The 69,148-nt window shown below is 40.4% G+C and overlaps 9 protein-coding genes across 11 annotated transcripts; 3 read left to right on the top strand and 6 right to left on the bottom strand.

The window, feature by feature from the left end:
• Positions 1–270: 270 nt before the first annotated feature.
• On the bottom strand, positions 271–8,040 carry slc38a8b (solute carrier family 38 member 8b). Its single transcript, XM_084575078.1, has 10 exons — positions 7,440–8,040; positions 6,601–6,799; positions 5,167–5,323; positions 4,986–5,090; positions 4,843–4,900; positions 3,409–3,523; positions 3,177–3,324; positions 2,894–3,096; positions 2,322–2,373; positions 271–1,918 (listed from the first exon to the last, which is right to left on the bottom strand). Exons 1-10 carry the CDS (start codon positions 7,626–7,628, stop codon positions 1,816–1,818), a joined length of 1,329 nt encoding a protein of 442 aa, XP_084431204.1. The 5' UTR covers positions 7,629–8,040; the 3' UTR covers positions 271–1,815.
• A 3,806-nt stretch (positions 8,041–11,846) lies between these two features.
• On the bottom strand, positions 11,847–14,771 carry nrn1lb (neuritin 1-like b; the record flags this gene model as incomplete). The annotated part of the gene is made up of 3 exons (XM_084574979.1): positions 11,847–12,242; positions 13,149–13,296; positions 14,717–14,771. The coding sequence occupies 3 exons, from the start codon at positions 14,769–14,771 to the stop codon at positions 11,939–11,941; spliced, it is 507 nt and encodes a 168-aa protein (XP_084431105.1). The 3' UTR covers positions 11,847–11,938.
• Positions 14,772–18,378: 3,607 nt separating this feature from the next.
• Positions 18,379–21,465, bottom strand: thap11 (THAP domain containing 11). Its single transcript, XM_084540717.1, has one exon. It carries the CDS (start codon positions 20,563–20,565, stop codon positions 19,747–19,749), a length of 819 nt encoding a protein of 272 aa, XP_084396843.1. The 5' UTR covers positions 20,566–21,465; the 3' UTR covers positions 18,379–19,746.
• Positions 21,466–22,615: 1,150 nt separating this feature from the next.
• Positions 22,616–27,371, top strand: gfod2 (glucose-fructose oxidoreductase domain containing 2). 2 transcript variants are annotated; one of them, XM_084574965.1, is made up of 3 exons: positions 22,616–22,792; positions 24,229–24,604; positions 25,475–27,371. In XM_084574965.1, the coding sequence occupies exons 2-3, from the start codon at positions 24,352–24,354 to the stop codon at positions 26,368–26,370; spliced, it is 1,149 nt and encodes a 382-aa protein (XP_084431091.1). In that variant the 5' UTR covers positions 22,616–22,792; positions 24,229–24,351; the 3' UTR covers positions 26,371–27,371. The 2 variants fall into 2 exon arrangements, with proteins under 2 accessions (XP_084431091.1, XP_084431092.1); XM_084574966.1 differs by lacking the exon at positions 22,616–22,792 and having other exon boundaries at positions 24,179–24,604.
• Positions 27,372–32,061: 4,690 nt separating this feature from the next.
• On the top strand, positions 32,062–36,016 carry LOC311485363 (uncharacterized protein). Its single transcript, XM_084540723.1, has 3 exons — positions 32,062–32,712; positions 33,699–34,100; positions 34,326–36,016. The coding sequence occupies exons 1-3, from the start codon at positions 32,469–32,471 to the stop codon at positions 34,637–34,639; spliced, it is 960 nt and encodes a 319-aa protein (XP_084396849.1). The 5' UTR covers positions 32,062–32,468; the 3' UTR covers positions 34,640–36,016.
• Positions 36,017–36,202: 186 nt separating this feature from the next.
• cog4 (component of oligomeric golgi complex 4) lies at positions 36,203–44,619 on the top strand. The gene is made up of 19 exons (XM_084574897.1): positions 36,203–36,778; positions 37,695–37,777; positions 37,886–38,000; positions 38,464–38,638; positions 38,870–39,063; positions 39,722–39,827; positions 39,903–40,060; positions 40,135–40,193; positions 40,291–40,415; positions 40,513–40,631; positions 41,117–41,283; positions 41,393–41,558; positions 41,935–41,997; positions 42,099–42,212; positions 42,568–42,660; positions 42,740–42,823; positions 42,924–43,025; positions 43,309–43,437; positions 43,917–44,619. Exons 1-19 carry the CDS (start codon positions 36,644–36,646, stop codon positions 44,049–44,051), a joined length of 2,322 nt encoding a protein of 773 aa, XP_084431023.1. The 5' UTR covers positions 36,203–36,643; the 3' UTR covers positions 44,052–44,619.
• A 1,488-nt stretch (positions 44,620–46,107) lies between these two features.
• On the bottom strand, positions 46,108–51,091 carry gnao1b (guanine nucleotide binding protein (G protein), alpha activating activity polypeptide O, b; the record flags this gene model as incomplete). The annotated part of the gene is made up of 8 exons (XM_084574898.1): positions 46,108–46,612; positions 46,704–46,857; positions 47,379–47,508; positions 47,612–47,740; positions 47,820–47,980; positions 48,306–48,447; positions 50,788–50,830; positions 50,974–51,091. The coding sequence occupies 8 exons, from the start codon at positions 51,089–51,091 to the stop codon at positions 46,425–46,427; spliced, it is 1,065 nt and encodes a 354-aa protein (XP_084431024.1). The 3' UTR covers positions 46,108–46,424.
• A 2,169-nt stretch (positions 51,092–53,260) lies between these two features.
• On the bottom strand, positions 53,261–61,925 carry tradd (tnfrsf1a-associated via death domain). 2 transcript variants are annotated; one of them, XM_084541320.1, is made up of 5 exons: positions 61,878–61,925; positions 56,699–56,852; positions 56,313–56,593; positions 55,161–55,308; positions 53,261–54,014 (listed from the first exon to the last, which is right to left on the bottom strand). In XM_084541320.1, exons 2-5 carry the CDS (start codon positions 56,847–56,849, stop codon positions 53,740–53,742), a joined length of 855 nt encoding a protein of 284 aa, XP_084397446.1. In that variant the 5' UTR covers positions 56,850–56,852; positions 61,878–61,925; the 3' UTR covers positions 53,261–53,739. The 2 variants fall into 2 exon arrangements, with proteins under 2 accessions (XP_084397446.1, XP_084397445.1); XM_084541319.1 differs by having other exon boundaries at positions 53,261–54,038.
• A 472-nt stretch (positions 61,926–62,397) lies between these two features.
• ogfod1 (2-oxoglutarate and iron-dependent oxygenase domain containing 1) lies at positions 62,398–68,922 on the bottom strand. Its single transcript, XM_084541425.1, has 13 exons — positions 68,037–68,922; positions 67,264–67,409; positions 67,140–67,186; positions 65,297–65,397; positions 65,068–65,184; positions 64,890–64,981; positions 64,676–64,804; positions 64,224–64,337; positions 64,064–64,143; positions 63,713–63,966; positions 63,510–63,638; positions 63,371–63,429; positions 62,398–63,272 (listed from the first exon to the last, which is right to left on the bottom strand). Exons 1-13 carry the CDS (start codon positions 68,200–68,202, stop codon positions 63,111–63,113), a joined length of 1,596 nt encoding a protein of 531 aa, XP_084397551.1. The 5' UTR covers positions 68,203–68,922; the 3' UTR covers positions 62,398–63,110.
• Positions 68,923–69,148: the final 226 nt, after the last annotated feature.

Here is a 69,148-nt window from a genome sequence, read left to right on the forward strand (position 1 = left end):
AAATTTGTTATCTTCCAAGGTTAGCCAAGGAGAGAGCAGAGGCAGGCTCACTGTTGACATTGACGACCTTCCTGATGCAGATGAGTAGCTCAGGTCAATAGGTCTTTTCCTTCCAACCTCTATAGTGATGCAGTGAATCAGACTAATCAGATTATCCTGTGTGTGATTGTTGTGTTGACCAGTCAGTAAAATCGCATCGCTCCAGGAGGAGGAGGGATATAAGTCTTTTACTCTGCATTTTCAATCTAGATGTTTTATATGTCAGAGTTGGATCCTGTACCCTGAGAATAAAATCTTCTGCAAGGGACAGACAAGGTCATCTGTGTACATATTTTGGTTCCTACAAACCAATAAGTGGCTGTTTTGTAAAAGGTCTAAAAGACAAGAAAGACTCTATATCAATGTCCCACTGATTTTGGTTGTCCTCTGAGTTTTCCTTTTCTAATGAAACGCTGACATGTTTTAACTTAAATCTGTTGCTTCAACTCAGAATTAATGAAATCGTCCAGAACTTTGATTTATGACCCCATAGATAGAAAGCTAATGCCTTGCCCATCCCCCTTAGCAGTTCTTTGTGTTAAGTGATAATTAGCCACTGTTAACACATGGTTGACATGTTGTGTGGTAAACATCGTCGCAAAATGAGCAATAATGACATTAGCATTTAGCTCAGAGCCATGCTGTGCCTGAAACTGCATGTGCTCTAAAGTCAAAATTGAACGGAAGCTCTTTAAACGAACAGACAACATAAGTTCTTGTATGATGGTTGATGGTGGTTCCCAGTACTGCTGAGAGTACCAGTGTTTAAGGGTTAAGGACATTACCATGGGTAGTGATAAAGTACTGATAGTCTGTTTTTGAATGATATGTGTACTTTCGAGCAGAGCCCTCCAGGCACAGTTACAGCACCCGACTGTAATCTACCGTAAATCATTACTCACTCATGCACTAACACACATGTGTGAGCATGTGCACCCTCTCAGGCAGTGTGCCATAACTGCTTTAAGCTTGAAGTCAATAAATAGGAAAGAGTTATATTCACCATACTTCAGCCCTCAGTCTATGCTCAGTGAAAGCTGCAGATTTATATCACTGCTATGATTCAAGTTATGTGGATGACTGAGTACTGAGGAATCCAGAGAAGAGATAAGATTCACACTCCTAAAAGAAGATATATTTAATCTTGCCTCACCTGAAGAGATGTAAAAATTCATTTCAAGGACAATGAATCCATCTGTTTGTATCAAATGGAATATTTCCATGCACAATTCACTTATTATGTTAAATTTACTGGTGGGACCAGAATAACAGTGATAAGAATGAGTTTTCCCATATCTGCATTGCCAATATGCAATTCACATACTGTATGTGAATGGAAAGCGCAGAGATAAATAAATAATTCCTAAATGGTGCAATACTGCCCTCTGGTAGTGCTTAGCAAGTATAAAAGCACACTTAGACACACTGCCATTGTTGCATCAAACAAAATAATAAAACCAATGTTTATGTTCAATCTTTTTTAAAACTTATTAAACAACAAAATACCTTTAGCAATCAACACAACGCATTCTGCCAATCTTTTACAATACTTAACAGTCAACACACAGTCCATTCAGATCCAGTATTTATGCATCTCACACATAAAATTGTATTACATTCTGACATCATAAATATATTTTCCAATAAAATTCCAAATAAAGATCACATGTACAGCTTAAAACCGTCTTTGCAGAGGCAACGCCAGGTTGCGCAAAAGAGATTAACGTCACAGTGAAGCAGCTACTGCAGGTAGTGGTGATAATGGGGGCAGAAGAGTCAGAATTTTTGGAACATCTCGATCACAGCGATGGTTGTGCTCTGTCCGAAGATGAAGGCTCCGACTACGATTGTTATCACTCCCCAAACTGTTAAAGTGGCACTGTAATGAGAAATAAAATAAGTACATTCAAGAGAAAGATGAGTACGGAGTATGTTCAACAGCAACAACAACAATAAACTTAGATGGATCTTCTGCAAAACAGCAATTCATAATCAGTAATCAGTATTTGCTTTCTCTAGAAATCCTCCAGTTATGCGACAACAGCTCGAATACACTCTGTGAATGAAAGCTCAGGGGGGAAGGATGTGTTCTCAATGCCTTCACATGTTCAGTTGCATGTTTTCCTGTAAACAGCTGTCACATTTGAACGTGCTGTAAGATGACCAAGTGACTTTCTGGGTTACAACTGGAAATAATAAGAAATATATTTTGTTCATAATTAAAATTGCATTGTCTAGGTGTTGATTCAGACATGATGAACTTCTTTTAAGAACATGCTCACCTGACTCTTGGAGAGACGTTTTCAGTTTGCATTGTGAACACTAGACAAAGACCTGCAACACATATCAAAGCACCAATCTAACCGTAAATGAAACACTGAACAAAGCAGCTTTACTTCAAGTGAGTCCAATTTAAATATGAAATGATTAGTCAATCAGTTAAATGTCAGAAAAGATCGTAAGACATAAGACATGTTTATTGATCCCACGTATGGGAAATCAATGAATTGATGGAGAATTATTAATTTAAAAATGCTGCTGGTATAGGCTCCAGCACCCCCCGCGACCCTTCACAGGACAAGTGGTTACAGAAGGTGAATGAATGCTGCTGGTTGAGACAGTTCAAAATGCTGCACAAAGGAACAAAAAGCAAAGCAAATCATGCATAAATTAATTCAGTAATACTATCTTTGACCCATACTGTATCTCCTGATTCTCTTCTTCCTGTCATCAGCACCACAAGTGTCTAGACCTGGAGGTTTCCTGTATTAATCATGGCCTTACAATCTCCCCTTCAAATATGATGATGTTTCAAGTGAATTGACACTGATATTTAGGTTGACTTAGTTCATACCAGGAAAGATAAAGATGAAGAAGGCGCTGATTCCTCCAATGACGCTGATGACCTCTCCCATGTCAGGGACGAACATGGCAATGATAAGAGTGAAGCTGATCCAGACCACAGTTAGAACGACCCTGCAGCGGCTCTCAAACGAATGAGTGACGATTCCCCGGCGGCGCCTTTGAACTCGTAACATCAGGTTCAGGATGACAGATCTGTTCCACACACACCGACACAACAAGGTAGACACATAAAATCACACAATATAAAACTACTCCACTGTGGTGTCGCTGACCTGCCCAGAAGAAGGATGATAGGGTAAATGGTGATGATTGATATTCCAAAGAGTAGTCTGGAAATGATCATGACCACATCATTTCCTGGATATGACATCAAGATATCTGAGGCAACAGCTCGTCCAAACGTCATGAAGCCATACACACCTGGTGAAGAAGAGAGCAGTTGTGGCTAGCAGCTTTCAGGAGGAACATGGTGCACAGGGACTGATGTTTCAGAGGAGAACTCACCGGTTAGAGTGTAGATGAGCAAACAGAAAAACATGGATACCACCGAGATGATCACCCAGTGGGAGAGCTTCTGGTTCTCCATGCTGCTATAGATTGCTATACAGGCTTCATGGCACTGCACACAGACACAGACACACAGATTAATGAATAATTTGGTTATTTTCTATTTTTCCTGAGTTGGACCAGTTTTGAAATGCCTTTTCATGAGTATGTTGGACAGTGAGCTTCACCTAGTATACCTTAAATAAAGAGTACAAGTGAGCAGAGTGGAGGTTATCTGCAATGATTGGCTTTGACTATGCTGCATAAATTGGTTTTGCTGAAATTACCTAGTGTCATTTCTTCATTCATTCATTCATTCATCTTCTATACCTTTTTAGTCCTGTTAAGGGTCACGCGGGTCTGCTGGAGCCTATCCCAGCTGTCATCGGGCGAGAGGCAGGGGTACACCCTGGACAGGTCACCAGTCCATCGCAGGGCTAACACAGAGACAGACAACCATTCACACTCACACGCACACCTACGGCCAATTTAGAATCACCAATTAACCTAATGAGCATGTCTTTGGACGGTGGGAGGAAGCCGGAGTACCCGGAGAGAACCCACGCAGACACAGGGAGAACATGCAAACTCCACACAGAAAGGCCAGCCGGCCCATGGATTCCAACCGGTGACCTTCTCGCTGTGAGGCATCTCGCCACTGTGCCGCCCGTCATTTCTTCATTTTTACTAAAATTAGTACATTTAGAGATACAGAAATCACCACACCATCAATCATTGCACCTCTCTGTAAGCTAATGTATTAAGTTTTAGATTTGGAAATCATTAGCTCTGATGATATTGTTGGGCAAGCAAGCATCTGGATCTCTATGATACTCTATGGTAAGATGTCCAATTCTTTTGCAAAAAAGTAAGTACATCAAAAGTGTAAACACATTTTACATAATTTTGCATAATTGACCAAAAACAAATCAGTGGGATGTCATTTTTTTCACCTTATTGTTCATATTCACTAACTGAGGTACCCTTGGTTAACCTCTACTGTTTTCACCAGAGACGTATTTAAAAGCTTGAGGAAAATGTGGACTTTGAAAATGATCAGTGCCCATAAAAACTATTTTATTATTTTTATATTTCCTTTTTTATAGCAGTAGATAATAATTTGCACAATGCCCTAAATGTGCAACTTTTTAAATACTCAAAATTAAGATTAAAATATCAGTGATAGGAAATGTTGTTATAGAACATGACAATGAGGTAAAAATTCATTCTATCAGTGTAATTTCAATCTACTTGTTTCTGACTTCAGTGATAATATTTCATGTGGTGGGGCTCTGCTCTTTTATTATTAAGAGAACCATAACCCGACGGGAGCAAACTGACAAAAGCACTGTTGTAAAATCCCTTGAACTGGTAGTATGGTGTATTACCTACCTGGAAGCCAAAGCAAATTGTTGGTACGACACTGAACATCGATGCCCATGAACTCACACTGAAAGACACACACACATTTACTGATGCATATGATACAAAAAATATAAATACACACAAATCCATTTTAAAACCAAGTAACTGACCCTTGGCTGTGCTCTGGAGTTATTATGACCAGGTGGCTGTCCATCAGGTAGTATTTGACGATCACAGCCACACACAGATATGTAGCAGCGAGTGTCCCCAACACACTGACACGAAGAGAAACCGTTAACTCACATTTACAATCAGGGGCATGCCATTCAGACCATGAGCTTGTTCGTGTACCTTGTGTATTTCTGGATACCAATCTCTTTTGGGATGGACAGTGGTAGGATGATGACAAGGCACATGATGAAGAGGGCAAATCGCTGGTCGGTGTACCAGTGATATGGGATTTCTCCCTCACTGGACCCCGTCACTGTCTCATATAAAGAAATGCACACTGGAGAAGAAAAGAATCATTTACATGTATCATTATTCATAGCAAGACAAATGTTTTGATGTCTGTGGATGAGCATAAAGAATAATGTGCATTCCTGGGACTGTGTCTTAAGCTTCTTGTCCTTGAAGACGTCTCACTAACCGCTCCATCTGCCCTGTCCTCTGTGCAAAACTGTGCGTTTTTTTGTGTGCGTTTGTAAATCCAATCAAATGATCTGTTTAAAATTGGAACAGAGCAAAAACATTAAAGGGATTTGGAAGGTTTCAGATGGACATAACACACAGGGGAAAATGAAATGCTCCTAGTCACATGTTTAGCCTAATACTAGCTGGGATGAAAATTAAAGTGCGGATGATTTGTGGTTTTTGAAAGAGATTAGTTTTCTTTTTATATGGAAAATGGCTGCTAAATTGATCACTGACACAGTCTGTTACCTTGATAACATGAAAACATCTGTAGAAACCAGAGTGTGCTTGAACATCATGAATAAAATAACAAGGATGGTGATGAGAGCCTGGTGCAAGACCCAGTGAAGCAGATGTTTGTATTTTGTTAATTGTTTGTGTTCTATTCAGTGTACAGTATATCAATTTATGTGCGTGCATTAATAGACTATGCTAAAATGTATTATATTTGCCATTATTCTTCTTTGCTGGGCAAGAATACAGGGACATAAAGCATAAAGCATGTGTTCTGGGGGCCTCAAAAATAAGGCAGGCCACCACTTCTTCATACACATATTGTATGAACAGCTGTTAATCACTTTGCTATGAATTTTTATAAGTGCTTTTGACTTTGTATGGCTTAGTAATAATTGGTTAATTAATTTTGGAGGTTGCTAATCAAAGTTACCTATACATATACTTTTTAAATTTAAAAGAAAATAATAGAAAAATGTCCATGTGACTAGCGCTGAGCGAGTTGCAAAACGTTTCCCTGTCACCTAATCAAACACATACAGTACATGTTTAATCACAGTAGTGTTTAATAGTAAAAAGAAGAAAAAAAACAAGGTGATCACTGAATGTTTTCACTAAAAGTGTTTAAGTTCCCAAACACACAATCTAAACCGAGATGGATAAATGTTTTTTGGCACTGATGCAACTAACATCTGTATAAAATACAAAATCAGGACTATTGCTATTATTACTGATCCACCCACCACTGATATGTAACAGTCATAGGAAGAAAGAAAATCACCACTCAGATGTTGAAATGTTTTTCACAGACAGACGCATAAAAAACAGGAAGTCTGTAATTACAAGCGTTTGACTTACGTTTCTCCAGCTGGTCCTGCACCACCACCAGGAATGCAACACTTATCATGAACAAGTTGAAGCAGAAACAGACTTCGCAGAGTTGTCCCACGGCTTGTCCACACACTTCTCTCACCACATCCTGATACGTCTTCTGTCTGCTGACTGACGACGCGTAGCCGAGGATGACCAGGCCGCTGATGAGGAACACCAGAGATACCTGGAGGGGTGGGGACCAATTAAGTTTTCATATTTTAGCCCAAAAACAAAGAAAACAATTGATTATCAGAAATGTTGAGAATTATTATTATTTTTTATTTTTTTATCAACTTATTGTTTGGCTCACATTCTTTCTAAAGCTGTTTGCTGCTACAGCTTAACATACCAACACTACTGGAAAGCATGGAATATATGAAATGTCTGTAATAAAACTGTAACGAATGTAACGAAGTGAAATCTTTCCAATATGAACGAGCAAAACATGTGATTGAGACAATGTCACATGCTTTGACCCCTGACCTCGAGGAATGTTCTTGGAAAGCCTGTACATCCATTAGACACACACACACACACACACACACACACATTTTTGTAGCAGTCAGGTGCAGCAAAGATTTCAGGTCCTGGAAGCTTCATTAGAGCTCTCCTGTGAAAAATATGAGCCTCTTTCACACCGAGGGGAGACAAAGGGATGGTGAGTCCATAACGTGCATACAGTACAGTTTACGGACGGTCAACTGCAAACACATCCCATTTTCTGGCAGCTCAACAAAACTAACAAAATCATAGTTAAATGATGTTCCTTGGATTGTATTAAGCGGTCAACAGAGCATTTTCGGCAACCAACACAACCAACTCACCAGCTCTACGCTGATGGCAGTGGTCACTCCCCCTGCTTTCTGAAAGGCCCAGGGGAAGTTGAGCAGTCCAGCTCCCAGCGCAGACTTCAGCATGATGAACACTGCTCCAAACGAGCCGAGCCGCGGTGGATCAGCGTGAGACGCAGACCGAGCCAACAGGCTGATGCTCTCCCGGGCCAGTTCCTCCATGATCCTGAAGCTCACAGACTCAAACCACACTGGGGCAAGAAGCTAACGACTAACTTACTCTCCACTTACTCAGTTTGTCTCGCCCTGTATCTTCAGAAGGACTAAACCTGGCGAGTTGTGAACCTTGCCAATATATAGACCCGCACACGAGCACACACACGACTAACGTGGTCTAATTGGACTTTTTGACTATTAAGCATTTCACTCTGAGGTGATAAATTTGACACTAAAGTGAGTGTGTTTGCCTCTGTCTGCTATCCTCCTGTTCCCTATGGCTGTCTCAGATGTAGATGCACTGCTGCTGAACATCTAGCAGATAGAAGATGTTTAAACTACCACAATTCCTATAATCAAACATTTTTTGAAAACAATCAGGATGGATGAGAAAATAAAAGGGGCAAATGTGCAAACAGCATGGCCGCAATAATAAAGGGGCTCTAGTGAGGGCCATGAATATTCACGTAGGCTCTTTTAGTTTTTCTTTGTTCGAGATCACAGGTTTGCTATGTGTTAATATTATTTCACATTCATTTGCACAAAGCCTAAATAAAAGAGAATTGTAAAACCAGATTTTGACCTTTTCAATGGAAAGTATTCACTGAGACGTTTCTGACCCATTGCAGTTTGCAGGAATGTGTTGAAAAACACAGCTTACATTATATGACAAAGCCCATTAGTGCAAGCCCTGACAGAACTCACAAAAAAACTGCCTTTACATGATGTCGATGAGAACAATCTGTGTGATTAGCAGCCTTATCAGAACTACTCACACTGGCAGATAATTGATATTGCTTACAAATGCGTTTGCTATTTTCAGATAATCTTACCAGGAAGCTCATTGATAGCGTCCTTAGGGGCTGACTTGATTTATGAGCCAGACTCGAGTGGGAATTTGGGGAAATACAATTATTGACACCTGCATGTTGGCTTAATTTTCCAGACCCTGAGGTTGCCGCTTGAACCGTTGTTATTGGACATAGGTTAACACAGACACCAAACAACTTTGGAAAAATTTCGAGAGAGGTTGAATAAGACATAAGACATAAGACATAAGACTTTTATTTAATCCCACGAATCCTACACTTATTAAAAACTGGAAGGATAGTGGGGAACCATCGTCTTCAAGGAAGAAATGTGGTCGTAAAAAATCCTGATTGATCAGCGATCTCTTAAAAGCTTGGTGAAATCAAATCGAAGAAAAACAACATTAGAACTCAGGGCTATATTTAATAGTGTAGCAATGGAAGAAGGTCATGTGGTCTGATGAGTCCAGATTTACCCTGTTCCAGAGTGATGGGGGCATCAGGGTAAGAAGAGAGGCAGATGAAGTGATGCACCCATCATACCTAGTGGCTATACAAGCCTGTGGGGGCAGTGCTATGATCTGGGGTTGCTACAGTTGCTCAGGTCTAGGTTCAGCAACATTATGTGTCCAAAGAATGAGGTCAGCTGACTACCTGAATATACTGAATGACCAGGTTATTCCATCAATGGATTTCTTCTTTCCTGATGGCTCGGGCATATTCCAAGATGACAATGACAGGATTCATGGGGCTCAAATTGCAAAAGAGTGGTTCAGGGAGCATTAGACATCATCTTCACACATGGATTGACCCCCACAGAGTCCAGACCTTAACCCCACTGAGAATCTTTGGGATGTGCTGGAGAAGGCTTTGTGCAGTGGTCAGACTCTCCCATCATCAAAATGAATGCAACACTAGATGGAAATAAATCTTGTGACAGCTTATCAAAACAATGCGACAGCGAATGCATGCAGTTATCAAAGCTAATGGCGGTCCAACGAAATATTAGAGTATGTCAACAGTATGATTGACTCAGAGTATTGTTTATTCCTCATTCTATTTAATTCATATCTATTTAATGTATTTACATAATTGTACATGAGCATGAGGAGATGGTGTGCAGTACAGCTTACATGGCTGAAGCATTTATGTTCTGGTACAATAAAAGCCTGGCCATATGGATTGAACAGAACAATCTACTATGCATGGAATTTATAATCCCTGCCATGTTTTATTGTACACGCCATCTGCCAAGAGCAGAGAGCCTTGCTCAAAAGCCGTGCTCAAAATCTCATCCATGCTATTCTATATGTCAATGAAAAAAAACAAACTCTTGTTGTGTCTTCAGATTTTAATATTCAAATGTTAAAATTTTAAAATACAACTAACTCTTTTTTCAAAAAGTGAGGGCTCCAGGTCTTATTAAGAGTCTGTGATGATGTTTTAGATTTTTTTCCAGTGAAATGCAGCACATGTGACTGCAAATTTGTTTAATTTGTATTGATGAAAACAAAATGATTCAGATAATGATAATTATTTATTCATCTTCATTATTTACTTACCGAGTCTCAATTTATCAGAAAAACACTTTCTCTTCTGCCTGTTTTGGACTTTTACACGAGCAGCACTCTTTCTCATGTTTTCAAAATCAACATGTAAAAATGAACCCATGTCAGTTTCATTGCAACATTTCTGAGTACTGTCCTGTCAGGCACAACAGCTTTGCATCTCGGTCCATGGTGACCTGCCATGTTTTGTGCAGGCCGACTGCCCTAATAAATGTCGGTCATCATTTCCAAATCAGAGCTATAATCTGGCTTTTATAGGAAGGCAAGGCCAGATAGTTTTTCCATGTAGTCTCATGGATTTTAAATAAAAACTCAAATCGCCGTCATCCTGAAAAACACAACTGGGATCAGCTGTATACATGTAAAACTATGAAAGAGAACTTTAGGTGACAAGGTAACAGATCAGTGTAACAGATGAATCTTTAAGCAGAAGGAAGATATAACGCAAGAAATCCATGTGACATTTTAGTGACCGCTGCAAGAAATTCAGCATGCTGCATTAATGAAGTTTCCACCTCTGACCCGCTGTTGTCACACATGCTCACATCACGTTTCAGTCTGACTACATGACAGTGCTGACATGGCAACACGTCGCACAACCGGCCATCCTCCTTTTTAAGCATTTCTCCTGCATGCTCTAAGACTGTTTTCAAGGGTTTTGAGGTGCAACCTGCTACACTGGGGATGAATAAAAACAGATGAGATTAATCTACTCATGATTCTGCTGTTATGAAACAGCTTAAGAGTATTAAGATTACACACACACACAAATCTGTCACAAAAACACATGATTTCAAGAAAAGTAACAGTGGCAGTGACGCAGAATAACGCTGCATTGCATATGTCAAGATATCTTTTATTTAAACCATGAGGTGGGCCAAAAATCGGAAACAAAGTGGCACTCTGAAACTCTGAAAAAACATAGAATAGTGCAGAATTACAAAACAATACACACTGGTAATGAGAAAACCAGTGAATATAAAAGCAGTGTCATGACAGACTTAGTTTAGTTGTACAACATTAAAACAAATTACAGCAACTTCTCATTTACAAGGATGAAACTTGGGTAATACTTGGGACAATTCCTCTTTCTGCTATTTTTCATAATTCTATACTTCTGGCAAATATTTATTTTGTTCTTCATTGAGATGTGTGTGCTCTTGGTTGTGTCTACCTCATGATCAGTGGACAGATCAAACTGAAAAGACTGATAAATCTGGCAACACACCAGAGTCCTCCTACACATAAATCTAATTTTCTGCTGTTAAACCAGTCAAACAGGGTGACTGCTCTGAAACACTGTTCTGCACTCAGTGATAATACTCTCCTCTGGATCACACCTGATTGGATCACAAGCAGATCTGAACACCTGGCATTGCAACATCCCTTAAAATCCCCTTTGTTATAAAATCAACCGTCATTACTGATGCCCTGCAGGAGTGGTAAAATAAAACAGTGTTTTCAACAAATATTTGCTTTTAACTGAGGTCTTTTATTCAGCTAAGAGACCTCGGTGAGTGAGGTGTTTTGTTCCCTTTCTTTGACTGTTTGTCACTTTAGCCTAGACATTATAATAATATGTGAACTTAATCACAACCAATTGCAGTTGTTGCACAACCCATTGAAGTGACAGTTGAACAGCTAACATTAAGTTTGATCTAAATTCTCATGTCTCAATTGCACCAGCTTCTTTGTCATCTTCTTTCTGAGAGCAAGGCTTACAAGAATCTGAAGATGTAAGTATTAAATTAATGTCGCCATGTCCATGAGCCAAACATTTCATACTGATCCAGAAACAGAAGTCCTTATTTTAGGATCAATATATGATCATGGTGAGCTTGACCTGTACAGAGTGTTTACCCTCATGTGTTTGGATAGTAGGGGAAGCAGGACTCTGACCAGTTGTCTTCACTCTCATTAAAGGACTCTTGTGGGTTAACTAACTCCTGAGCAGAAACAGCAGCATGCTGCATACAGGGAACAACAGTGTGATGAGGGTAGGGCTGTGCTGGTCTGTTTGCCCTTTCAGTGTCTCCTGGTTCGTCTGGTCAGAGGTGGGAGGGCTCTGGGCCGCAGGCACAGAGATGGGTGGGAGAGTTGTGCGGCTGGCACACATGTCGTAGAGATTTCCAGAAAACTGCGCCTTCCTGGACTCTTGTCTTAGAGACTCCCAGACTGCTGCTGCTTCTCCGGGACAGCCGGCCAGAGCTGAGTTGGCACAAACATGGAACGCATTCCAGGACCTTAAAGAAACAAGGACAGGACGAGATGTCAGTGTCAAAAGTATCGACTGCAGCACAGTGTGTAGACAGTAACCCACAGTTATACAGCTATGAAGCTGTAAATTGTTCTCCTGAATACCAGTGGTTTAAGTTTTCCTGCTGCTGCAGTGTTGTGCATGTGTAATGCATGACCCTGTGTAGTAGAAAGTGTGACAGAGCACCAATCTGATTACATCTAACAGAAAGACTTAAGAGAGGGCAGTGAAAACAATGTGTTCAAGCCAGTTTATCTTTTTAATCCTTGTTTGGCAACACTTGTGGTGACTGGTGATAATACAATTTTATAGGAACGTGTCCCAGAGTAAACATGCCACAGCCACAACCAAAGCAGAGCACCATTCATTGCATCATGCAGTTTTCTCAGAAAACAGCTTCATGCATCTGGAAATGATGTTGATGTTGATAGTTCACACGTTCACCGGCTTTGTCGGTTCATGCTACGATTCACCAATTAGCACTAAAGACAAAGTACTGCTGAGTCTGATAGGAATGAGATTAGTTTTACAGGCATTAAGTCATTATCTTTATTAATGGACATGTCTGTATCTTTTTTCATTGTATCAAATAAGTTTATAGAAATCCAACTAACATCTGTCAATACATTTCTCTAAAAGCCAAAAATCAGTCTCATGTGAGATTCACCATCAGGGGATTATGGTTGTCTCTACATAATTTCATGTCATTTCATCCAACAGTTGAAATATTTCAGTATGAACCAAAGTGGTGGGCCTACTGACCAATTGTCTTTAGATCAACATCTCAAGGGAAAAACTGATAAGAGTAATTTTGAGGATTTCATAGTGTGAAACAACTTCTATCGAGGCGTGACTGAACATCCACCACAGTAACAAGCAGGTACACACTCACCTGCAGATTGCATCGATGTCCTGTGTACTCTGGTCTTTTTGCGTTTCCACCAAACTATCCCCAAGTGTGAGTAGACACTGAGCAAAACTCTTGTAGATGGAACCACATGAAATAGGGATGGCAGCTCCGAAACACACAGGGACCAAACCTGGTGGAGAGGAAGAGACAAGAGACAAATATGTTTTGACACAAACAGATCAGTATGTTTATAGAGAGTAAAGCAGAGGAATAAAAAAGTAAATACCAACAAATAATTACAGAAATATGTTGTGTTGAATATATCTGGAGGGATTATAAATCCTCAAAGCCAAACATTTGAGTGTATCAATCAGCTCCAACACAGCACGACCCCCTGACACTATTTTGCCTTTTCTCTGAAATGTTCTTGAAAAGCTGATGCACAAAGTTTGAAAGGTTTGGCGAAAGTAGATTTATAGATTAACTCTGAGAACGCCTCCAGTTTGTTGTTGTCCTTGGATGCCTCCCCTTGTCAGCACCTGATATAACCCTGACTTCTAGCCTCAGTTTGGTTTTTGATCCAGTATCCTTATTTGCTCCCCTCTAAATGTTGAAGGTGTGAAGCATACTATTTTAAAATCTGCATTTATGAAATGATAATAATAACCTTTGTAGTGTTTTAAAATCTAAATGCAATGTGCTTTACATGAGTAACAAAACAAGCAGATCATCAACACAGAACACCAGCAATGAGCATTAAAAGCACATCGATTAAAGTGATATCTAAAAAGGCACTCTGATAAGAGTATGTTTTAAGAAGAGATTCAGAAGACGTTCTGAAACTAAACTAAATGCTGAAACTACACCTAATCAGAAAACCTGATGATGATGGGCAACCTCAGCAGCTACACCTGCAGCTAAATTCACCAACTTCTGCAAATAAGCCAAGGATCACCTCTGAACTTGGGCTACACCTGAAACCACCTCAACTGCAGCAACACCTGCAACTAATGACAACTTCTGCAACTGAACCAACTACAGCTTCTACACCAACCATAACATCTACTGCAACTCCTTCAATCTAATACACCAACTTCTTCAACAAAACCAAACAGCAAAACCTCAGGGCAACCTGTGCAAGTTAGCAACTGTTGAAACTATAGCGATACTTGCAATTATGATTTTGTTTATTTTGGAGCTATGTTTTTATCTCATCTGAAACAAATAAATAACTGATTTCACATGCAAATGCACAGTGTACGTCAACCTCTATGCACACACACATACACACGAGAGAGTGAGAGAGACACAGCGCATGAAGGGAGCATTTCATTAGGGTAAGTGCATCTGTAAAACCACTTCAGTTTCAGAATAAGCTGAATCGAGCATATACTCTACTTTTCACCTTCTCTAACAAAACTAAAGTTTCACTGATCAACCAACATGAGTTTTTACTTGAATCCAATTTGAAGAAAAAACATATGTGCAGATACCCCAGGAAAAACGGAACATGCAAGAGCATTAAACATTACTTTCTGAGGACCTAAATTAACTCCAACACATGCAACACGCCCCCAAAGTGCAAGTGGAGAGCAAAGAAATATCCTTACTGAGGCAGAGAGCGATGGACAGCAGCACGGTCGCAGCGCCTGGATGGGACTTCATTGTTCAGCCCAGCAGAGTCCCGTGGAGCTGAGTGCCACCACTGAACAAGCTCCCACTGGCTATAGATATGAAGAATGTAAAGTTGCTGCTTTAAAATGGGATGTTTCCTGCCATCCGTTGGGAATTCATCAGATTGCAAAAGTACAGCAATGCACACAGGCACAACCCAGCTGGATTAACAGTGAAAGGGGCCGATGCATCACAGAGAGTAAGAGGATGTTGTGTACGTGTGTGTGTGTGATTGTGTGCGCGTGTGTGTGAGCACTGGGGAGGCGAGCCGTAGAGAGCTTGGAGGCAGCAGACCAATGACTGCATCACAACATAGCTCACTGGATTAGAGAGTTCTCATTTCCGGTCTTTGGTATTTAGAACATTTATTTGAGACACAAATAAAAATCATATAATGGTGAATGTACTCTAAGCACACTTGTTACAACCCTGCCTGGAGCCCAAGCTTATCATTACTACTGAACACTGAGTTTCTAACATGATAGTGGAAGGAAACATGAAACAAGTGTGAGGATTTCATTTTATCTGGACAGATGGATGACGTCCCAGTGAGGATAAGAGACCCCAGCTCACCTGGGAGCAGAGCAGTTTCTGAGAATAGCAGCAGCCCTGTGAGAATTCCTGTGCAGCTATGTGGGTCACTGGGGGCCGGTGAAGAGTGCTGTGATGTGTTAAACAGTTTAAAATAGGTGATTGTAAACCATCCACCTTATTCCCAGCCCTTCTATCTTGAGCGTCTATTTTACGCTCCCCTCCTCTCCCTCTCCATCTCCCTCTCCCTCTCCAAATCCCCTGCTACGCCCCCCAGATGGCTCACGCTCCGTGCATTAGTATAAGTCCTGGTTCACATCTGTATACTGACACAGGAGGAATGGTAACCCATTGTTAATCTGCAGCTTAAAACAACCATTATCTGTAGAATAATCTGTTTGTGTCTGAGGCCACTGCCCAGAATCAATACATCATGGAAGCTACTTTGGCAATTCCAAATGTGAGTCTTCCTGAAAACATCTGTATTAGCTCAACATGCCTGATGACTTTTTTTTTTGCATTGTCACATTGTAGATGCTCAACAGAGATCAAGCTAGATGTGGGGTGGGGCTTCTGTTGTTTTTTTTCCACAAATTTTCCGGGCTTTCAGGATTTCTATTTTTCCCAGTTAAAGATAAATTGTTATTGCATTATGTGAACTGAGGTCCAAGGACAGATGTTTTAATATACTTTATACTGTGTACAAAGCCTTGAGGAAGTGCTATATACAGTAAAAAAAAATAATGTTTTCTTGGGTCCAAGTCATAGATACTCTATTTTCTTCTTCTTTTTCCATAGTTTGGACATTTTGTTCAAATTAAGATTAATTTTAGTCACAGTACACAATTTTTTAAAGTGTAAACCAAAGCACACCCTCCACTCGTTGACTAAAAGCTCTTTATGCCTGCTCACTCGGTTTCACTGCACAAGCAGTTCAAAGTCAAAACTGACTCATTAACAGTTACAGTGCTCTTCTGATCTCTTCACACCTTTCCTTCGTTAAGACTTCCTGTTCGTTGTGTGATGATTCTTCTGACATTTCCCCGGATGGCAGCACAGTCTCTTTGCGCCTCTTTGCTGGACAATCACTTTTATGAGTACAGAATTGGATTATTTGTCACATTGTCCACTAAAACGTATTGGCATTATTCTTGAAAAGCGGTTGTAAGGTGTCTGTAGCTTGCCCTGTTATGAAAAACAAGGCATCATTCAACTTTTTAAAGAATGATTAATTTATCTGCACTACCATTTGCCTCATCTTTCTGTTTCACTCTCAAATCTGACATTTAATCAGGGGTAGGACAGGCAAACCAAACTACAACCATATTGTTTGTGGCCGAATGGAGAGAATGACAAGGCCCCCCTGATGGCCACCTTTTGCACCTTTTGCTCGCATCCTAAAAATAGTCTTCTAGATGGAAACTATGACCGTGGCTATTCATGTAATATTATGAAAATGAACAACACAAAAAACAAGTACCGTGACTGAGAGCCTGAAGATTTTGACTACTGACAAACACTATAGTAGGATTGTTCCAAACTGTCTTCTGGCACAGTTTTTGATATTAACTCAGCAGACTCACTCTCTAAGGTTCATGAATGACCCTTCCTGATCAAGAGTCATACACAGAGTGCTCCAGTCACATGAACACCCACTTTAAGCTGTAGATGAGCAGACAGTTCCTTTTTCAGTCTTTTGTAAGTTTGACTATCAATACAATATGTTTCATTTTGATTTTCCCACACATCTGCACATATATTTGTTATTATTTCCCGTCTATATAGTGTACATGATTGGTTCCCAGTGCCGGATTTCAGAATGATGAGTTGCTTGCATTATTATACTTCATTCACATTACATAATTACTCTCAGAGGATGAAACAATGTGACATGAGAAGCTGTTGTTCGGCCTGACTGTAAAGACTGCAGTGGTAAATGGCAGCAGCCATAGAAAAGAAAGACAGAGTTGTGTAAGTTTGATTGACAGCACCAGATTAAGGCATTATGTAACACTGTAGGGAGTAAAAAAAAATAAATCCAGATGAGATTAGGATCTGGATCCTCCCTCTCTCCAGTGCTGTCCATCCATTCATTCATCCATCTCTCCCTCTCTTTCTCTGTTCCATGTAACCCATTATCACAATAGGAGTTTAAAATTACCCATTTAAATTTGGGTTGAGCAACTGCGTTACGGCCCTACACTCACATTATGACGTTCAACATTTCAGCTCCTCAGCACGAGTAGCAATAAAGAAAATTACCATCAAAGCAGCCAAAAGATAAAGCAAATTAGGGCATATAGACAGGAGATAAATCTCCACTCCTCCCATCGCCATCTAGAGGGTGAAAATCCTGCTGCAACATACAACTATACAAGTCTGACAAGTGTTACTTCTTCTCTAAATTACATTTGACTTTTAATTTAAATGTATTTTTAATTGTTGTTTGGCTACTTTTACTTAAGTAAAAAAAAAATAAAAAATCTTCCACCTACATCTTGCAGTGTACAAAAACACTGAAACTGGTGCCAGGTAAGTCCATTCAAAAATAATTATATTGGAGAAAAAGAAAATTCAAATAATAATGAGATTCATTCATTCATTCATTCATCTTCATTCTCTGTACCCGCTTGTCCTGTGAAGGGTCGCAGAGGGGCTGGGGCCTATCCCAGCTGTCATCGGATGAGAGGCAAGGTACACCCTGGACAGGTATAATAATGACAATAATAATAAAATAAAAAGTCAAATCACTTGTTGGTTTCTCAAATGTGATGATTTGCTGTTTTTAACTTATCTGTTTCTCAAAACAAGCACTTTGAATACATATGTGGTTTTATCCTTTGGGATCCTATGACTGGACAAATTATTAATTTATTTGAAACAACTGCAGACATCCACACAGCTACATGCAAGCCTCCCTAAAAGTTAAATTGCAATCTCAAGGCATAATATTTGTGATCTTGTTATCATGTGAAGCTCCATACAACTATTTTTTCCCAATAATTCTAAAGAAAGAACTAAACTGATGAGTTAGACACTCTTCAATGCGCTCACTAACACTATAGACTTTACAGAAAACAGATGCTTTAAGCATCAGTTCACATTAAATGCCAGACATTTGTAATTCAGAGTTTCGTTCCCATCACAAATCTTAAAATTTTATTATTTTTTTCCACAACTCAACACTGCTGATAAAAATACTAGAAACACTGCAAGTTTTTATCTCTTTTTTCTAAACAAAATAGTCTCATTGCAGTCCATGGAGTTTGTTCTCATACAGGATGAGCCTTCTAGTGAAGGTAAAATAACAGTAACACTGCAGGATCTTGCAGTCTGATCCTCTTTTGTTACTTTCATACTGAACAAATCAACACATTTGTTGACTGTATAAATTAGGCCGCACAACTCAGCGCTATTTCAAAATGAAATTTACTTCAAATTAAGAGTGGAGCACAACTGTCAGACCAACTCCAGAAATGCATGTAACATCCTGTGCATAAAACACTCATGAACAGGACAGAAATTCAGTCACTAAACTTCTGTTTGGAGAAAAACAAACTGAACACAAACAGGCACATTAAATTCATGAATCACACAGAAACAAGCTGATGCTGTTTCACGAAGCAACCTTGTAGACAAACATACACTTTCAAGTTGCATAAAGTGATAACATGTTTTTCTATGAACCTCTATAATGCGAAAAAACTGTTGCAAAAAATGCTTAATGTTTTCAACAAACATCATTTAATAACATTTAAGTGCCCTTCAAAGTTTTTGAGGAACTCCTTAAAGTCCCCTTTTCTGTCGCACAACATTTTTAGCAACAAAAATAAAGGACAGCAACTTAGGTACCTTTAAAGGCAGCTCTGATACAGTCATGATAGAGTTCTGTTTGGATGACTAAAACCATATGTGTGCCAAGAATAGTGTTTTGGTAGCACATCAATCTTATGGGCTTCATCTTGGCGTACTTCACATTACTTCTGCAATCTACTGAGAGATGTTTCTTGCAACAGCCTCATTTCGACTGAAAAGTAAGGAAAGGTCCTCATAGAGTTCTTAAGGAGAAAACATTGTATGCAGAAAGGCAGCATTGAGCATCAATCTCCCTTCAGCCCGGTTATAAATATGTAAGGCTGTCTAACTTGTAGATCTGTGCAAACTACCAGTCCTTGCTGAATGAACAAAATATGTGTGCAGACCAATAGCGGACTGTGCATGTTCCTATGTTATTAGCAATGAGGTTATTACTATCAGCTACATAAGCTAGTCAGCCAACTTTGTTCCGGGCTTTTCAGTTCTACTTGTTAAAAATAAATTGTCATCGCTTGTAGTTTAATACAAAATAGGGCTGGATCTGCTGTCTTCAATCCCCTTGCCTCCAGTCTCAGTCTCTGTAACGGGTCGTCTCCAGGAATGTTCACCCATCCCATCATCAGATTTTCTTCCGGACGCTGCCAGCCACCGAGTGGCCGTACAACAGCCGGTCCCGTTCCCGCACCTCCTCCTGCAGCTTGGCCTCCGCCACCCGGAGCTGGCGGATGGTCGCCTTCATCTCCTTCATCTTCACCTCCATCAGTGCGATGATGTCCCTCTGCTCGTTCAGTTTCCGCAGCAGCTCTGCAGACGTGGTACCGGTGGTCAGGGAGTACGAGTGGTCCAGCGGACTGCTGGTCACGCTGACATACTGCACGGAGGACCCCGTTTCGATCGATGAGTCGTCGGCCGTGAGCTCGTCTGCAACGCCGATCCCACCGGTGAAACAAGTACCCTCTGAATGGGCGGGTAGCCGCGCCGTGCCCAGGTACTCCCCGTTTTGGCCTATCTGAACCACGGTGATACTGTCATCGCTCGCCTCGCCGCCAGCATTGCCCTCGGCCCCTTCTGCCGTGTTGCCCAGTACGCCGGTGACGACAATCCCGGAGGTCGCGGCCGCGCCGGGGGCAGGAACCGCCGAGGACGCTTTCTTGCCTCTGCCTCTCCGACTCCTGCGCTCATTCACCCCCCGCAGCGGGAAGAGGGACGGTACTCGGATGCTGTAGGTTTTCCTCCCGCCGGCGAAATGCACGCTGCAGACTCGGTGTCCCGTGGTGGGTTGGAAGGTGCTGAAGCAGCCGCTGACCCCGGCCCGGGAGATGTTCCTCAGCCACAGCTCCCTCAGCGTGGTGTCCTTAGGAAATGTGTAGAAGCGCAGGTCCCGGTCCCGGTGTGAATTGTTGTAGCAGCCAGGGACACAGCAGGTGAACCCGGGCATGTTTACCTCAACACCAATGGTTAAAACGCGAGCCTCGAATTAAGTTTAGATTATTTTATTGTTGTTTCTTTTTTCTATGCGTTGTTATCAAGCTCGGCGGCCTGCAAGCGGAACTACACGTCCCACAACGCTAACAACTTCCTGTTTATTTTTCACCAAAAGTGAGCCGCTTTTCTTCGTACGACGACTGAATCCACCTGAATTTATCCGGATTCAGTATATACGGAGCTCGTATTCAAGCTGAATTCAACGCTGATATTATATTTTCGGCGGCAAATGTCTTGATTTTATTCTTCGTTGTGTTATCAGTCCAATCGTCCCCCACTGAGAACTAAAAGTCCCATAATCCTTTGCGCTTCCGTCCGAGTACGTTAGAAGTTGGCGCCCCTTCTGGTCAATGAGTGAAAATGCATAGATCAGTGGCTACTTGTTGTCTATCCCATTTCCAAATCTTTTTATTTAGTTAAAATAGAAGCAAAAAGAAAGTAATATTAACATGCTGAAAAACGCCAGCTTCAGTCATAAAAATACCCACCTATTTCCACGTAGAAATCCCTGTAATTATTTATACTGACAAAGTTATAGCCAAAGTTCTGTATGTACTGTAATAAAACAGATTTTTAAAGGCCCTGTGTATACACAGATCTTTTGATTTACACATGCTTATTTTAAAGTTGTAGTCAGATTGATATGTGGAAAATATGTAAGTCTGGAAGCTTGTCCTTGGTATAAGCCTAATTAAACAAAACAAATTGAAACAAATGTGTTGGAAGACCAAATTATCCTTATTACGTCCAATAAATCTAAATACAATCTACACATTTCGACTTACTTATAAGTGATTAATCTCCAGCCATAAAAGTCCAGCTCAAAAGGAAACAAAGATAATAAAAAATAGGTAATAGCATACATTATTTACCTCTTGTTAACCAGAGGAAATTGTTTTTGAGACACAGTGGCCATACAGCCACACATACACAGGTCAGATATAACCAAATACAAAAGATTGATATTATTAAGAAATAAATAATAAGTCACACCATAATAAAGTAACCAGAGTATCAGGTTGTCCAAATATCAGGTAATCTAGACATTTTGGAACATAATGTAAAAATCCCAAATCTGGGATTGATGACAGGTATGGTTCATAATAGAAAAGATGTTTAAAGAGAACTGACACGTGTATTGGAAATTACGTTGCATCAGGCTTCATATTCAACAGATATATAAGATACTTGCCTATTAGTCTATTATTCATTAATTTCCTGTAACCGCTTGTCCTCTGGAGGGTGAGAGGCGGGGTACACCCTGAACAGGTCGCCAGCCAAAGGGCTAACACAGAGAGACAGACAACCATTCACACTCACACCTACGACCAATTTAGAATCACTAATGAACCTAAGGAGCATGTCTTTGGACAGTGGGAAGAAGCCAGAATACCCGGAGAGAACCCACGCAGACACAGGGAGAACATGCAAACTCCACACAGAAAGGCCCCAGTCGGCCCTTTGAATTCGAATCCAGAACCTTCTTGCTGTGAGGCATCAGTGCTAACCACCACACCACTGTGCTACCTATTAGTCTGTTAATGATACAGTAAATGAATAGCTAATTCATTTCCAGTGAATACTGAGCAATTACAGAGGTACCTCATCTGTGTTTGTGCAGTGTACTAGAGTGCTCTAAATGTAAAACAGACAGTACCACACATGAAATAATATTCTTATTACATCTGCATCATCCCAGGTCTTTTTAAATTTTATTTTTGAGAAAGCTGTGTGATTTTTAAAAGTTAGTCGGTAGAAATGCATAAAGCTACCAAAATGTAAGAAGTTCTGAAGTTAGATCTGTTGTGCTAGCATACTAAAGCATTCTAAAACACTAACACTTAAACATTGTTCAAATAATACACGTGCTCCACGGGCACATCTTTATTATTTAGACAAATTAATGTTTTTTCAATTATTTACCTGTAAAATAACACGCTTATTTCTAACTTTTAATGGATTTAGTGTGTACATGCGAAGGGCGGAAACCATATTTGTTAATATGGCTGTCGTCGCCTGTGTCTCCCACTGAGTTCACGGCTGCGGACACATCTCCGTCCTCTTTAGCATCTTTGGTTCCGCCCTACAGCCGAACCGTTGCTACTGAAGTTACCATTAGCAACTGGGCAGCGCCCGGCTGAACACCTATCACCGTCGCTGTTGGTGTCCTGGCAAATACGGTAGGTAGCTAATGTTACCTTTTTGTGAGAGGAGTTGTTTTTGTATCACATTTATAGACAAATTAACTGTAACCATTAACTCTGTAAAGTACATGGGTTCACCGTGAGTTGTGTTCGCTTTGTGGCTGTCTGGCCGGCTAGCTGAATGTGCTAGCTAACGTTATCAATAACCTCACTGTGTAGCTAGCTCAGAGTCTGTATGTAACGTATTTAAGGTATCAAGTAAAATAGTGGACACTCTTTTCCAAGCTTGTGATATCGTTAAAACACGAAGGCTACTGCCCAACCAGCACTGTTGATATCTTCAGCGAGAGTTTCGCATGGCATGGCTTCATCTGTCCAGCTGACTCAACAGCTCGGCTGAGTTACTTTACAGTGGTGCCAGTGCGTGAGAGAGAGTGGGGCTTCAACAGCTGTCAGCCTGGGAAATGTGTGTTTGTTTTCCACGGTGCCTGAGCCCCGAGCGATGCAGGCTGAGAAAGATGTAGCTTCCTCCCCAGAGGTTACACAGGTAATGCAGGTGCACAGGCACACTTGCCTTTATCAGCCTGTTGTTGCACAGTCATGGCCGCAGGGAGCGTTAACTTCTTCTAGCCACTGCTGTTCTCCTGCAAATATATGTTTACACTATTACAATAGTTTGAGTTCATTTTTTGGCACCATCTTTTTAAAGCTCAAAACTGGACACTTCTTTGAAAATATATAATGCTGCGGGAAGGGGCTGTGACCACACAAGCCAATTGTAGTCCCACACGTTTATTGCATGTGTTACTGAACTGCACAATTAGGAAGGATAGGATTTAGATAAGGATACACACAGACGCATAAGTTGCACTGACTGTGGAGGTAGAGATGACGCTTGGTGGGTGCGGGAAGTCTATGGAAAGGCATGTCAAGTATGTGGCAGGACACAGTGTAAGTGGCTGTCAGTCTTCTGGTTGGAAAAACAGGGTGGGAATAGCATCAAACGTGTTTGTCTTGCTTGTTCACTCCAAACTGACTCACTTGCCAGATCATTAGGTATGAATGCATTGTAATATAACAGTCCTGCATTAAATCTTAGCTTCATGACTGTTATGATGTTATGTAATTGTTATGTAATGGAAGTCTTTGGTGTTTAAACTCTATAGAATTAAACACTTAAGTGTTTGTTTTTAGCCTAAAACATTGACTTAAATTGGGTTGTCAAAATACTTAATTTTATATAGTTTGCCTTGTACTGATTTTAAATCCAGCATCACAAAAAAAAGCAAGTAATGTGGTTTTCTGAAGTTGTTTGACGTCCCTTACATTCAAATGTGACCATCATGTTCACAGTTTATTCCACCAAGTTCATATCATTCACATTTAATTAAAGCTATTTGTGGAAGCAGCAACACACAATAAAAAAGTGCTGTTTTGTGTGATTTATAACAGTCTGTTCATTTGTTTTATAGGTAAGAGCTCCAAAATTTGCAGACAACAGCACAGGCCGTAATAAAGAAGTGGCTTGTTTGCTGTTGTGGTGTCAGTGAGACGGGCCATGGTTCACACGTAAGGTCACAGTGAGTGGCGCTGCCATGTTGCCAGGAGTCGGTGTATTTGGCACGGGGAGCACAGCCCGAGTGCTGGTCCCGCTGTTGAAAGCTGAAGGCTTTGAGGTTCATGCACTTTGGGGACGAAGCGAAGAGGAAGCGTGCTGCTTGGCAAAGGAACTTGGCATCCCGTTTCACACTAGCCGATCTGATGATGTCCTGCTGCACCAAGATGTCGACCTGGTTTGCATCTATATTCCACCATCCATGACGAGGCAGATTGCAGTCAAAGCACTGGGTAATTTACTCTCTAAAACAAATATGTGAACGATGACACTCAAATAAGTTTTCTCCCAAAACACCAGTTTTATTTCAGTTTCCGTTCGCATTGTTTTAGTATCTGATTCAAATTCAGAATCAGTGAATTTTATTTATCCCAACAGGGCAATTCATTTGCAGCTTTTCCACATGCATTCAATACACAGTCCATCAACCAAACAAGCAAGTCAGGGAAACAATAAGTGCATTGAGTTATGCAAACTGATAATGTGACATGACCCAGCCAGACAGGGCAGGTCAGATCAGCTACACGTATCTAAAAACTATGATTATAAGTCTCTACAAAAATGCTCACACTGAAAATGTCTGCATTCTTCTGTAACTTGTTTATTAATGATGTGTGATTAATGTTGAACATGGCCATGACCACAGGGAGCATACAGTCGTTACTTCAAGGGAGTAGTTTAGTTAAATTCATCCACATCTCATATCAGTCTGTTAACAAACATAATCAACACATTCTCCATCAGAGGAGACTACATGTAAAATGTTAACTTACTGTATCTGATGAAATTCCTGAGTGTTGACCTCAGTTTCCTGTTTTAGTTGCAACTTCCTGAGTGTTTCCCCACTGAGCAACTTAACCATTGCACTAATTCCAAGAGCACTAAAGGCCAATGCATATCTAAAAGCTACACCCTCTCTGTTATCTCATGTGGTTTCAGGAGAACACTGAGTTTTTGTCTGTACATGCCAAACATCAGGAACTGGACAGTAATACCATTAACTCCACAGTGTGCCCTAGTTAGCTAAAACAAATACAGAAAGAGCATCTGAGCGTATGGAAAATATGAACGGTGTGTAAAATCTGTTGTCCTTGTCTCTGCAGGTATAGGCAAGAATGTTGTTTGTGAAAAAGCTGCAACTGCTGTGGATTCATTCAAGATGGTGACTGCAGCCAGATATTACCCCCAGCTGCTCAGTATTATGGGTAATACCCTGCGCTTCCTGCCAGCTTTTGTTTCAATGCGCCAGCTGCTGGTGGACGGATATGTTGGTGAATTGCAGGTGTGTGACGTCCGGGTCTACGGACCGAGCCTCCTGGATCAGTCGTATGGTTGGACCTGTGAGGAGCTGATGGGAGGAGGCGGTCTGCACACCGTTGGCTCTGCCATCGTCGACCTTTTAAGCTACCTGACAGGCGCCCGAGCCCATCGCGTGCACGGTTTACTGCGGACTTTTGTGCAACAGAACAGTTTGATCCGAGGCATCCGACGTGTCACAAGCGATGACTTTTGTTTCTTCCAGATGTTGATGGGTGGAACTGGGTCTGCTGGTGTGTGTTGCACCGTGACCCTCAACTTCAACATGCCCGGCTCATTTGTACACGAGGTTATGGTTGTTGGATCCAGTGGGAGATTGGTTGCCAGGGGTACAGAACTGTATGGTCAACGCAATGGGGGTAAAGGTGAGGAGCTGTTGCTAGGCGACAGTGGGTGGGTGGGACCAGAGGTGAAAGAGATGCCCCTTCCTCACCTGCAGGGACTGAGTTCCATGGTAAAGGCACTGAGACAGTCTTTTCAGGCTCACGAGGAGCGCCGGTCATGGGCGCGAGGACCGGTTGCCATGGCACCAACATTTGAGGATGGTTTATATGTGCAGACAGTAGTGGAGGCGGTCAAACGGTCCAGCTGTAGTGGAGAATGGGAGTGTGTCGAGATCATGAGTCAGGAGCCAGATCCCAACCACAACCTGTGTGAGGCTCTGCAGAGAAACAAAAACTAAATTCTCTGCTGAATGTTTCTCCTTTAACTCGGCTGCTTCAGCAGTTTACATTAAACACGACTACTTTGCATATTCACAAAAGATTTTATTTGAAAGAACATAGCTGCGCTGTGAGTCAAACTGTTGTGATTTGTTTGTGCACCACGGCTCCATTATTCTGATTCTTACCGGAAAATATTGTTATTAAAAACTACCTGTGGTCCATTGACAGACGCGTGTGCCAAATAGTAGACGCTGCCTCTCTTGCTTGAAGTCATGACAGCAGATTTCCTGCTGAATAAGACCTTACGTCACCTGTCAGTAAGGTGCCACGCCTAGATCAAATATTGGCCAAGAGCAAAACTGATTCAAAGAGCCAGGGCATGTCGAACTATGGCCTCTCTTTTTACTGGAAGCAGCTTGTTTTGTTACTTACCCTAATATCATATCAGTGCAGTTAACTCTGTTTCAGATCCTCCGTGTCAGACCTGTGGTTGGATTATAATATGCTAAATGGCACAAGCTCAGTCCTACTATGGCAACAGGACACTACAATTTGCTCAAGCTGTTAATTACTGTAACTTATAGTCAGATGAGACCACATGTCAGTCTCTGTTGTAGATGAATTTTTGCTGTTAATGTGTTTGGATGAAAATATATTGGTGTGAATATACACCAATAGCACCTGCATTATGAATAGGAGAGTTTACCTCAGGCATGAGTCTCAAAGCATGAGGACGATTTGACTAACAAATATTGTGTCGTCACTCTGGCAGAGCTCAAACAGATCTCCACTGGAGTTAAACTGAATAATGCAGAATAAGAATAATGGAGCTGTGTACAGTTTTGTACTTTATGTGGATGTTGTGACAATGAGCATTCATTTCGATAGTTGCAAGAGGGGCTTGTTGATTTTTATGTTATACTATACCAGGGAATAAGTTAAATAAGCTATGGAGAGAATTAAAAAACAAAAACAAAAGTACTTTGTAGCAGTTCCCTCAAAATGCCCAGGGTTTCATTTTAAATGCTTTTTTTTTTTTTGGGGGGGGGGGGGGGGGGGTTGATCATCACTGTGCTGTAAGCTAGAAAATAGGTTGTAAAAGGTTTGAGGGTCGCTGCTTCACACACACAGCAGCTCGGCCTACTCCTGCATATTTTCTGTTGTAGAAGAAGTTTAAGAAGAGTGCAGCACAGACCCTACTGATGTCTGATCAGAAGAAACAACATTGAAACTAAATATAAGGATTATACTACCAACTTGTCGGGCCTAAACATGTTGAGTATTTGTTGCTACAAAAGAAATATTTTAGGTAAACGTACAAACGCAGGTTTGTCCTAGATATTTGAGATTGGTGTCCTATTATTGATACATTTTAAAGATTAAGAGCCCTAAAAGTGTCTAAAATATTTGTTTACATTTAAAGTTGTTAACCATTGAAGTAATTGTGTATATTTGCAGTGCTTTAAAAGTTATTACCGATGTTGAAGTTGTAATCTTCGGCCACCAGTCATACTGAAACTGTACCGATATTTTCCTTGAGTTGAACCACTGGATTTGACGTGAGAGTATCACCGTGAGCCTCTCTAATGTGCTCAGACCAAGAGAGGGAAGCGTTTACAGTTTACTCACTGCCTCTCACTTCTGTTGAAGCGACATGGAGCCACACTGTTGGCATCGCAAAGACAGGAAGTTGTTGAAGAAAGAGGCAGTGTGTACTGGTTTGATCTGATGAATCTGTCCCTTTCTTGGATCCATGATTATCTGCAAATATGGATTAATGCACGCTTACCTCACGCTTCCCAACAGTGCTTTACAAGTTTACATTCAATGTCACATTTTCCTGCAGAACACGTAAACATTAAAATACATTCCAACAGTTTTCACCTTCTCATCAACGGCTGTGTTTTTGTTTTTGACTTGTTTTTTTGCACTGAAAACTGACAAAATGCCACATATTTAAAATGCAGTGTAATGCTTGTACCAGCCAGCACGCTGCAACAAAGATGAGTTTAACATTTGTATGAGGAAGACTTTTTGTATTTATTTCAGTTGATGTGGAGGAAGTTTGCCATCGCTTGTTCTGTGTTTTCAGCCTGTGAATTTCTGTTAAAATCTGTAATATTTATCTTTTTTTTTAGATTTAGTTATGTTTTAACTGATAATATTGGCTTTTGAGCACTGATGTGTTGCTTTAAAGTTGGGAAACTGTATTGTTCATCTGCTTGACAGATATTTCCTTTAATAAATATCTGCTCTGTGTTTGTTAATTGTGTGTCTCTAGTTCCCAGAGTTTATCTTGATATGATCCAAAACAACAAGAAGGTCAAGATTTGTTCTGATGGCCCTATCTTAAACCACTCCACGTTTGTTTGGAAATGTATGTGGAGCTCATTAATATCAGCACCGTTGAAGATGTGAAGGCAATAAAACAGGGCAAAGGGAGGAGGTATGTTCTAAAAATCAGAGATGGATCAGAAAATAAAATCAGTACAGGAAGAACAAGTTTTTCATATCTAGTTTAAGGAAAATGATAATCTGCTCCTGGTTCCAGTGCTGAAGTTGTCAGAGCATGCAGTACATCTGGCAGCTGTGTGTAGTTGTCCACTATGAAACACTGCAAAATCCATCACATATGGTGAGGATTTAAATGAGGTAATGATGTGGTTGCACAAACCAGACGATTCTTTTCAACCACTCCTGGGTATAAACTAAATGATCAAAGTCTTTAATTGGTGAGAGACACTGTTTTTTATTATTCCCACAGTTTGACAGTTTGTTTCCAGTGGTGGTTGATGCAGCATGTGACACCAACACAACACACTGGTAGTGGAGAACAACTCTGAAGCCTCTAGTTTGGTATATTGGCCATTGCTATCACAGGGTGGCCACTTTCTAAGGCATAACCTGCTTTATTGATTATACTGCTCAACATGGAATCATAATTAACAAAGTGAGCATCATGCTATATGAAAGAAGATTTGAAAGAAGTGTTTTTGACCATAATCTCATTTGGAAAATGATTACTACTCCAGCAAATCAAGATTGTGGTAATTTTCTTAGAATTTTGATTTATTTTATTTATTTATTTATTTATTTTTTGCAACTAATGGAGTCGCCCCCTGCTGGCCACTACAAATAATGTAGGTTTAAAGCATAGAATGAGGCTGAACCACTTATTTAACAAACCATAGGCGTGACTCATCTCCATAGTGGCATATCCATGCCGCTAAAGGCGGGACATTTGTAACCCGGGTTACTTTTTGAGGTAACAATTTACAGAATTCCCTTAAATGCATCACCCGCAGGCGATTGGTAGACGCTACAATTTACCAACGTGCTCTGAATGCTACACGTCCAGGCTATCGGCCAGCACCCACTTCGGAGAACACGGTCAAGCAAGCCCCACGTTCTTTGTCCTTATTCGAAGCTTTACGGTAAACGCGTGAAAAATACCAGCCCTTCAAAATAAAAGCGTCATTCTCGCACGCTGTCAGTAAATGGTGAACAAATTTAAATCTAATGAAAAAAATAAATAAATGAACAACAAATAATGACTAATTATTATTTGCAACAATGTTATAATGAATTACAAAAAGGTAACTAACTACATAAATATGGATCTGTGTCAAAATAATCAATAATATTTAAGTAAAACATAACATTTAAAGAAAACCAACTGTTTCCACAAATTGATTCCACTTCACCCTTATAGCACACAACCTCAAGATGCCACCCAGGAAATATCATGCCATTCTGGTGTGGAATTTCAAAATAAAAGCAGCACCTTAAATTGTCTAATATTTTACTTTCCACATGATTTTAAATAACCATAAAAAGAAAACTGCCTGTTTCCACAAGCTAATTCCACTTCACCCTGAAAGTACACAACCTCAGGATGTCACCCAGGAAATATCAGGCTATTCTGATGTGGAATTTCAGCTTTCAAATCTCTTTCCCGGAGCAAGAACCCTGCTGAAAGAGACCAGTGGTCCCAAGAGCCCTACTGCTCAGGCGCATTAAAATGTAACATCTGAACAAAATGATATATGATATATTACACAAGACAAGATAACTTGTGCCTCCAGATTCAATGAGTGTGGACAGAGCCTGCTATACTGGGGCTCACACATGTTCTTGGGAGACTTAAAGTGGATAAAAAAAACTTTCAATAGCTTCACTATTAGACTGTCAATATTTGTGTTTATTAAGATGGTCAGTGATGAATTCCTTTCAAGCAATTCCTGCCATCAGCTTTGGGACATTCAGAAAGGAAATGGCAAAGGAAAGAAGAAATATGAGTCTGGAGATACTGAAAGCTTCAGGTTTGCAAGAAAACTTTTTTTTATTTTAAAAAGAAAGAAAAATAAATTATTCCTAAAACATGCTTAACACAAATGGAATAAACATCCAAAGAGAAGGCCAGGATCACAGCAAAAAGCATGCAGTTAAACACATACAGGATACAAGAATCAATGCATACCTAAAAAGTGATTGAAGAGGTAAGTGTGACAGCTCTACAGGTGAACGTGGAAGGCTGCGGATGAAGGAATAGTGCAAAAACAGCATGATGAGGCAGAATAGGACATTACAGCATGCTGAGACATGGAGGATCTGCAAGGACATAAACATAGTATTTTGACCCGAAGACAATAGGAGGGTTAACTGAATTTGTAGATTTATAAAATTATATTAATAGATTTTGCTTGGTAAGTACAGAAATTGTCTGGGTCTTTATTATTTATTAATATTATGTTATTTAGAAAAGTATTGGGAGGTAGTTGTCAAAGTAATGCAAAGCATGTGCTCAGTTTGCCAACCAATTTTGTTTTGTCTTTGTGTACTTGTAATTTAGTGTTTTTAGTTTTTGTGCCATGTGCTCATTGACAAAGGATCCTGGCTCTGGGCCTCCTTTGACTAATTGGGTGAGTTTTTCTAATTTCCTTGCTTGCTGGTGTTAAACACTGTTACAACAGTAATAAAGGATTGATGTCAGATTATACACTTTTTTTGTGCTTTGTGGCAAAAAGTGTTTCCATCAGTCTTAACAGTCATTAATCATGAGTACAGATTGCCCCCTGTGCCCTTTAAATTACCATGTCATCTTTGTTATCTGTCTTTTGTATGTTTTTGAACTGTCCTACTTTTTTGTTTCATGTCTAGATTTGTCATTTGCTGCAAATCGCTTTTTATTATTGTTATTTTTTTTCAGCTGTCATTCTTACAGTTGTTGTAAATTCACTGTAAATAAAACAGTATTATCACAGTTTCTTACTGAAAAACAGGAAAAGAGCTTTTGATGATGGTTTAATATTAAATACAGATCAATTTAATGTGCCTTTATTCTGAAATTCCACATCGGAATAGCCTGATATCTCTTGAGTGACATCCTGAGGTTGTGTACTATCAGGGTGAAGTGGAATTAGCTTGTGGAAACAGGCAGTTTTCTTTTTATGTTTATTTAAAATCATCTGGAAAATAAAGAATATTAGAAAATTTAAGGTGCTTAATTTTGAAATTCCACATCAGAATGGCACGATATTTCCTGGGTGGCATCTTGAGGTTGTGTGCTATAAGGGTGAGGTGCAATTAGTTTGTGGAAACAGGTGGTTTCTTTTAAATGTTATGTTTTACTTAAATATATTCGATTAATTCGACCCATATTTGTGTAGTTTGTTGCCTTTTTATTGTAACTCACTATAACATTGTTGCAAATAATAATTAGTCATTATTCGTTGCGAGCAAGAATGACGCTTTTATTTTGAAGGGCCGATTTTGCACGCGTTTACCGTAACGCTTCGAATAAGGACGAAGCGCAAAAGTACTGTACGTGAGGGCTGGCTTCACTGCAGTGCTATCGGTCGGTAGCATTGACTGTATAGCATAGAGACGTTACAATTTACGGTTCTGTTCCTTAACAACTTGACTGTATAGTAAACCCAGCTACATTGCATGCCTCTGTGAGGAAAAAAACAAGAACCAGATCTCGGGAGAAGCTAATGTGGGCTGCTTGCTTTAGGGTTGTTGATGTTTTCGTGGAGACCAGAAGAGAAAGAGAATAACACCTAAACACGCGGTCAACATCCGGTGAGTCGGCTAGTGTAGCTAAAGTGACGACATGAGCCAATCAAGAAAACGCAGCAGCGTTTGGATGCACTTCATTGACAAGGGCTTCGAGAAAGCGGAGTGCAATATTTGCAAATCAAAAATATCAATCAAAGCGGGGTCAACTTTTAATCTTCGCCGCCACTTGAGAGCTCGGCACCCAGCCGTGCAAGAGGCCGAGCCGAGACGGTGTTTTCCCGACGCTGACCAAGATAAAGACGGAGCTAACGTTTCTGCCACCACGTCGTTCGCTTTCGGTAGGTAATCTTTGCACCGCCCGCCATACTTCATGTGCAAGCCATCGTCCACTGTCGCAACTATTCATGTACTTCTGAAACTTAACACTAGGGTCATATCAGTCTCTTTATAAGTCTACGGCTCAGATAGACTGAGCTATTGATTCAGTTAGGTGTGTTTCGACTTGATAACTCAAATCTTCATAACACTGGCTCCTTCAAAGAGCCGTTAACTCCATTATGAAAACAAACTGCAGCCGGAAGAACAAGGACGTTGGGCTGCAGCAATGCATTATGGGACTGCTGAGACCACCGGATTTAACATATACTCTCACTTATCTGTTTAATATGTTTACTAGTGAAAATGCATGAAATATAGTTTAACAGTCCAGCACTAAATCTTTGCATCATGATGGTTATAGTATTCAACATTAGTTTGATATAATTGAGAGAGAGAACTGGTGATTCAATCGTGTTTTTTCATTTTGGACTTTGTGGTTTGTTGTACTATTGAATTGTATTGTCTTGTGCCAACACATGTTTCCATTATTTTGACAACCCCATTTTAGTCAGTGAGCTAGACTAAATAACAGAAACACTACATACTGTTTAATTCAGTCCAGTTTAACAGCACCACAAACTACATCCTCCAAAATGATCAGACAGTTCAATGACCACCTTTCTTACACTGTTTCAACATAGACTGAGCAATATAACAGTCGTGAAGGGAAATTTGGTGCAAGAAAATTATATTAGACTGTGTTTGTTTTCACTAGTGCACCTAAGGAACTGGCAACTGTGTGTAGTGTGTAAGTGTACACATTACTACAAACGCCAACAATGGCTTTCTGATTTTCTGAAAAATAAAAGTTTTTATCAGACTGTTCTTTGTTGTTATTTACACATCTGCTTCGCTCGCTCACAGTGAAATGTCAAATTGTGCTGTATAAAAATGATTATTGAATCTGAACTTTTCTTTTTCTTTTTTTTTCTCTCATCCTGTTCAGTTGATGTGACACTGGAGGACGGAGACTCTGGCACCATTACCACAATGAATGAAAGTGCATATTCTCTCAAGCCAGCAGAACAAATAACACACACAGTGGCGAGTGATGCGCCCCCTTTGAAACGAACACAGCTCAGACGGAGTTTGGTTTGGAGGCACTTTGAGCGTTTGGACAGTTTGAATGCTGCTCAATGCAGCATTTGCATGAAGAAGGTGCAGTGTTTTAAATATGGCGGCACCAGCAACCTGCGTCGACACATGTCAAAGAGACACCCAAAGGTGTTCTCTGAGCTAGAAGCAAACGGGAAGCACGGAACACCTTTAAACTCAACACAACAAGACTCAAATGCTACAAATGGCACCCAGGGGACCTTTCGAGCAGCAGAGCAGAGAAGTTTTCAAGGTATGCACTTTGTAGCACGGTTTGACTGTGTAAATAGTAAATACATCTCTCTGAAAAATTATTTCTGATGGTGAAACAGTCAAGTACATGAATCACACACCCACTTATAGTAGGCCTGTTACATTTTGCACATTTCAAAATCCAGCTGAAAAAGAAGTGAATATCCTACTGTATCCAAGATTGTAATAAAACTAAACATGTAGCATTCACTTCTCCTTTTCTTAGCACGTGACGAGGAAAGGCGTGTGTTCAGGAGGGAAAGGGAGCTGATAGATGCTCTGAGGAGAACGCAGAAGGAGGAGGGTCTGACACTGGAGCATCAGCGGGAGCTGCTTGAGAAGCTGCGTGCAGCCAATGCCCGAGAAGCAGCTGCAGAGAGGGAGCAGATTGAGTCATTGAGGAAAGCACAGCAGGAGGAAGCCAAGGACTTAGATAGACAGAGAGAAGAGCTGCAGAAGGAGAGAGCAGAGCTACAAAAGAAATGGGAGGAGCTTCAACAGGAAAAAGAAGAACTTTTGTTGTTTTCAAGAGGACAATAAGCCTCCTAATTCAGTTACGACATAACAGCAGAACTCATTCAGTTTTTTTTTTTTTTTTTTTATGGACACTGTCATCACTGATTTTAACCTTTCTCCAAATGCTTTAGGATTAAGTCGAACACAGGATGATGTAAAAACATCTAGTAAAACAAATTTTCCAAATTTTGTTTCTGATACAGATGATGCCCTGAAATCCCTTGAAATTAGATCCTGGACAGATGTCTCCTACCACACCCCTCAGTGCATTCGCTCAGTGTCATAACCACCTATCAAATGTGTACAGTAGTCTTTGTTTGTCTTGTCATTTAGATTAATCAACTGTGTGTCAAATTCAGTAGAAACTGATATATGTTAGAGGCCACCCTATAGTTACCCCTGTTAAGACAATATATAGATAGGGCTTGAATTAATCGAAGTTAATTTTTCATGCAAAGACATATTAGAAAGTAATTCTTTCACTATTGGACCTATTTGTTGAAGCCAGATGTTTGGTGAAGACGTACGTGTTTAAGTGTAAAATGTAGGCCAATATATATTTAGGAAAGCAGTCTCATTATTATGAATATGTTTTATATTCCTACTGTTGGTGAAATTTCTAAGAACTGATGTTTGAAAATCACATTCTGTGCTCTTGTTTTTATTAAATCAACACATCACAAATTTTTAAATCAGAATCATTAATATCATACCTTATGATATATTTTCTGATAAATGCTTAAAATCCAGTGTGATAATGAATTATTATTAACCCTGTATAACTTCAATGTTGTTTGTAAAAAAAAGAAAAGAAAGGCAAATACCACTGTAAAATAATATTTGATTGTTGAACACTGTAAAGGAACTTTTATTCACCTTCAGTGTTGTGAAGGCGAGTAAAATCCAAAAGAAAGGAGGTGTTGCAACACAAATCAAGTCCTCAGGAAGAAATTGTTAGACAGTGATTTGTTTATGATCATTTGTTTAGTTGAATATTTGTGCATAATTAAAACCTGGAACAATACGGGCCCTTAAACTAGTTTTAAAACCTTGGATTATTTAAGGTTATTTGATGCTTAAATAATTAATATTTCTGAATAACTGACCCTCCAGTTGTTAGGCAGGTATAGATGATGGGTATGTTAGATTACTTTGATTAGTATCTGTATCTTAATGGATAAACTGGTTAGAAAGGAAATGCAGCTACATGCATTAGTCATGCAATAGTCGGTGCTGGTATGAACTCTGCAACAGGTTTTGCTTGCTGTAACCATTCCTGTTATTCATCCTGACCATGTATGGATTCCTTTCTAAAGTGATTCCAGTGGAAGTGATAGAGAATGAAACCTGTAGGCTGAGTAGTACTTCGTCATGTAGTCTTCAATATACTGTTGGCATTTTCAAGACAGTGTTTCCTGATTAAGCTGCACTGGAGGCTTGCTGATGAAAAGAGGTGGATTGTTCAAAAGGGACTAAATCTGGAATCCACTTGATTTGACAAAGATTATTGAAGCCATGTGTAATCTTCAGATAGATATTGTTAGTACTCAACTTTATTTATAAAGCATGTGCACAGATATGAGAACAGACATAAAATAATTAAAGTAGAACATTGTATTGTCACAAGATGGTTAATGTTATTTACTTCTGTCAGTGGTCTTAATGGTGTGGCTGATCGGTGCATATAAGAAGGCGAAATTCATGCAATGGACAAAGCGCATGCGCAAGAGTGATTTAGGGTTAGTTTATTCCCTGAGTAGAACTTGTCAGGTAGTGTTTACCTACTGCCACTTCCTTGAGCTAGGGCCACCACCTACAACATATAATACATGGTTGTGTGTTACAGACGGTAAAGGACAATGTTATGGACTTTATTATAATTTTAATACGAGCCTGAGAAGTAGGCTAGCCTGAGAAGAGCCTGAGAAGTAAGCTAGCCTGAGCAGTAGGCTAGCCTGGAAGACTAAACCCAGGGTGGAGGACGTCCTGGTGACGTCTGCTCTTGAGTCCTGTTCCGGGTGTCGGAAGATGGCTGACAGTGGACCCGTGGCAGCGAAAAGATGCGACTCCGGCTCCTTGTCCTCTGTGAGTATGGAGACTATCTCCGCCCTGACGGAGCTGGAGGACCTGGAGAGAGTTTACCAGCAGCTCTGCACAGAGGAGGTTCGTATAAACAGCCGCTAACTGCGGTTTGTGTGTGGCTGCTGTCATCCACGTAAACTTCCGCTACGCTGCTGTCTCAAAACACTGCTGAGAGAAAGACTCCCACTGGAATAAACTGTGGATGAATGAACAGAAACAGTCGGGATAATTCATTTTTCTTTCAACGCTGACACATAGCTACTGTTCTGTATTTTCTAGACACGGTGGTGTACATGCAACAAAGCACTTAAGAACACTTCATACCAAGTGATCACAGCCATCATGTTTACTCACGAATACACACTCATAAAGTGTGCTGCACTACATTTACTACTACACATTTGTTAAAATAAAGACCCACGTGTTCATTCATGGTGCTCAGTTCAGATAGCTGTACTCTAAAATCCATTTTTGTTTATTTTTTAAAAATGTGCCTTTGTTGAATGGTTTGGTGTTTTATTTGTTTGTTTGTTTTTATTGATCCCGAATCATGGAAATTTTTACTAAAATATTTGCAATTGTTTTTAAGGGATTGATGTCAAGATTTCTAGGGTAATGTTAGGCTTCCTCCCAGGCTATTAAAAGCTGTAATGTACTACTAATAATAATAGTAATAATGTAATAAACAAAGATGTTAATTGTTTTTTTTTATTGTATATCTTATTATGTATCTGAGTAATCGAATAAATTAATAAAAAAATTAAAAAAATGAGGCTGAAATGTGCTGCAGGGCACACCTTAACCCCGACATATTATTTTGACATATACGCCATTCATGCACAGACTTAATTAATTAATCAGTGGAAAAATCAAAAATGGATTGCATAGTTGTAATTATGCTATAGTGTGCTTCGTAGTATATATGTACGGTATCCTAGGTGCTAAAGTCAAAATGAAATGTGTAATCATTGCATGTTTTGTTCTGTGTTTGATGCAGAATGAGGTGGAAGTTGAGCTGGACAGACTGGTTGGCCAGGAGGGCACTATTCACACAAAGATGCTGGCGCTGCAGAGGATGGGGTACAGTTTTTTCAGATCAGTGCAGCTTCAAGAGCAGCTGGTGATCTAAGATCTCTAAATATGAATCTGCAATCATGTTGTCGAAAATAATTTGTATTTGCTCTTCAGACCCAATCTGCAGTTGATCGGAGGGGATGCCAGTCAGCTGTCGGGCATGATCAATTTTACCTGCAGCCTGGCTGAAAACGTCAGCCGCAAAGTCAGACAGCTGGACCTGGCAAAGGTAAATCCATAGTCTCATTCCTTCTATCACAGATACAGTATCTATTCCTGATTGCCAGGGATATAATGTGATCAACCCACATAAAAAAATAACTTCTTATTCAGAGGTTCCTTTCTCTTCTGCCTCTCTACCCAGCTGCCTCTAGACCTTGTTTCTTCCTGTTGAAAGGGACTGTTTTCTTGCCACGGTCGCCTTAGTGCTTGCTCTAGGGGTTTTAGGCTCTGGGTTCTGTAAAGTGTCTTGAGACTATTTGGATTGTTATTGACGCTACATAAGTAGAAGAGAATTTAATTTAACTATATTATCTAATACTATCCAATGCAAAACACTGAAACAGAAGTTAGAAGTTTGTTTTAGCTCTCAGGTCATTTATATGTTGTATTTCAGTAACAATAATGTTATGATGAACCACATACTTTCAGCTCTGAGTATAAATCTCATTTGATTTTTGATTTTTTTGCAGACGCGGCTGTATAACGTCATACAGCGCGCAGATGATATCCTTGATCTGAAGTTCTGTACAGACGGCGTGCAGACAGCTCTACGTAATGAAGATTATGAACAGGCTGCTGCTCATATTCATCGATACCTTTCTCTGGACCAGTCGGTTATTGAGCTCAGCAGGCAGGGAGAAGAAAGTACGTGCTCTTGACCTCTCTGAGTCTTTCACTGCACTAAAATTTTCTCTAAAATTTTTGATTTTTTGATAATTTCCCATTGAGTTTGTCACACCCACGACAAGATCTTTTTACAATTAATATGAGGTTGATAGTACATTGTCTCTGCACTGTAAAGACTGTATACCTTGGCTTGCATGTGTTTAGCCATCACTAGACGAGCATCAGGACTAATGCATCATATCTTCACAGGCAGTTCTGTGGACGCCAGTCTGGTCATGCTGCAGGAGGCAGAGCAAAAACTGAAGGTCATCGTTTCTGAGAAGCTTGATGAAGCTGTAGCGGCCGTGGACCTTGCGCAGGTGGAAAGGTTTTTCAAGATCTTTCCTCTGTTGGGCCTCCACCAGCAGGGCCTCGCCCGCTTTGGTCAATATCTCTGCAGTCAGGTCAGTAACGAGGAATGCTGGGAGATGGTTTTAACCAAACCACTTCAATTATAGCGATCCGCCTTTGGCAAATCTGTTTGTTTAGATCATTGTCATTGTCATGCAGGGTGCTTACAGAGCGGTTTTGAAGCGCACTGTGGGTGGCACCAGTATGATCAGATATGAGGCTTACGGGTGACGTAGAGGCAAACGGATAGTGATCTGAGATGGCATCCACCTGTATTCAAAGCTGCCACACCTAATCAATGCATGAATTTAAGCCTTGATATAATTAAAATGATTTAGTTTAATAAAAGTTCATCCCCCACACAGTTGTCGAGTATGGGAAAATTAGATATAGAGACCAAAACAACAGATTGACTTGCATTTAGGCCCAGCCTCAAGTGGCCATTTGAGGAACTGCAGTTTATGGACAATCAGGCTGGCTTCATTTTTCAGCCCTCCTCATTCCCACTTGGTTTAGATGTAGATCAGATGTAGAGTCTGGATCCAGATACAGCTTTAGGATTTCCATAGACTTTATAGTAAAATTATAGTTGCATGCTTTCTAATGTTTCTCATTAAAACCTTTGCTTTTCTCATTGTGTTTCTTATTGTTATTTTTTTAGTCCAATCATTTTGATATCTTGTCTCTTATTTGTGTCTCTCGCTCATACAGCTCGCCTCCAAAGCTGAGGAGAACCTGCTGTTAGCTACAGGAGCAGATCTGGGCGAGAAGAGAGCTCTGCTGATATTTGCAGACACCCTAACACTGCTGCTTGAAGGTGAGAAAAAGCCTGTATGTACATTTTCCTTTGCACATTAGTGGACTCCTCTAATATGTTGGCATGTTTTCACAGGTATTGCTCGTGTTGTTGAGACTCATCAGCCTATAGTAGAGACGTATTACGGCCCAGGCCATCTGTACACACTGATTACTCACCTGCAGCAGGAATGCGACCGTCAGGCCCAGAAGATAGTCGATAAGTTCATCCAGCAGAGAGGATACCACAGCAAGGTGTGCACGATGTCTGCGCTGCTTCATGTGGTTGTTTTGTTTGTACCTGCTGTGACCCTGAGTCTGTCCTCTAGTTTCAGATTGTCCAGAGCAGCATGATGAAGAGCATGCCAGGGGAGAGGATTGAGCCAAGGTGTGTGTGTTAGTCTGGGCCACATGCTGCATCCCTCTTTGTTTGCCTCTGCTGTGTTTTTTTTTTGTTTGTTTATACCTCTGTCTTACATGGACAGAGAACTGGACCCTGTGCTGTCAGAGGTAACCCTGATGAACGCGAGGGCGGAGCTCTACCTGCGCTTCTTACGTCGCCGCATGATGGCAGACTTTGAAATTGGAGATGCCCAGAGCATTACACAGGGTATTTCCTCATTAAAGTATGGTTTTACATAAAAGGATGCAGGTTTTAAATAAGCTGTAGAAAATTATTTTTCTTCCACCCATTTTTGAAAACCCAGAGCATCAGCAGAACGTGGAGAAGCTACTCAAGCACTGCCAGCTGAGCAGGACCATGCAGGAGCTGATTGGCTACTACATTCCTATGGAGGAGTACTACATGAGGGAGTCTGTCAACAAGGTTAGTTACATATAGTGTTATTTCTATAGGAGACTGACTTACCATTTGCAGGTGGCTGTGGTGCTACATGTATGTGTGAAAAAAACAAGGTGTCTTTTTGTGGGTGCAGGGAGGTGTCTACATTCTTTGTAGGAGGAAGTGAGCTTAGCTGATCTCTACAGCCCATTCCTTGTCTCTGCTTTTATTAGCAACTATTAACATAGTGCACCTGAATCACAGACTGAGCACTTGGTGGTTAAGTTGCATTGCAGGTAATGTAGGCTGCATGGTTGGTGAAAAAGACTATGTAGAATAGAAAATACTATATATCTCTGGTTCTTTTGAATCTTATTTGACAAAATGCATTTGATAAATACCAAGTTTAGGAATTAAAATGAACAGAAAGTGTTAGAACACTTAAATACTTCTGGCATGTGTTAAACGAGCTAAAATAATATTATTTTTCCTGTATTAAATATATTAATTCCTTGTTTTTTTCCTCCCAGGCTGTTGCTATGGATACATATGAAAAGGGTCAGCTGACCAGCAGCATGGTGGATGACTGTTTCTACATTGTAAAAAAGTGCATCAGCAGAGCTTTATCCAGCTCCAGCATCGACTGCCTCTGTGCCATGATCAACCACGCTAACTCCGTGCTGGAGTCTGACTTCAGGTGCTCACTCTCTCTTTCTTGTTGATTTATTGATATATTCAATATTTTATACATATCTGATGACTATATGTGCTCGTCCCTGCTCTGCCTGTCTCTTTCCACCTGTCAGGGAGGTGCTATACAATAAGCTGCGGCAGGGCTTCCCGGCTACAACACTCCAGGACATCCAGCGTGGTGTGAGCAGTGCGGTCAGCCTGATGCAGAGCAGCTTACAGCAGGGCAAGTTCAACACGATGGGCATTGAGAGCACTGAAAACGCCAAGGCTGCATTTCTGGTAAGACGCATAGAAAGAAACTCACACACCCCTTCTTCACTCACAGGCTGTATCTTTCACAAAAGTGAAGCATTTGCATTTATTGTAAAAGTCTTAAAAAAAAGGCGACAGTAATTTAAAGGAGGAATCAAATGCGTGAATAAGCTCCTCTGATTTAAGAGCGCTAAGTAGTGCTTTAATTTTTAAAAAGGCTCTTTGCTAAAGGAAGCACTACTTCAAAAACCTTTTAACACATTTGTCCAATAGCAAGTGGAATCAAAAAAAGGTTTGTCGTTCCCTGTTGGACTCGAGACGTCAAAATACATCGTCTTCAACTGATTCTATTTTTAAGGAACGACTGAAGAGGACTTAATCTCACTCTGTTTTTTCACCTCAGGTGACTCTGAATAATGTGGAGGTGTGTAGTGAGAATATCACAACCCTGAAGAGGAACCTAGAGGTGAGTTTCACATCTCTGCCAAGGCTCTCTGCATCTCTTGTTCGTTGTGTTATTTATAGTTTGTCACGTTTCTGGAAAATTAACCTTTGGTTTCTTGGTAGAACGACTGCTCCAAATTGTTCACTCAAGGGGCTGGTTCTGGTGAACAAGCCAAGATCGAGAGCTGTTTGTCCGACCTTGTCAGCACATCCACAAAGTTCAAGGATCTCTTACAGGTTGGAGACACACGCGCACGCACACACACACACACACACACACACACACACACACTGATCTGTGCTTCTCAGCTGTGAGTTTATTAATTAGCAGTAGGAGCAAGGGAATGGGGAACTGTTGTTAGCATGACAGACCAGTGTGCACAGTGGAGGAAAATTGCTTGTTAAAGTCACAGGAGATTACAATTGAGCTTTAATGAGATCTGTTAAACCTTGTTGTTGTATAGAGGGAAAAAAACAACTTTGTACTCAGATTTTTTTTAACAAGGTAGGAGTCAGGTGTTTTCTGTAACCATTTGTTGTAAACAGCATCCTCTGAGCAGTGACTGTTTCAAAATCTGATTCTGTTTCACAGGAGGGTCTGACTGAGTTAAACACAACAGCCATAAAGCCTCAGGTCAAACCGTGGATCAGCAGCTTCCTTTCCATCTCACATAACATCGAAGAGGTAACAGTGTCACATTTCTGCACAAACATGAATCAGAGGTCATGAAACATGTTGCTGTAACTCTTGGCGTTCCTCGCAGGAGGAGTTTAATGACTATGAAGCTAATGACCCCTGGGTGCAGCAGCTCATTGTTAACTTGGAGCAACTCATGGCAGAGTTTAAGGTATCCGCACTTTTTAAGCTGTGACTTTATATTCGCTGATTAAATGCCTCTTCCTTCACATTTTTCTTGTCTTCTAATCATCATTCCCCTGCCTCACTAGACGGCCCTCTCTCCTGTCATCTACGACACGCTGACCAGCCTGATGACCAGCTTGATATCCATTGAAATGGAGAAGACGGTCCTCAAATGCTCATTCAGCAGGGTGAGGAGCTGTGCTCGGCCACCAGGTGGCAGCGTGCTCTCTGTGCATCACAACACTGATGCGCATGAAGAAAAGACTCAAGCTGTGATTTATTAATAAGTCCAGAAAGGCCTGTAGGGAAGGGCGCATCCTTTTAGCCCGTTAGCCACGTCCCCTGAATGAATTCCTATTCTGTTTCCAGTATACTGTATAGTACTAACAAAACACCTGAAGAAAATATAGCTGCATTCATAATGTACACACACGTGTGCTGTTTTTCACCGTGCTGATCATTTTGTTGTAGCTTGGAGGGCTGCAGTTTGATAAAGAGCTTCGTTCTCTTGTGGCGTATCTCACCACTGTGACCACCTGGACCATCAGGGATAAGTTTGCTCGTCTCACACAGATGGCCACCATCCTCAACCTGGAGCGGGTAATTCACGTTTTACACAGACACACACAGCCAATGGTAGATTGTAGCTAGTTATATTTAATCTATCATTTCATGCCACTTTGCAGTTCTACTCCTGCTCCTATAGTTCTTCTACTTTGAGCGTTATACTTTTTACTACACTACATTTGTCCGACTGCTTTAGCTGCTAGTTACTGTAATTAAACTATGACTATAGCAATACAGTGTGGTCTGCCTGGCTACATATTGTCAGTTTATGTCAGACCTAGGATGAAAAGTCTAAAAGTCTATAAATCTGAAATAAATAAATTACTATGGTAAAACACTGCTTACACATTAATCCGTCAGTATATCATTTATAATAGTATCAAACTCATTGTACATTTTCCGAATGAAATGGACCAGGATTAAAGTAAATACTTACTTAATAATTAATAATAATACCCTGTGTAATGCTCTGGGCATCACTTAATAATTACTTTTACCTATTTCTACTGCAGGTAACTGAGATCTTGGATTACTGGGGCCCTAATTCAGGCCCCTTGACGTGGCGGTTGACCCCGGCGGAGGTGCGTCAAGTTCTAGCGCTGCGCATCGATTTCAGAAGTGAAGATATTAAGAGGCTGCGGCTGTAACTCAAGATCTTGTACGCTGGTCGTTGGCGATTCCTGCACACTACCCACCTTGTGATGTTTTTCCCTCAAGGCTTCCTCCGTGTTTCTGTACAGATGTCCCCAAGGCATGGACAAATGGTTGAGGATTTCTTTTTATCTGAAACAAAAACTGCTGATTTCTCTTCAGTGGTGTTTTCAGACCTTCTTCTGCTCAGTCGGCTGATGTCAGTCTGTATCAATTACAGCTGAGCTCTTAGGGCAGTGGTTGTGGACTCTAGATGTGAATTAACAGTAAAACATGACAATAGTCTCTCCAGTGTGTAATTAAAAGTGTAAATGTGTAATTGTGTCACAGTGGGAGTTCCAACCTTTTAACCTGTGACTGGCTCTGAGAAACGAGGACATACTGGGACTGAGGAGTGGAGCTCTGCGGCTGTCAGTGAAACAGAGCAGTAATGAACATCATACCCATTAAACTGACAGAAGCAGGTCAGACAGCTGATCCAGTGTAGTCATTCAATATATGAATAGCTCCTTGTCTGTGAGGATGGAACACTTTTAACCTAATAAATTGAGAGCTGCTCTGCAACGCCTCTGATCCCTGCCATCCGCCACATTTCACCAAGTGCTGGCCTATTGCCATGCAAGACCTGTTCCCAATCTTTTTTACATATTTCTGACACTAAATACAAAGCTGTGTTCACCAGGCAATGGAGCATTAAAAGTGGTCCACTCTCATAATGTTCAGCCTAATTTCCTGGTCTAACCTTAATTCTCTGCACAGGTTAAAGCAGGTCAGAGTGTGTTTAAACGTTCGTGCGGTTTGTCGTCTACCCTGTTACCTTGCAGCATAATCAGACTCAGACCACAAACGCAGGAATAGTTAGGAAAAGTGTGGCTTTAATGTAAACACAACATTCGATTGGCTCAGCACAAACATTCCACATGAGAGCAACCAATAAACTACTGAATAGGATGGGGTGCAGCACAAAAACATTCACAGTAAAAAAAAAAATCTGGTATAATCATAATATATATATACAGTACGGTGCTTTTAAGGTGAAAATGGAGATAAGATATGAGGACTGATATGTGATAGGTAAAGAGTATACAGGGACGGAAAGATGAATTTCTGGGTGCACAGGTGAAAATGGTGAGCTGTACTTTTTCTCTACCAAAAGAGAAACGCGACAGACAAAGGGAGGGGGTTAATGGTTCCCTGTTCACTGACCAGGGGAGAAAAGGGTTAAAAAAAAAATAAAATAAAATAAAAAATAAACAACCTTGACTCCCCAGACAGAGGCTGCCTCAAATGATATTGTTCTCCTCGTGCAGTCTTCTATTTCTACACAGATTCACAACGAAGGGTCAAGCACCACACAGAGAACAAGATGTCATTGGAGGGCGGATTTCTACCCTCTGAACCGTAGACGGGCATCGGTGCACCCCAGCTTTTCATGACAGGAAATAAATATGTGGCACGGGATTTCAGGAGGTAGGAGGAGGCATGTAGGGCATGAGGCTTAAATAAATAAATAATTCATTGATAATAAAATGTTATATACTTAAATAATATAGTTGAAAGTATGAGCTATGATTTCTGATCCTATTCTCCTATCTGTCAGATGGTTGGCACCGATATGATGTATTTTATTTTATTTTTTTAGATATAACTGGCTGATAGGTATATCCTCACGCTACAGGAGGCCAATGGCAATGGGCAGCCACTCTGCACAGGAGAATCCTCTCTTTCATTATGTTTAAAAGTTAAAAGAGAAAGCGGAGTAGAACAGACCTGCAGGCCACTCAGTCATGTGTGGGACTGAAGGAAAGTTAAAATAGCCTCCTTCTTTCCATCCATGACCCTCAGCCACGAGTACAGCACCTCCCCGACATCGTCGTCATCCTCTCCACCTTCATACACACAGCGGGCTCTTCAGCGGAGCACCAGAGGCCATATTCAGTGGAGATATAAATGCCTCGAGGCTTTGCACATAAAAGTGCCACAAAGAATGGGAAAATATTCCAAGTTGTGTTTAAGAATGGCACTGCAAACTCCCCGCGTTACATATCTGGATTTTGCGAAACAAGGCTCCGGCTGAATAAACCCCTGGTGCTTCCGACCTTCTCGGTTGTTGACATGGCCATCAACAAAACATGAAACATTCAGTCGAAAAAACACATATTTTTAAAGACAAAACTGGGGTTTGTATATTGAAATCAAAATAAGAGGAGGGGAACAAATCATGGCAATAATCCAGTGTGGTGTCTGACGGCAGCTCTTTGGGTCCATTTGGACGTGTAGAATTACGTATTTATGTGTTTAAGTATCATCAAAATTATCATTATCAACACCTCATACACTCCACGACAACCTCTGTGCTTGGCCAGGCCTCAGTATAAGCCACACCCTCTAAGGTTGTTTGCAATAATGATGTCAGTGACGGCATCAAACACTACCTGGATGTTTCCTGTGTCTGTGGCACAGGTCAGGTGACAGTAGATCTCCTTGTTGGGAGACCGGTTCTTACTCTCAAACTGAACCTGAATATATGCAGTAGCATCATCGTAAGTATTAGCACCTGGAGACAAACGAGAGAGAAAAGACAAGAGGAGCATGAACTACTTTGTACAAGGAGCAGCTCTGATGAAGAGCGAAGGTGCAAGGCTCACCTGTGTATTCTGGAAAACAGATCGTCAGTGGTGACTTCTTGATCTTCTCAGCAAACAGATCCTTCTTGTTGAGGAAGAGGATGATGGAGGTGTCGATGAAGAACTTGTTGTTACAGATGGAGTCAAAGAGCATGAGCGATTCATGCATGCGGTTCTGCAGGAAGAATAACAGTGAGGTCAGTTTAATACGAACTTTAAATTGCTTTGTCAACAACATCCGGTTTGCAGTTTGAATCATTGCTTGATCAAGTAGTCGCCAAGGAAACAATTATAATTCTAAGGGTTTATCTTTCAATGGTTTCATTTTGTTCAACGTAAATGAGGAACAGAACAAATAAACATTTTCCAAGATTAATATTTTTCTTGTTAAACCAGCCTCTAATCTGGCTAATATTAAATACACTTGTGTGCAATTTATTCTGGAGATGACAAAGAAAGTAACAATATAATGATAAATAAATGGTTTGTTCTAATTTTTCCTGCAGTGAAAGGCCTTTTTGTCTTGTACAAATTCTATATAAAACTAAAATTCATAGACACAAGATAAACGTTTTGCCACAATCAGTCTGTATATATAGTTGTCGTTTTTCTTTTTACATTTTACCTTTAAGTGACAGTAAAGACATGAACTGTGCACCAGAGGGATTCAGATTGGAGTAACTCAGACACACTTACGGTTGTTTCATCTTCATGGAGCACCTGGTCGTATCCACTCAGAGCCACACAGAAGATAATGGCTGTCACATCCTCAAAGCAGTGGATCCACTTCTTCCTCTCTGACCTCTGACCTCCGACATCAAACAGCCTGGAAAAAGGGCGAAACGTCAGTTCAGACACAGCTCTATAATCCCCGAATCTCATCTCAGACAGCAAAGGCCAAGTCATTATGAGCTGCTGCGAGTAGCCACCTGAAATGGAGATTTTTGAAGGTGAAGTGGGTTTCAACGATGCCAGTGGTCTTCACTCGGGTTCTCAGGATGTCCTGCTCTGTGGGCTGGTAGTCTGCCGCCCCGATCCGGTCTAGACTGTCCAGGTAGCTGATGACAACAGGGACAGACAAGGGATTAGAGGGCTGGTGTTTTTTTGAAAATGGGCGCTTTTTGGTGCTTTACTCACTATTGAGCGGAGTCGTTAAGCTGGTATTCACGGGCACGGTTGAAGCACTCCTGAGTTCCAGCGTCGGCCCAGACACGCTTCATAGCAGTGAGAAGCTCTGCAGAGTACGGCTCTGTGTCCTCCATACGGCTCACAACATCGCAAACCAGTTTAGCATCGGCCTGGAAGAACACATTTCATAAGCTCAGGGGAGGAGCTGTACACCTGTACCTTTATTGCTGATGTAATAAAAGATTAAGAAATGAATTGGACGCAACAATTATCTTAAAAAGAAAAATATTTATTTTTGTAGAAATGCCACATTAATGTTAATTATCATCCTGTGCATGTGAGGGACATCAACAAGCCATCAAATACAGGGATTTTTATCAATACTGGATCAGATTTTTGATTTCTTTCGCAATATTGCATTTCACTTCAGCTCCAGGTTATATAAATGAAACCTCGGTTTCTACAGGTCAGTTTTTCAGCAGGTAAAAGACTAACCTTTCGGTCCTTGTCCCCAAACTCAATCCCCAGTGAGTCCATGGCTCGGAGAATGGCAGCCAAGCTCTGGATGGTGTTGCTGTAGACCACAGGCTTATACTGCTTCACATCATCCCCAGAAAAGCCATCTTCATGGATAATCCTGCAGGCGTACGGAGATATGAGCAGAGGGACAAAACCCTGGACTAAACAGGAAAAGTCACACATGTCCATATGTTCCCCCAGCCCTACTCAGCTGTCTTTTCACAATAAAAGCTCCTTATGTTCTGGCCTTCTATGGATGTGAGATGATTCCTGTCTTATTTTTAGAGTTAAACCATATTTTATTGCACGTTTTACTGTTCACTCTCCTCATTCCTATGCTCTATACCGTGAATCCATCTTTAAGCGTGTCACTTTATAATGGGGCAGGAATTGATCACATGTGGTCTGTAATTGGGCAGTAATGTGATATTCTAAGCCATTTATAATTTATTATGGGTAATGGAGTGGAATCAGTCAGAGCACTAATCAATCACACTACCCAGTACTCAACATAGTTAAAGTCCTTATAATCGGGTCAACGTTAATTTATTTATCGGCACATCCTCACCTTGACCGAATCTTTAAAATGTCACTTGTGTTTTAAAACGGACCTGCAATCACAATTAAACTTGATATTTCGATTTGATTAATATTTGATGAAAAAAAGAAGTGTTTTTACATGTGCATCTCATCGGTGCACATTATGAGTACAGGTTTTATAGCAGAGATTAACCTGAATCTCCTCTACAACCATAGAAATGAACAGGTTTATAAACGAAAGCCTTAAGAGAAACAGTTGCGCTTTCGCAAAGCAACGATCAATAAATGATTGCAGGTGGCAGCTAATGATTATATTTGCAGATTCATTGTTTTTGTCTATAAAATATCATATTTTATGAGGTCTCAAGGTCTTCATGTGCCTGACAACAGCTGAAAACCTGAACATGTTCAAATTACGTTCAGTACAGTAGGAAAATAAATGACTAATCAACAAACTGATTAATTAATTAATCATTTCAGCTCTAAAATAACTGGGACAATGGTTTAAATGTGAGGTTGTTCTATTTTATGTATTGTGAATTTAATGCATAATAAATTTTTAATAAATGAGTCTCACAAGACAGAAGTTTACAATAATCTACCTCTAAGGCTAACTTGCCGTTACATTTATTATTGATTGATCTGCATACGGTTGGATGAATTGTTTACTTAAAAAATAAAACTGCGTTTCTTTACATGATTATTAAAGTTAGATCTTTAGCGGACTAATCCGGAGACATCACTGACATTTCTGCAGCTGCGGCTCACTGGGTTAGTCCTCCATCACCAATCAATGAAGCTGCTTCTTGTTTAATTCATATAATCCACAAGTCAAATCTACTGTGTGCATCTTTTCAGCTCCTCCATTATTATGTAGGTCACATTTTCACTGTGGCCTTTTAGTGTCTGCCTCTCCTTTACAAAGAGCGAGTCCAACTGTATTAGGTACAGTTTCACACTCTCAGCCGTCATACTAACCTGCACAGTAAGTGATGATGATGATGAGCAGACAAATCACGGCAGAGCACGACATGTACCCTCCAATACCTCAACTTTATGACCCACTGTGTGTAGTAAAACCCATCCATCTGCTGGTCACTTAGGCTAAAGCAAGCCCTGAAAGTGTTTGTAAACACTATTTGGCCCAGAGTCTTGAGTTCAGGAGAGAGCAGTGAGTTATGGGCAACCAGAGACCAGAGGGAGGGTAATGAGGTGAAGGGAAGAGGAGGAAGCAGGGCATGGAGGCAGGGCGCAGTCAGTGCAGTGCAGGAAAGAGACACTGGGAGAGATGGTTCACAGGACCAAACATACAGGGACGGGCATTTTGAGAAATGAAACATCGAGAAACGTAACTAAGAGGTTTAGAGGAAACAACAACAGTGATTTAAAACGTCAAAGGGTGATTTAGCTTAGACGGGGAAGGTTTAGATGCGGTTTTAGAAGCCATATTTCTGCGTAAATCCGCTTTATAGGCAAAGTACTCCCGGCGATATCGGGCACTTAAAGCCATTAAGATTAAAAGCAGAGGTATTCACTAATGGAGCTGTAGTGACCTCACTGTAATTCACACAAACACACACACGCACACACACACACACACACACATACACACACACACACATAGGAACAACACCCACACATCCCCAGTCGCACACTCCCTGTAGTCAAGCAAAAGCCTCGTTAACTACATTTCAGCACCCAGGCGGTGAACAGCACCCTGGGACGCACCGGTGCGGCCTCCGCAGCCTCATTGTCTGTCTGCAGGAGGAGCTCGAGTCACCGGCACTCCTCCGGGGCTACGGCCTCTCGAAACATGGCGGCTCAACCTGCCTTAGCACAGATAGGGAGGCGCAATCTCGGGCCTTTCACTCTGCCTGTGCTTGAGATGATCAGAATGAGCCAAAAAAGGGAGACTTACTTCATCTGTTTGACGATGGTGCTTTTTCCGGACTCTCCGCCGCCTGTAAAGAATGGAGGGCAGAGTGAGAGCCGGCAGTGAAATCAGTACCACGGAGAGCACCTCCGCCCCATGCAGTCCCACCACTAGTAAACCGAGCCGCGCCGAGGCGCAGCAGCCCCGCGGTCGGAGACGCTCTTCTCTTACCGAGTAGGAGCAGTTTGACGTCCTTGGCGGCGACCATCCCGTCCTCTTTCAGGTTTTTCTCGATGGCCTTGCTCCGGTCCAGAGCTGCGCGCTCCTCGGCGCTCAGTGTACATCCCATGTTTCCAGGAGAATGAGCAATCCCGTCTTCTCCCCGGTCCGCCCTGTCCCTCGCCGACTCTCAGTCAGTACGTTGTCTCTCACTAGCGCTCTCCTCTTGCGCTGACTGCTACAGCATTAGGCCCGGATTGAGGGCGAAACAGAGCCGGGATCCCGAAACGGTGCTTTCTCCGTGACTGTGTGTCTGTCGCTCCGTCCCCTCTCTCAGAGGGGGTTGGGGGGTGGGGTCGTTGTGCTCGAGCCTGCGGGGTTGGGGTTGTTGTTAGGTGGGGAGGGGGTCTCTCTCTCTCGCTCGCTCTTTTCCTCTTTCTCTCTCTCTCTCTCTCTCTCTACAGGGCGGCGCTGGTGATGATGACAACGAGCGCGAGCGATTTCATGGTGTATCTCTTCACGAAGGCAGGGCGCGAGAGGAAGAGGAGGCTGCGCGAGACTCACCTCGGGCTGACAATCTGTCTGACGTCAGAGCCGAGCTCTAATCACGTCCGCTGAAAGATTATTCAAATGAAAGAGCCGTTTAAATGGCCCACGTCGTCCTCTGTTCTCGCGACACATTAGCCGAAACGGTGCTGCTGTCGAAAAATTAAAACGATCTAACGTGGTCACCGTGTATTCTCCACGGCCTGCGTGACGTGCAGTCGTGTCAACATAGGCCCCAAGCACACGCGGTGGTGGACACGGAGCACCAGGTGAACAATTACATAAAATATAGCAGGATAATCAGCTGACGAGCTGCCGTAGCCTACAACAATGTAAACAACACAAATGGAAAAACGACCTTTAGGCTCCTTAAGTGAAATTAGCACTGCAGGAATACAACCCTATATAAATAATAGATATTCAGTGTAAAAATACTTAGCCTAGTGTGTGTCATAACAAAGCAACAAACTGTATTTATAGCCTCGACAGGTGTAATAATTAGCTTAATAGCAACAGTACCATTAAACTTCCATAATAAAGTAGCCTACAATACTGCTACACTGCCGAGTGCATGTTCAAACTACTGTTTGAACTGTTTTAACTAATAATAACATTACAAATAAAGGTTATTTTTATTATTATTCCGTATGTAAAAACTCCAGGGAAGGAGAAATATGAAAAAAATGATCACTTAATTGTATTTGAGTAAATGTATCTTAGTTATCCTCAGCCCACCACAAACATAGGCCTATATCTGTATATGACTAAAAATGCCATATTTAATATCCAGAAAAATATTAGCAGCATCGTATTTTTAATGAGTGAGCTATAATTACTGACATATTAACATGAAGCATTATATGTTTTGGCACAGGTCTGGACGAGGTTATGTTATATGCTGCTGGGCAGTTTACCACATTTCATGAGATGACCATAGGTTTAACATCTACCTCCTTAAAATCTGATGCTAAAGGTGTTAAATAAATGTAAACGAGTAATGAAAATAGTGCAATATACAGCTTGAGAAAATACAACAAACACTTAAAAGTACCTAAATATAGTGTTGAAGTGCAGCACTTACTTTAATTGCATTTAATTACTCCTGCATATCATGAAATATGTAATCAGACATCATTTATTACTTAGGATTAATATTTAGGATTAAATTATATCCATGAAAACGTGCAATATTTGTGAGTGTACATAAACGGCTCTTTATGTTAGAAACAGGCAGCAATGACCTCCCTTTTATTGGCATTAGTTACAGCACTGGTCACACATAAAGAGATATGTGTTTATTAAAACTGTGCATGTCTACGTGGGGGGTTGTAGCCATACCATAAAGCAGAAATAAGTGTTTTTGTGAGTGATAAAAGCTTCTAATCCACACATCACATCTGGATGGATGGTCAAGTGGAGTAAAAAGGGGAGGGTTGGGTTTTCAAAGTGGACTCTGAATGGGCTCAACATTCAGTGAATCTCCTCTTTGACAACCATAAAACCTCCACAAACCCCTCAACTAGACTCTCGCCCTCTCCGCCCTGAAGCTTCCACAACGTGACTCAAGCAGCGGCACACACATTCATCAGTAACATCAGTAATCAGCATTCAATCATATGAGCATGTTCACGTGTATGTGATGGAGAGGGAGGGAGGATTAACACCAAATTATACCTGAGGGAATTTTGACAAAGTGATGTTTTCAGTTTTAATTATACTAATGCATCAAGCACAAACATGAAGACTATTTTAGTTTGCACAACCATTTAATTTGTATGCACCAATTTTGTAGAAAAAGAAATCAATAACTGAGCACTCATTACAGACGACACCTGACAGGTTCCATCTGTAAATTGACATAAAGAAGACATTCAAGAGGTATAAGATGACAACAGTTTAAACAGTGCATTAAACTTATTACAGCATTCTTTTAACAGTGATGACAGTTTATTTCATCTAAATGAAACCAATTATCAATAACACTAATAACCGATTAATTTAATATATGAGTCGGTTCTCACAGATGTTAACATATGTTCACACAAACTATCTGAAACGTGCACACTCTCCCACACACTCACACACGCACACTTGGGAATGATTTTAAACGTGAGGATGACAATCAAGAACAAACACACTGTGTATAAAAGCAGACAGGACAAAGTCACCACTCTTCATGCCTTCATGCAGAGAGGGCCTGTCCCCTTCAGTTTTCACGACTCGTACATAGAGTTACTCTTGTGGCTGCACGTCCAGAATATTTTCAGCCAGGCTAGTGAGTCTGCAGTCCTCCAGTGCTTTGACCAGTCGGCTCAGCTTGGCCGCCCTCCCCTCTGCCTGGATGAAGCGGCTGAGCAGCTGATAGGCTTGCTCATACAGCCCTTCTCTCTCATACTCGTAGGCCAGGTTGTCTATGGCGGGACCCTTCAGAGCGCGGCAACTTTTCCCCAGGGCCCTACCAACGTGCTTCCACTGACGGCCCACTCCATTAGAAAAGCTCTGAACATCTGCCGGTGTCAGCATTCGGTCCTCTGGCGGGCCAAAGGACGAAGGATGAAGAGAAAACATTAGTGTAAACTGTACTTACAGTAATTGTGATTGCACTGAATTACATAAACTGTGATTTATAAACAGATGTATATAACTTTTCATTATTTTGATGTCCTTAAAGCAATATCAATAAGATTCAGGCCATATGGGCGCAGGGATTATATTACTGTGATATTATTATATGTTAGCATGTTGCTACTTGGACACAGCAGGTATGGAGCAACATTAACAATCCATTGCAACATTAACAATGCTTTGTTTTGGTCTTCACCATCTACTGAGAAATAACTCTTCTAGAGAATAGACAAGAGAAGAGACAAGAAGAGACGAGAAAAGATGAGATGAGAGAAGAGGAGAGACGAAAAGAGATGAGAAGGATAGAACAAAACAAGAGACATACGATAAGATAAAATAAAATGTAAGGTGAGAAGAGGTGACAAGACAAGAAAAAGATGGGATAAAACTGGAGAAGACAAGATAAGATATCAAATTAGATAAGATGAAATAAGATATGATCAGAACAGATCAGAAGCTGATGACTAAGTGAAGAGGAAGGCAATAACTGCAGAGCGGAAAACCAAAAGAATCATCTTAAGGAGCTGAGAGAAAATACAGTCCAAGCTGCCACTATGTGCCTCCCTCCACATTACATATATGAATCTTATTCATGATTAAAATGAAGATAGTGATTAGTGCAGCTTTAAAGTTTTATATTTGCATAGTTGGTGTTTTAATAAAGGCAGAGTTTTAATAGCCTCTGTCTGTCTTTTGCTATTTAAATATCTAAATCACATATCCTTGTCCCATCCCAGGAAAACAGGTTAATGTGTGCTCATGTATTTTATTTTATTTTATATGTAGGCAGTTCTGTTTTGTTTCATAGCTTTAGCATCAAATAAGTCCCTTATAGATAAGCTACCACCTCAATAAGTTTTTATTTTTTTTAACTTTGGTTGACCTACTATGAAATCCATTAAGATACATTATCTACTGAAACTAATCTCTTCCCAAACACTGGCCATTAGATCTTTCAGCGAAAAGTCTGGCACAACATTTGCGAAGAAACACTACACATGAAGATAAATATGGCTTCCTTGACTCACCAAACACTTTGTTCTGAAACTTGAAGCAGTTGCTGGGAACGGAAGACTGTTCCTGTGTGATGGTGGTGGACGGCGGGGCAGGACCGAGGGCCTGAGTCTGCAGCTGCTGCTCCAGGTGATCTATCTCCTCATCGCGCAGGCGCTCGGGCTGACAAAACAAAGACAAAGATGACTTAAATGGAATAAAATGTACTTTAATGTGAGGCCACACACTTCAACATTAAGAGAAAATGAGCTGTAATTTTTGCCAACAACAAAAAGCTCACCAATGTTAATACGCATTGCCTTGTCAGACAACAGAATAAAAAGTGTGTAGAAATCTACAATATAGAAATTACACAAACATTTTAAAACATCTTATATACAGATATATGTATATGTAGCTTGTATCCAGTATTTGGCTGAACTAAATCTGCAGCCGTCTAATAAATGATCAGGCTTAGCAGAGAGAACAAACTTTAACTCAGTTGCAGTTTATCAAGCTAGTAACAACTATCCTGGATCAAGACTTGTGGACGTACATTCACGTCTCAGATATGTCAAGCGGGTCAACAAACTGAACCACCACAGTGTAGGTTTACCTTAAAAACCCGACACACCGCTCATTTCAACCTGAATCGATGGTTCAGTGCCACAAGCGCAGAAAACAGCACATATGCCAATAGTGAGCAAAGACACAAAAATATATTTTACACAGCTTGAACTTAAATCTTACACCGCAGTATGCCAACACAGCTAAATAGGTTTAGTGTTGGGTTCAGTGAGGCTGCTTTCACCACACAGAGAAACAGCGGATCAATCAAAGATTAATAGGAGGGATAAAGAACAGGGACATTGTACTCCAATTCAGCTAGCAACCAGCTACTCTCAGGAAACACAGCGTACATGAGATCAGCTGTACAGATTGTTCAGTCAATTCACAGAAAAAAAAAATACTTAATGGTACCTGGAGCAACTAAAAATGACTCAGACTAGATATGATAGTGATTGGTTAGGCCAAAAATAAATCCCCAGAAGATATGTCAGGCAAACTGAATAATGTGAAACATTCGCTCTGGTTGTCAAGCCAAGGACCAAGTACTTGAAAATTTGAAATTCTGGCGCTCCATTTAAAACCACCAAAGACCTGTCAAACAGAAACAGCAAGCATACCTGTGAAAGGTGGATGTGCTCCAGGCAAAGCTCCAGCTTATCCAGACAGAGATCCAGGATATGCGTGCCGGCCTTGAGCTGGGTTTCTACAGTGAACTCCTGGGGCAGCGTAAGGAGACGGGAGGCGTGCTGGGAGAGAGACTGACGCACTGCTCCAGAGCTGTAGCTCTCCAGGAACTGCTGACATGCTGCCACATCCACAAACTTCACCTCCACCCCCAGGAAGGGATCAGCATCATGCACCTTTAGGATCTCATAACCACCCAGACCTCCTACAGAATCTGGCCATGGAAAACACTGGTTAATGAATTTGACATCCTAGAAAAGGTTTCTTCTATTCTGATTAGTATACAGTATCAGACATGCCTAAAAGGTAGAGTGTTCACCTATAAGTGTCAGCTTGATGACTTTGAAAACGATGAATTTTCCTTGTTGGTTTTTGTAGAGAGAAAGCAGATCCACACCAGGATAGAGCGACTGCAGAAACATGACGGCACATCCCGTCCACGGCCCTCCATCCACTGTCTTGTCCGCCATTGTCTGAACAGATTTTGAGACTCACCGTAAGTTTCATAGAGCACATGAAACCAGTGAAGTGTTTAAAACTACTATAAAAAAAACTGAAAGAAAAATAATCATCTCCACTTGTGCACTTATGTAAGTTCTTTATAACACATACATGACAGCTCTGACAGTTGCTAACGACAGGATATCTGGACTTACAGTGCAAAGGAGCATTAAAGAAACAATGTGTACAATTTAGCTGCATCTAGTGATCAGACTGCAGCCAGCTGAATACTCCTCCTTCCTCCCTCCCCTTACAAGCATGCAGAAAAGAAGAAAGACCCTCTCTACAGCCAGTATTCGTTATGTCCTTTCTGGTCTACTGTAGCAACGTGGTAGCTACAGGAGATAATACAGTAAAACAATTTTCAAATTTAAAATCACTGATTTCTGATTTCTATTAATGACTATGCAAACCCCAGAGCCCAACGATTCAAAGGTTGGGTTAGTACTAGAAAATGTGGGTAAACTTTTATTGAGCCATTCAGCTAATTTTCAGCTAAAGTCTTGAGGGACCTAGGGGCAGTAATTTCTATGGGACTAACAATGTACTGACACTATTACTATTACAATTACGTGACTTTCAATGACAAGGCTGCCAAACATTCACTGGTTCAGGTTATTAAAGTTGAGGATTTGTCTCACTGTAAAATAGATGTCTCCTGAGTTTCACTGTGTTGATCAAACCAATCAAGGTGGCTGTCTGGTAATTAATACTGAATATTGGCCAATCCAAGTGTTGATCTAATTTTTTCATTATTATTATTTTTGCATGTTTTGTAAATAAACAAATTTCCCTCTCCTGGTGATTGATAACGGCTTGTATTATCTTACTTGTATTCTCTTCAATCATGTGTGCACTGTGCAACTGTATCAGGCACAATAAACTTACAAATCACCCCAATGTAGGCCTAAACTGAATGCTTTTTAACTAACAGTTGAATAGCTTGTCAATGCATTAGGACCAAAATACTTGCCTCCATGCTTTTCATTAACTATTTTCATGTTATATTATGCATAAAAGAAAAACCGTCTTCATGTGGAAAATAATAACAGTAAAGAAACTCAATGTATATTGGATCTTATCACAAAGTAAATTATAATTTTTGCTTAGAGCAGCAACATGACACCATACAACAAAAATATCTTCTACCACACAGCTGATACGTTTATTAATGTTCTTTTACACTTGGATTTAAATACAAAATTCAGGCCTGGCTACGTGCTCAATCCATTCAATTAATTTCAAAAATACATTGATCTGCCCTGATATCGATATCCAGATACTGATCGAGACACCCCACAGTTAAATTGTGATCGTAGTTTTGTCATTATTTTATAATATTACACACTAAAAGATTAATCTATTTATCAAAAAACATTCATCACCTCACAATATATCAATAACTGATACTGCATTAGTTTTAGCACTGAACTTCTGACTGCAAGTCCTACCTCTCCTTTAATCAGCAGATAACGTTTGTAATCATCCACACAACCTGATGAGGAAAGTAAATCATATAACTGTCTGGACCCGTGACAGCAAAAAAAAAAAAAAGTCCACTGTTGTCCTAGTGGTTGATTGTTGTTGTGGCCTTAGTACACCTTATCCTTTTTTACCCCAGCCTCCTTTTTGAAACCCTCATTACATAAAAACATGTTTAATCTCATTCCTCCCCTCCCCCAGTCCAGCCCCTAACTCCTGTACTCTGGATGAAACACTGTGACATGCTCACTCTCTCTTGGTGGCGTCTCCATGCACCCTGACAGGGCGCGCTCTGCGTGAAGAGAGCATCCTCTGAGCTGGATTATATACTCATATTTCATATTTCACTAATACACAGTATGCTTGGATACTGGGTCTACAGGAATGTCCACAGTTTAGCCAGTATGTAATTATGCGCTATCCTATCTACCGGTACTGAGGAAGTATAGTGTGAGATTAGTTCTCCAGCTGTATGAGGATTAAGTGATCATCAGGAGCTTAAAACATATAATTTATCTTTTGCTGCCAAAAGGCCACCTCTAGTATTCCCTGAACAGCTTGTCTGGAATTTTGGTACCAAAATATTTGATTCTTACAAGAATATGGTTCAAAAAACTTTTTTTTATATAGATAAAAATTGTGATTATGCAAACTGACCTAATGTTTTATAGCTCCAGATGTAATCTCAACAGGCCATTAGATAATAGCAAAAGAAAACCCATGCAAAACCAAATGTCATCCAGCATTTTTTTTTCAGTGCCAGTGAATTTGAGTATTTTGTGATGAATCATTTAGTATACATTCTCCCAGCTGATGTTCTCAAATAGCTTGTTTTTTCTGACCACGAGTTCAAAACCAAGAGACAATAAATAATGTTAGAAAACAGAAAGTGGAAAATGAGGAAAAAGGAAGTCCTAATTTTCAGCAAGATCAGACAATCTTTGACATGTTCCCTTGATTAATCAGTGTAATCATTTATCTCATCATTATCAATTGTTGAAAAGAGCAGGCAATTGTTTTTTCTGTCAATCGACCCATCAATAACTAGACATAAAACCTATTTCAATCATGCCCATGCACAGTAGAGTACGTACATACAGGTATCCTGGAAAATAAAATGAGAAAACGTTAACGCAAATCTCTATTCTCGTGTTTACAGTAAAGCGCCTTGTTGTCAAAGAAAACATGCAAGATGTGTTGTTTTCTAATGTGCACACTTCTTGACTTATCTTAACTCAGAGGGACTTTTAAGAGACTGTTTATGGTAACGATTCATTACTTAAATAAAGTAGTGTGCGTATGAACTATCTGGTATGCGGGCACACCACAGACATGGAAGTCAGGTTAAACTGGACGACAGTGTGGGAACTACAGGATATCGCCATGCTCCATGTGCTAATATAGCAGCATAAGTTGGTTGTACCCTGTTGTAACAGGAGACATGTCAGTTGAGCGAGATCGGTACAATACATGCTTGCAGTCCTGAGAAGAGGTATAATCAAGCAGAACAGGAGAAAAAAATTGTGGAGGTGGAATATGGGTGTGGAGAGGTGTAAGATAGAGGCATCAAATCTATCTTAAAGCAATAGTCACAAGGAAATGTAAAAGTATATATACAGTACATATGGAAAGAGTTGAAGCAATTTTAGGCATTGCAGTCTGATTTGCACAATCAGAGATCCAAATCACAACTTGAAAAGTGAGCAACAAAAATGTAATACAGACAAGGAGTCAACTGTCACTGTATATCATTGGTGCATGTCATTTTAGTGTGCTGAAACATTTTAACTAATTGAGCGACACAACACTGAAAACTGAAAAGCAAAAAGTCCAAAATCTGAAAGGTTTATGTGTGGCTCCAACAGTCTTAATCAAATCATCTTCCTAAGAGTTTGTAGATTCAAACTGAGTTTGATGTCTTTTCCTGCGGAGTTGCAGATGAAAGAAGGCAACATGGAGAATATTCCTCAACAGTAGTTAATGAAAAGACACTGTGTACACTGCCTTCCACTGCTGACATGTTGGAAAACAATCTGTTTACAGCCACGAACAAGAAAACAATAATAGTGAACAACGGAAGAAATAATGTACACATGGACACAATATTCTTTTGTAATGAATAAATAATTCTACATGAGGATGGTAGCGATTGTAACTTGTATAAAAAGTCATTGCTAATCTGTCTTCATATGGAGATGGGATGTTTTCTGTACATTCATTAACGGTTTATAACTGGCAACCTGTCCAGGCCAATGACAGCTGAGATAGCCAGCTGTCATTGGCCTGGACAGTCTATGGAGCATGTCTTTGGACAGTGGTAGGAAGCTGGAGTACCTGGAGAGAACCCACGCAGACACAGAACATGCAAACTCCACACAGAAAGGCCCCAGTGGGCCTGGATTCAAACCCGGAACCTTCTTGCTGTGAGGCATCAGTGCTAACCACCACGCCACTGTGCCGCCCATAGACTGGTCAATGCTAATAAATAATTTCCTACTAGCTTCAGTTATAAGACATTAACAGGAAATGTCTGGGTTGTCAGATTATTGGACATCCTCCTCTAAACTCGTTCATTAGCTATACTAGAGAAAACAAAAGCATTCTAACATCCATACATACATAATCTTTTATGATGGTCTTAATATTCAGTTGATGTTGGAAGGTGGTTATTCAACTGCATGATTATTTTGGAGGATGTAGTTTGTGGTGCCGTTAAACTGGATTGAATTAAACACTCAATTGTTCCTATTATTTAGCCTAGCCCACTGACTAAAATGTAGTTGTCAAAACTTAAATGCATCAAAAATGAAAACAAAGTTCAATCAACAGCTCTCAGATATTTACAACAAATTCTGTATATCATAACCTTTATGAAGGTAAGATTTAGTGCGGGACTTTTATATTAGGATGCATTCGATTTCACTGCGTAGGCTACCTAATAAACTGGCACAAAGTGTATAAATATAGGAAGATGATTTATTGACACCTGGTCCGCTGCCTTAGCAAGACTTGTTAATTTTTATAGTAATATAGTAATTTTGTGTAACTTTAAAGACAGTGTCAAATATTTCTTCCAATGAATACAGCTACAACTTCCACAAGACCAACTAAAGACGTGGTTGCTACGCAACTTAGACGTACAGGTACAAGTGAGTTTCGGCTACAACAGGTGAAGTTAGCTAGCTACCAGCCGCAATGTGTAACTTTTATCGACAGTGTCCCTGCAGCACTAGTTTGACTCAACCGACCGGACACTGAACCCGTGTGTTTTAAATTACTACAGGCTCATGATGACAGGATGAAGACATAAAGTACGTCGGTGGTTACTGGGAGAGCTCGTGCTGGTGAACCTCACGTAGAGTAGATACAACTGCCGTAAAACTTCGCCCACACTGCGACCAAAAGAGTTTTACTGAGGAGCTAAAGGACACGGGAACAAGCACATGGGGTTTCTAACATGGTGTCCTTTTAATTCGATGTGAGGTAAAACTTTTTTAAAGTCGATACAAACTTACCTTACAAACTTTGTTATATTGTTCGAAGACGCTTCCTACTGAGGGATCGCACCCACTGACACAGTAAGAACTTCCTGGCCTCCCATTGGCTGAGCAGACATAAAAGCGCGATATGATTGGTGGAAACCAACAAGCCGCCTGGGGGAAAAATCAAGACGGGAAGGAAGTGTGTTTTTTCTCTAATGTAACCACTTACATGTACGACAACTCGTCTTTGCATGATTTTATAGTCTATGTTTCCATGTTACCATTCCTTACGGTGGAAGGCTGATCATTATTTTGTATAAGAGTTAAAACTGATCACGTTTAAACATAGAAAAAATAAAAATTTAAAAAACGTAGAATGTACTTCTTGGTCAGCTGACCAAGTGATGTGGTTATTTAACTCTGTCGGATCCAAAGCCTACATAAATACTTCCTTATTAAATATCTGCAAAAAAAACATAATAAAAGACAAAAATATTTGTTTCCTAAAAATGGATTGAAAAATAATGGCCAACAATTCTGATAATCAGATTAATCTTTTAGGCCATTTTTCAGTCAAAATTACAAATAGTCCATGTTTTGGTTTCAGTTAGTTTTAGGTTAGTTTGTATCAAGTTTAAATACTTTGAGTTTTGTAATCTTCAGATGAGCATAGCCATTGTTTTTAGATGTTTCTCTGCAGACTTATAGCAATAACACATAAAGGCTTCCAACTGCCATGCATTGTTTAAGTGACAAAATATTTCAAAGGAAATACACAAGTTTGTTTAAATGTGCATTGGACATTTTTATTTATTAGTTTATACATTACTTGTCTTTTTTAGAGAGTTAGGATTATTTAAAAACAATCACAATTTCTTCTTTGTCATTAAAATGGATGGAACAAATCCACCTCAGTCAAACCTTGAAGGTTTGTGTCGACTGTAGTTCCAATGCCAGGAAATCAACACGCCCTAAAAGTCAGCTATCTAATCTAACTGAAAAGCCGCATCAGACTTTAAGAGCATTAAGCAATAGTAACCATGAATTACTGGCAAATTTCAATTAAAACCAGACCAAAGTATTTTTTTCTGCTGTCTCATAAAAGAGTGACAATTTTATGATGACAACAAAAACTATGTTTTAGCTTCTGTGGCTCAGATTGTATTACAAGTCATTTGTTAATTACTGTTGGTTCAATCTCTGGCTCTATGTGTCTTTTAGCAAGATATGACAAGAAACTCACGAACATGTATATATTTTATATATTTATTCATAGTAAACAAAGGAAAGGTCATAAAACCCTTTGGAGGTCGAGCTGCCAGCAGACTCAGAGGAACTGCTGTGGTTGACGTGTTTGACAAATCTGAGGGTCTCTTTGTCTCTGTAGACCAGGGCAAGGGAATTGTCCTCTGGGTATACAGTGAGAAGCTGTGAAGAAGGTGGAAACAAAGCAATGAGAATAACCCCAGAAGCGTTGCCCTCATATGTACCGTTACACTTTACTATACACATTAACCAGTACTCACTTCTTCATCCTCTTCATTAGCAACATAACATGTGAAGCCCCCAAACTCTGACTGCCAGTCTATGAGAGACAATTAAAGACATGTAACAATCCCAATACTGATGAACAGGCCGTTTGTGTGTGTGCGTGTGTGTGCTCACCTGCACAGCCAAAAGGCAAAACAAGGTCCAGAGCGTACTCTGCTCGTGCTGCCTCTCCATCATGCAACAGTGTATAGTTGCCATGAGACCATCGTCGCACTTCCCCGCAGCATACAGGAGTGCTCAGCTCTAAAGAATTCACAAAATGTCAAAGTAGGCAAACACAACTCTGACCAAATAGAAAAGCTCACAGTGATGCACACCTTTCTCTTTACTTGCACTTGCAGACGATGGTCCGGATGAAGACCCGGTGGCTTTTCCATCCTGTGCATCCTCTTTCTCCTTCTTCTCTTTCTCGTCATCATTATTTTCATCATCATCATCAGCAGGACACAGGTAGTGCAGTCGAAGCCCAGTGAAGTTGGAGAGAAGCAGGAAGAACGCTTCTGAATGAAGCAGCTCCCAACACGTACTCACACACTCAGGTAGGGTGTCCTGAGAAGCCACTTCGTAGCACCTGAAAGAACACGGATGAATTAGCAAAGATCTTGAATACAGTATGCAGGTCAGCATAAAAAAAAACAAGGTCAAATGATCCACCAAACATTACCCACCTCTTATTGGCTGGCCCTCTTTTTGTCCACTGAATCTGGGCAAGTCGAAGAGCTTCACTAACCTCCCTGAACTTTTCTTCCTGAAGACAAACGCTATCAGTCGGCAAGGAAAGGTGGACAATGGGCAAGACAGCCACAAAAAATATGCATAAGAACTTACCTTGAGAAAATCTTTGAGCTGAATTTCAGAGCTGTCTTCAAACTCCTCCTGAATCCGCTCTTGGTAGGAAATGTCCAAGTACACTGGATTAACCCACTCAAGCAGCACCGTCTCCTGTCATGAAAACAGACACAGCAAGTAAGTAAGCAGGAATGTAGACTGTCCATTAGAGGAATAGTCTGACGCCGTGGGAAACACACAAAGCTCCCTTGCATGTCTTCCTACATATAACCATCAATGAAACCAAAACATGTTTTTACACTATGAATATGATATACACTGAATAAAGAATATATAACATGTTAATAGGTGAGCTCTAGAGGTGCTGTTAAGAGGTATTTTTTACCTTTGGACAAAGTCAGTTTCCAGTATCTATTAACAAAGCTAAGATATCTGCCTAATGGCTCAGTATTCCCACATTTTTGACCTATTCCAACAAAGACAACACTTACATCTCTCGGTATGTGTGGATTCCTCGGGATGGGTGGCTCTAGGTGGCGGGAAGGACGTTCCAAGGAAGGTCCATGAAACCACCCGCTCAGAGACAGACGACACTTGTCCTGTGACAAAACTTCTGACACCTGGAAAGAAAAAAAATGATATTATCTAGATTTTCAAATGTATCATCTTCTTTGGTTTAACACAAACTAAAAACCAGGGCCTTACTTGGTGAAAAGAGACTGGAGAAACTTCAAAGAGGACCAGTGTGTTCCAAGAGGGTACAAGCGACTTCACGATATTCTGTGGTTGGAAATTACCTGATGACAAAGATGAAAAACACAACTCTGATGTGTGAAAGTGCAAAAATACACAGGCACATAAATACACAAAGTGGGATACTGACTGTCTGTCGTGTAAAGATCGAGGGTTCCCCCGTCGCTGCTCTGCCATGGTGGCACAAGATACAAAATGAAAGCAACACGCCTCCCCTCCAATTCATCGTCATGACACAAGAGAACATCTAGAGAGAGGACAGGCTATGATATATAAAATAACAGAATTCAAATAACATTCAAGAGAGCCTAAAATATATCAGACTCCCTGCTGCCTTTATGTTTTCAGACTAATCTCACCTGTGTATTCATATTTGGCACAAGAAATATCAACTGTGGACTCCAGCTCAACCCCCAACACTTCCCCGAGCCAGGAGCGGAAAGGCCCAAAGAGTGCTGCCCTAGAAGTGGTCACACAGAAACATTCTTACTGTGAAATTCTGAGCAGTGACAGTAACCTTTAACGTCATATTTTAGCAGCCCTCACCACACAGATAGGCTGTTTGACTGCCGAAAGCCCACCGTGACATTTTGTTGTGACATAAATAATAGATGATCACAAGTGGAGGCTGTTATTGTGTATGCAATCACAGTATTAATTCCCCAGGGCTGTATATCTTCTTCCAGTAGGTGTGGCACCATATTTACAAATGAGTATTTAAAAGAAATGACACATTACCATGCTTCCAAACAACACATAAACACAGCTTGTCGCAGTAAAAAAAAATTGCACATTATCTCTCTAAAAAGGAAATGTTTGTATATGATTTTGCTATCTGGGTAATAAATGAGTTTCAAAGGTGTCGCCTTGGGTCACGCAGCTAATTTTAGCCTTGATTTACACGCTGAGACGTTCATTTTTCCTGGTCTTGGCTCGAACACTGGACCTCTTGGCAGGTCTGGTAGCTTTCAGTAACAGCTTTGTTTCCACTCATTTGTCTGAAAGCGCCAACATTTGCAAGGCTGTGATGACTTGAACTGTAATCATATAGGAAGAGAAGGCCATTCTACTTTAACAAGGATTATTGTGAACTCGCAGACACTTGTGTGCAGCCAAATTGTCTTTCAGGTTTACTCTGCAGTCCTACAGTCATTCTGAATGTCAGTGCTGACAGAGTCGTCAGCACTAAATGATGGACAAATACTAATTAGGAGACTAATGTAATCTCTGTCTCCACCTGGTGGACTTGATAAATAAACTCTAAAATGTAGCTGCCATCATTTGATTCTTACACTGCTCATATAAAAAGATGTAAACCAGTGATGAGAAATATTGAAAACACTGACATGAGCAGTGATTAGATATAAAATAAAAATGTCCTGACAATTGTGACAGTTTTCTCAGGATGAGTGGTTCTTAATGTGAAACTTAATTTATCTACAATTTTCATCCGAAAACAAAGCCATAAGAGATTCATAAAACAAGAATAAAGCAATACCACACGCTGAAAATAGATGAATAAAATGATTTAACACAATAAAAGAAGCAATTATTAGAATTTTAAAAATAGCTAAATTAAAGCATAAGGATATATATCCAATTTAAAAGTCTGATAACAGAGATGGTTCATCATTTTAAAGAGTAAAATCTGGGCAAAAAGTGCGCAGTATCTGTCAAACTACAATATGTCGAAAAGCTGTTTCTATTTGGTCGCATGGTTGGAAAACAGCAACAAAATCAGAATTGCCTACAAACTGACCTTTTTCAAGCATGAAAATCACACGTGCAGCAATGGCTCCACGTCATTAAGTGTCTCAGTAAATCATGTAAGTGATGCACAGGACCAGGACCCTGGCGGTGGCTCATAATGTAATGAAAGGTAGGTTAATCTGTCAGGTGGCAAATATTGATTACTGTAAAACTGCACTTTAAATGTAAAAAGGTTTGTACGCCTGGTATCAAGGATTAACAGTGAATCGGGTGGTAGAGCAGTGGAGCTTAATTAGTCAATATGTTGCCCCCTTACTAAAGTGTATGTCCCAACACTATAGTAAGATAATAACAACTAAATGTGAATAAAAGTGAAGCAATTTTTACCATTTTGTGCAGCTTATTTGCCACCAGACAGAATGAACTACTTCAATTTAAATGACTTGTATTCCATTGTAGTAGCTGTACAACACAAAACAAGCTGTTAGTTACCTCAGACCTGCGATATGTGGCTCTATTCTCTTCTTCAAGTCACCTGACTGTACAAGAACAAAAAAAAAATCATAAACACATAGCAGTTGGAATAAATCAACGTGAAGATGAGTTTAATAAACACCTGTTTAAATTTGTACAGATCATTTGACTTCTCATGGAAGTTGAGTCCCAGCAGCTCTCTCTGTAGATTTTCAGCGAAGGTTTTGCTGCGGAGGAAGTTCTTGATGATGCAGTGAGGGAAAGGGTGGCAGTCCAGCTCTAAATCCCCTGCACAACAGATATACAGAGAATAGGGAGTAGGTCCAATGGTTTTTATATATTATGGACAACAAACCCAATGAATAATGAAGAAAAAAAAATGTCTACCTTTTATACTGTTACTCAATAATTACATGTTTCAAAATAGTGAGCGGTTTTATGGTTATTTTATAAACATACAAATAGTATGAAATAAAGCTAAAGCCAGACCCTACTTTTGTTTTCATCTAAAATCCCAATGCCTATATTATACATTGTCCTGACTGTAGCACCATAATAACAGGTTGTGTCCACTTTGTTTATTTGAGGACAGGTCTAATAAAAGATCTCAGCTGTCATATAAAATTGATGGATTTAAGGCAGAGAAAGAATTTCCTATGAGGGACCAATAAAGATACATATATAAATATGCAATACTGGCAGCTCGTGTTAAATAGAATAATGTATAATCCGTTTTAAATAAATCTCTATCCTGCTCTAGATAAACATAACGTATCTCTTTGTCTAATCTAAATACTAATTTATCATAAGTGCAGAAGTTGTTGGTGGTCTGGGGTGAACGTATTTGCCTGGTTTAAAAAGTTGTTACTAATATCTGCACAGGCCCCTTAAACAGTTAGTTCCTTCCTCACTCACCCTGGCTGTACTGAGTCCTACTGCTCCATGCCTCCTTCACGGCTCTCTTCACCTGCTCCTCCTCAACAACCGAACAAATTTCCGCTGTTTCTTCGCAGCTCTTCTTCTTCTTCTTCTTCTTCTTGTCTGTGTCGCTGCTCGCCGCCTGCGCTCGTTTAGACGCCATTACACAAACTAACCGCTGTCTCAAACTTCATGAAGACCCTTCAGAACCTGTTCACAGCCATAGACTGTACAGTTCACAACACGGACACCGTTGACGCGCGTGTACCTCCTCAGCTGCCACTGCGTCGCGGATAAATGACGTAATTTAAAAAACGACTCTTTCCGCCCCATGTACAGACTGTCAGGCAATACTGGTGAAACTAACAAAAACTACACTAAATACGAAACACAAGTCTTGCAAATTCGTAGGGAGATAACGTTTGATTATGACTTTTTTTTTTTAGGTATAAATATACACTCACTTGCCAGAACACTGTTGCTAAACTGGATTGAAATACACACAAAATGTTTGTTAACCCAGCCTAAAATGGGGTTGTCAAAATAATAGAAACAAGTGACGGTATAACAAAATACATTTCAATAATATTACAAACCACAGCTTCCAAAATGAAAACACAGTTGAATCATCAACTCTGTTATTTTAAACAAATGCTGAATACCACAGCCTTTTGGAAGATTGCAGGACTGTTATACTACATTGAATTTATTTTCCCTAGTGTACCCAATGAACTGGCAAGTGCATACCTCAGAAACCAGGTGAGGAAAACATGTAAAGGTATATTTACGTATTAATTGCAATGAATGGTATTGTATTAATAATCTGTAAATTAATAATGTGGATACTGGAATTTACCATTGATTTCACTGTTAGTGGAAGATGATTCCAGGGATATACAGGCACATTTTGTGACAATTGACATTTCATCATTCAGAACAGTTCTGAACAAAAATCCTAAACTAAACAGCTGTTAAAGCTTAAGAAGTGTAACGTCCTCGACTGATCTTTATTCCTACTCAAATTAAAGCTTTTAAATGACACTTTAATGTAGTGGCCATTATTTTACTTTACTTACATTTTGAATGTGTAGCAGTACAAACACCTGATA

Source organism: Chelon labrosus (genome assembly GCF_963514085.1).
Source record: "Chelon labrosus genome assembly, chromosome: 3".
NCBI lineage: Eukaryota > Metazoa > Chordata > Actinopteri > Mugiliformes > Mugilidae > Chelon > Chelon labrosus.

Excerpts from the sequence above, each read along its gene's own strand:
- slc38a8b (XM_084575078.1), bottom strand. The coding sequence starts at position 7,628 with ATGGAGGAACTGGCCCGGGAGAGCATCAGCCTGTTGGCTCGGTCTGCG. Across the intron at positions 3,524-4,842 it reads CAATTTGCTTTGGCTTCCAG|TGCCATGAAGCCTGTATAGC; the intron begins GTAGGTAATACA and ends GTCTGTGTGCAG. Across the intron at positions 3,325-3,408 it reads GCTCATCTACACTCTAACCG|GTGTGTATGGCTTCATGACG; the intron begins GTGAGTTCTCCT and ends CTTCTTCACCAG.
- thap11 (XM_084540717.1), bottom strand. The coding sequence starts at position 20,565 with ATGCCCGGGTTCACCTGCTGTGTCCCTGGCTGCTACAACAATTCACAC.
- gfod2 (XM_084574965.1), top strand. The coding sequence starts at position 24,352 with ATGTTGCCAGGAGTCGGTGTATTTGGCACGGGGAGCACAGCCCGAGTG. Across the intron at positions 24,605-25,474 it reads GATTGCAGTCAAAGCACTGG|GTATAGGCAAGAATGTTGTT; the intron begins GTAATTTACTCT and ends TTGTCTCTGCAG.
- LOC311485363 (XM_084540723.1), top strand. The coding sequence starts at position 32,469 with ATGAGCCAATCAAGAAAACGCAGCAGCGTTTGGATGCACTTCATTGAC. Across the intron at positions 32,713-33,698 it reads CACCACGTCGTTCGCTTTCG|TTGATGTGACACTGGAGGAC; the intron begins GTAGGTAATCTT and ends CATCCTGTTCAG. Across the intron at positions 34,101-34,325 it reads AGAGCAGAGAAGTTTTCAAG|CACGTGACGAGGAAAGGCGT; the intron begins GTATGCACTTTG and ends TCCTTTTCTTAG.
- cog4 (XM_084574897.1), top strand. The coding sequence starts at position 36,644 with ATGGCTGACAGTGGACCCGTGGCAGCGAAAAGATGCGACTCCGGCTCC. Across the intron at positions 41,998-42,098 it reads CCCTGAAGAGGAACCTAGAG|AACGACTGCTCCAAATTGTT; the intron begins GTGAGTTTCACA and ends GTTTCTTGGTAG. Across the intron at positions 43,438-43,916 it reads CCATCCTCAACCTGGAGCGG|GTAACTGAGATCTTGGATTA; the intron begins GTAATTCACGTT and ends TTTCTACTGCAG.
- tradd (XM_084541319.1), bottom strand. The coding sequence starts at position 56,849 with ATGGCGGACAAGACAGTGGATGGAGGGCCGTGGACGGGATGTGCCGTC. Across the intron at positions 56,594-56,698 it reads CATCAAGCTGACACTTATAG|ATTCTGTAGGAGGTCTGGGT; the intron begins GTGAACACTCTA and ends TTCCATGGCCAG. Across the intron at positions 55,309-56,312 it reads AGCACATCCACCTTTCACAG|CCCGAGCGCCTGCGCGATGA; the intron begins GTATGCTTGCTG and ends TTGTTTTGTCAG.
- ogfod1 (XM_084541425.1), bottom strand. The coding sequence starts at position 68,202 with ATGGCGTCTAAACGAGCGCAGGCGGCGAGCAGCGACACAGACAAGAAG. Across the intron at positions 65,398-67,139 it reads CCACATATCGCAGGTCTGAG|GGCAGCACTCTTTGGGCCTT; the intron begins GTAACTAACAGC and ends GACCACTTCTAG. Across the intron at positions 64,982-65,067 it reads CGATCTTTACACGACAGACA|GTAATTTCCAACCACAGAAT; the intron begins GTCAGTATCCCA and ends CTTTGTCATCAG.